Source organism: Carassius carassius, chromosome 37 (genome assembly GCF_963082965.1).
Source record: "Carassius carassius chromosome 37, fCarCar2.1, whole genome shotgun sequence".
NCBI lineage: Eukaryota > Metazoa > Chordata > Actinopteri > Cypriniformes > Cyprinidae > Carassius > Carassius carassius.
Genome location: NC_081791.1, coordinates 12,781,044 through 12,853,132, shown reverse-complemented (window position 1 = coordinate 12,853,132; position 72,089 = coordinate 12,781,044). Strand labels below are relative to the sequence as shown.

Below are 72,089 nucleotides of genomic sequence, written 5' to 3'. Positions count from 1 at the left end.
CAATTGTACAATTTCTTATGCAGCCACTTGTGTTCATCATTTATTATATTCTGGACCTGTGCATCTAATATATCTCAAAGTTTGGAGTCAATTGTTTTTTTTAAAGGAATTGGTCATCCAGAAATGAGTATCCAAACCACTGATAAATACACCAACAGTAGATTTTCCTTTACTGAAACATAAGAAAATATTTTTAGTTGGTTTTTACACGAACAACTACAATAACAGCTTTGTCACATAATATCAAAAGGAAAGTAGAAAATGTATGAGGGATTGAAAAATGGCTCTATACTGTTGAAACAGACTTCTTTAGTGTAAAACTTAGCACATGAATTCTGTGAGAGATACGGAGTGAAATATAACAGGTTTTGACAGCTTAATAGTCCTTGGAAAGGACTGAATGTGAATTTTATTTTACCCTTGTGCAAAATTTTTGGTAGTGCCATTCCACACGTCTGTAAATGAATGGATAAATGAATTACATTTTGTTTTGCAGTAACCTTTCCAGATATATTTAGCAGTATTCTTTTGAGCATTCACATCCAGTATTAGGCTTCTGCAAGACGGCGCAGTACGTCTGACAGTGTGAGAGAGATGGAGTGCAGATGTCTATGATGACTCATATTCATGAGTCAATACAAAGTCATTTTGTCATTTCTGTTTTAATAGAACAGCAGGGTAGAGAAAGAGTGTTGACATTAATTCCTAGTATAAAGCTATTTGTGCTCCACATTAGACCAGTGTGACAGCTAATTGTCTTGCTGTCTGGGCAGTAGTAATAATAATAAATGGATTTTAGCTGAAAGATGACAAAATGTTGCCATTTAGGTTTGACCTTTTGGATGGGGAATTGTAAAGCAGACTGAGGTTGAATTTAATATTAATGAATTGTTCTGCTATTTCCACCATTTAGGTTCAAGTGCTGCCTGTGTTGTTTTAAAGGCCAATTCACTATTCGCCCATTTATTTGAATCATGCAATGTTTTTGTGGTGTTGTTCCATGAACCAGACACCTGAATTGGATTTTTAAGGCAAGTCACTACAGGAAAAATTTTTTTAATTTTTTTTTTCATGCAGTGATCAGTATTGAGATTTTAAAGATATTTGGCCTTTCATAATGTGTTGTTTTAGACTAGTGGCAGATTTCAGACACATTTCATTTACAACATATATGTTTAAATGCCCTTAAAATTCATTTTTTTTTCTTCTGCACTGAGCCAGAAATCTCCACTTCAACCTCCACTTCCAGTTTTATATCCCATAATTATTCTAAAGGGCTTTTTAAAGAAGTGAGCTCATATATCATTTGCCTGATTTATAAAACATTTTATACCTAATGTTACGGTCCGCGATCTTTTGTGCTGTACTTTTTTTTTTCCTTTTCTCCATTCTCACTCTCATGCTCTTAGGTACCACCTTTCTTGGATTCTATTGGCTATCTTTGCTGTCAATCATCATTAACATCTCGTTTTCCTTTGCCAATCAAGCTCTCATCCAAGAGGTTTAAAAGGAGAACATCTGTGAAAGAGTGGGAAGGACGTTTTCTGCTGAGACTGTTGTGTGCGTTTGTCGTTTTGCTGCTTTCTGATCTGATGTTTTGTCAGCTTGTTGATGGTTTGGAAGACAAGGAAGGAGTGGAAGAGTTTAGTAAGTCACGTGACCTACATATCTGCACGTAGTGATCTTGGATGTATTAGAAACACTAGTTTAGTTGTGTGCGTTTGTTCTTGTACGTTTTGGCTTTAGTGCAGTTCGTGTAGTTTATGACCCTTTTGCGTTGAAAACTTCTTTTCTTTCTTTTAGTTTAGGGGTTTGGGAAGTTAGTTAGTGGGGCTTATATTTCATTTTATGATTTAAGCGCCACTTTAACTTCCCTTCTCTCCTTTGTCTTGTCTGTTTAACTTGTTGTTCCTTGAGGGCAATAAATATTTCTTGTAGTGCAGTTGTGTCATGTATTCCATTGCCACCTCTTTCCCTGCCTCATTTCTTTAATATGCAACTTAATGTTACCTCCTTTAACCCCTAGTAAAAACAATTTCATCAGAGACGTAACACCTAAAAACAAAGTGACAATTTATTTTTTATTTCTGTCGATTGACAGTATCTTGTGGTTTATGGAATAATACAAAGAGGTATGCAATATACCCTTTGTAAAAAATCTTTGACTCCAATATTTGATGTAATCAATCAGCTGCAATTATGGTGATATCTATTAGATACAAATTAAACCTTATTCAGTTGCCTGTGGTGTTTTGACCTACAATGTCACAGATGCCTTTGAATACCCTGGATATTTACCCAGTTATAATGTTGCCCCCCCCCCCTTCAAATCCTAAAACAAAACACAATGCAATGTGCCGTTCAATATATGGGAAAAACACCTGAGAAAAATCATGGAAAATTCCATCATACTAACATTTTATGTTGGGCCATGTTTTTACAGATTTTTCCTAGAATGCAAAGTTTAAATACTGTAATGGGTCTAATTTACATAAAATTTGCTGTGTTTAGTTAATAGAAAAGGACCACTTTTTTAATCAGATAGGAAAGTGCAGCTCTGTTAGCAAGCACCCCAGCTGGAAACAAACCCAGGTCCCCACAAGCACAAAAGCAATGCACATATTCTCCAATTAGCAGTATATTTTAATTGACATAGAACGTCTTAAATTCGTTTTTCCCTAAATTAATTTTTTTTTCACATTTTGAGATTGTCAACAGCAGCTTTCATTTTTGGCACCACAGGGGTTAAATCTCAGGTATTTTATGTGAATATGCCACTGTTTCATGCCAATCACAAATCAAACCCAGACCCTTCCTGCCTATTGCTGGCAACCAAAATAGCCTCATTCTCAGAAAATAGCCCTCTTTCATTTTTCTCCACTTTATTTCTAGTGGCAGTAAAAGGTCTTTTTTCAAATCTATAATTTCTCAGGGAAATTTCAATGTGCATTAATGCAGCTTGAAGTTTTTCTGCAGCTCCTTTTCGCAGTGGTGTGATTAGACACATGGGGGATGAAGTACTTCTGTGCTATCTCTTAATTACCTCCCTCCCCGGCCTTTTGCGTGCATGCTTTTAAAGGGTCCTTTGAGACCCTGCAGCCAAAACGGCATCATGAGGATGGCATGGCTTTGGTAGTGTGTGCTTGTGTAGCAGGTGGTCTCACAGAAAGAAATGGAGATTAAGTTAACATACTGATGTCATAAGGCTTGGGGTCTTGACAGCATTGTGATATGGACACTGATGTGGTTATTGGTAATTGGTATTTCTCTCAGAGGTGTTTGAGGCAGCAGGAGGTCAGCCATCTCTGCTTTCAGAGAGAGTGGCCCTCAAATGACCCAGAGGCTAGATGAGCTTTTGAGCATTCTGTACATGTGTGCCGGTAATGAGGTGGCAATCTGCGGTGAACTAGGTCAACATGTCCACTGCTCATGGGTTGTCGTTAGAATTAAAGTAGTGTGTTTTATGATCTGGTTCCAAGCACGTAGAAAGAAATATTGTCCATTGTATTTCTTTCTACATTAAAATAAGGTTTTATATTACAGATTTTCATTTTTACAGCTTTTGATTTTAATTTAGTTTAAAATTTAATTCCAGATGACAAAAAAAAAAATACATTTAGTTCAAAATTAAATTGATATTCAAACTTATTATATTAATTTATAAATGTATCAACTTTTAACAAACACAATGGGAATATTGTGACCATGTGAAAAACAACAACATTGCTAGTGCAATATTATCATCAACTGTTAAAATAATTTAATTATGCTAAAGGTTTTTTTTTTTTTGTCTGATCTGCATTATTTTATTTTACTGTATATGGGAATGACACTATGACAACACTGATTGCTTAACTTCATAAAAAAAAAAAAATGAAGCACTGCCAAAACATTTCATGTTTTTGGCTGTTTGCTGAACAATGAAAGATGGATGTGTGTATTGGAAAACGGATTGAAAATAGTCATTATTTTGGTAACTTAGTTTGGCAACACTAATTCAGAGTCAGACTAGTTCCCCCTTCACCTTCCCAGCTGTCCCTTTTATAACTTCACAAGTATGTGTGTGTGTAACTGAGGCCAGTGAGTAGGTGCTGTGCAGGTAAACCTCACTCCCTGATGTCAAGAGACACACTAGCGACTGACACTAGTGGCTGTAGCCATTTATCCTCCTTGTTAGTGCGTCCGCCTCCCATGCTGGAGACCCAGGTTCGAGCCCCGCTCGTCGTGAGTGCGAGGAGCGGCGGAGAGGAGAGGGGGGTTACATGTGTTCCCAGGTGTTCTTATCGACAGTGCAATAATAATTGATATCTCAGGAGAATAAAATTGACTTCTTAGAATCCTCCTTTAACACTCATCTTTAAATCATGGATCCCAACTCCTCCTGTCGCTTCCAATCTCATATGTCCACCTGACTGGACACTAGCTCATTAATCTGCCACCACTGCAGCCCACTGATCATATTTCACTGTTTTACTTTCACTCCTCGAAGCTTCACAGAGGTAGAAGCTAGAAAGATGGAGAGATAGACAGAAAAACCTGTTTTGAAAGTGAACTAACTGGTAGTGCCAATAAGAAACATCAACATAATGTTGTCCGAGATTTTGTTTTTCTAAAAAGCATCGATTTTTACAAAGTTTATCATTCTGAAACGTGTGGTGTGCTCTGAATGGCCAGCTATCCAGTGCGTAGTGATTGGACGAATGCCTCAAGTGCGTGACAGAAATGTTATGCCACTTAACACAGTAATGCAGAGTCCCAGCGTGACAAGACAAAACCAACAAAACCTATAACAAACGAGGCATTTGTAGCATCCATTGGGGACACAATTACTGATTATAATGACTTATACTATCTTTTTACGCATTGTTGCATATTGCGCTGCGTAAACATAAAACCATGTCTGCACTTGTGATTAGAGAAATTACAAACGACAAGCGCTACTCTACACTGTTCTCGCGTTTGAATCATCAGTGGCAAATTCTTTAAATATGAAAACGTACTTACAGGCTCTGAATCAGAAGCGCCAGACTGTCCTTTCAAAGTTGGAATTGCCCCACTTATAAACCTCCTTTGTGCACAGACTTCCCAGGATCAAGAAACAGTTATCCGTAAAATTTGCTCCAAACATCTGAATATTTGGGTTGAACAGTTCTGGAAATACAACTTAACCACTGATTTCTAGTCATGTCCTCTTTTGGAAGGCCAAACAAAGTAGTTTCGCTTTCACAACAAAACACACAGCATTTCCACAACATGAACATTGCGTGAACATTTGGGCTACTTTATGCAAATCTTCCCATACTGACATAGACATGTGGGGGCGTGTTAGAATGAGGCGTTTTAGAGGGGTGTGGTTGACTCTTAAATTTGATAAAGAATGTCTCTTTGGATTTGAGACTTTAGTCTTTGCAACTTTACAGATTTTCTTTATGCACCAAGAGCTTATAACACTCCAAAGAGAAGGGCAAATTTTTAATTGCATCATATGATCCCTTAACTTGACAGTATGTCATGTAGGAACAATTAATTACTTAACTACCCTATTAGAATGAATCACTTGTATTCCTCATTTGTATGTTGCTCTAAACGAATAAGTGATTCAGATCAGGTAAGCTAAAGCAGTGAATTTTCCAGGGTTACAGTGAAGTTTTCCCCTTCTCTTTCATTTGTTGGCCCTGGTGTGATCCCAGCGAGATGGTGTGTTCTGTGTTGCATATTTGTTGTTTCCAAGCACTTATAACTGATAGACATGTCATTTGATAACATTTTGTCTCTGTAGATAGATAAAGAGATGGGAAACTGACCATTGCATCATCATCAGTGTACGTATATGGGTGTAAATTCTTCTTTTCCCATTAAATGTATGGGTTCTTAGTGTATATTATATCAACAGTTTTTTAAAGCCATGTGGATTTGGTGCCGTGTTGACAACTGCTTAATAAATAGCTGTTCTTGTCTGGTGGGAGGGAGATGAAAAGGATATACAGTATTTGCTATTCAGCTGTGTAAACAGTAAAAAAAAAAAAAAAAAAAATAGGTTTGGGTTAGAAAATAATGCATACATGTGTCAAAACACCAGTGGAAACAAAGCCAAGACTGACTGAGACTCACGTCTGCTCATATTTTTCCACCCAGTATTAGTAAGATTCTTAATTTTAATTTTCTTATGTCTGTATCAGATTATGTTTAAATTATTGTTTCATTATTCAAAACCTTTGGCTACAGCATGGATACACTTCTTTTGATCTTTCTTTTACGTTTTACTCACTAAATAAAAATGTTTGGGTCTAAATTGATAACAGAATGTGCAAAAACTGTGAAGGTGCTTGGTTGTTTCTTGAAAATTTTCTAAATGCACATGACCCAGACATTTTATTTCCAGATGTTAAACTGAAAGGGGTTGTAGAAGGTTGAAGAGAATGGTCATGTGGAGCTACAACATCCTGTGACACCTTTCACTTTAAAGTCTAAACACAGTGGTTTACGCTATATTCTGCAGCAGGAGAACTATAAAAGGCACTGGATGAATTACGTGGATATCTAACCAGACATGAGAAATCTTACTCTGGTGGGGCTTTCATCTAAAGACGTGCCAACCAGCTAGCAGTTGTCTTCATTGACATAATGAAAATTAATATCTGAACCCTATAAAAATTAACTTGAGAAGCAGTACTTTATAAAATGTTATGTTTTCATCTTATTCAGACCTGAATATTGCTGTATTTTGTCTGTCAGATTTTTTTTTTAAAGTGTAGTAAGACAAAATATTCTGGCATTTAAGCGGTGTTCTCTAACAAGTCTCAAGTAAATTTGCTTTCCAAATAAATAGTAAAAGTTATCTGGGATTCAAGGATTGTTAGATATTTTAACCAGAAAACAAGTCACCCTTGCTTTGTGTTTAAAAAAGAATTGCAGTGCCTCTTCTTTCTCCGCAAAAAAGCTTGGCAAGCAATCAAATATCCTGGCCAACTTCAACAACTGGTTTTATGACAGCTTCTTATAGCAGATGCTTAGTTCTAGAATGCAAATTGCAGCATATTCTGTTCTGCCAAACACCCAGGACATCTACTCGATTAGATTATATAAAATCTAGTTCACTCCTTAAGGACCCCATCACAGATGCTTTTTACTCCAACCATCTGGTAAATTATATCAGAGCATCCAATCAAGAACCACCAGATTGTGAAGCAGAAAGGCCCATCTACAGTCAACCATCATTGATTATTGGTAAAAAAAAAAAAAAAGTTGCATGGTTATTTAAGTCTATTTTGGCTCAGTATATGGGTTTTAAGGTCGCATCCCATTCTCATAGTCATTTTCTGATTTTAAAATGTCTCCATTATTACTACATGTTGTTTACAATAGATGTCTCAATAGCATATTCAAATACTGAGTTTTAATGGTAAAAGAAAAAAATCTAGGCTCCTCAACATATGATAAAAATATTTTGGTCTTGATTGTGGTCTTGAAATACTGTGCCAGCCTGTTTGAAATCCTGTGCTGACCAATTGGCCCCCATCTTCACACAGATCTTCAACAGATCACTGGAGCTCCACGATGCAGTCAACATGGGACTGCATTATGTTCTGCAACATCTAGACAGACCAGGGACTTCTATGAGGATCCTGTTTGTGGATTTCAGCTCAGCTTTCAACACTATCATTCCAAACCTACTCCTGCCCAAATTAACTCAGCTCTCCATGACTACCTCTGTCTGTCAGTGGATCAACAGCTTCCTTACAGACAGGCAGTGCTAGTGAGGTTGGGAAAATTCACATCCAGCACACACATATTCAGCACTGGAACTCCTCAGACTTTTTTTCTCTCCCCACTGCTCTTCTTTCTCTACACCAATGACTGCACATCTAAAGACCCCTCTGTCAAGCTCCTGAAGTTTGCAGGTGAGACCACACTCATCTGCCTCATTCAGGACGGTGACGAGTCTGCCTACAGACAGGAGGTTAAAGAGCTGGCAGTCTGGTGCAGTCTCAGCAACCTGGAGCTCAACACACTCATAACATTGGAGATGATCATGGACTTCAGGAGAAATCCTCCTGCTCTCCTCTCACTCACCATCTGATATATTTTCCAAATTTACGCATTTTCGCGACAGCATCTCTAGTAGTGCAATCAGTCAGTGTATGGTGTTTATAAGGCAGTATGCATCAGAGCAATGCTGTGTTTTTAAGTTCAAGCCTCACCTGCAGCAAAGTTTTAGAAAGCGAGAGACAGTTCAGTAGTGAAGGAGTTCATTAACATTAAAGATGTCCGTAATCAGTTAGAAGCAGTGCTTTAAGTGGCCCAAAAGAGGTGCCGGTACTCTATTATAGCCTATATATATATATATATATATATATATATATATATATATATATATATATATGGGGTTTTATATACAGCAGTCAACAGACGACCTTATAAAAAATTATAAATCCTTTTATTAGTTTGTGGATTTGCTTGAGCTAGAAAGAGCTACTGAACATAAAATGTGCGAAATAAGTTTGAAAAAAATACCCTAAGAAAGAGCTACTGAACTTAAAATGTGCAAAAGGATTTTGAAAAAATACCCTTAGAAAGAGCTACTGCATTACTTCATTAGCTTGCGTCTGACCTGCAGCGATATCATTCTGGCTTAGTGGGGTGTCAGCCAGCAAGTCATCTGATTCTGACCGTGTTCCTTTAGTACTCAGAGTCTGAAGCCAGGAGAGCATATTAAGTGTTGTTCACTGTTTTTCTATTTTTACCGAGCTGAGTGTGCATGTTTCACACACCCTCTCCGACCACGTTGAGTGGTTGACACTGACAGCGCCAAAAGGGACGCATGCGCTTTTCACTTGTAAAACTCAAGGGTGTATGGGTAATGTAGTCTCTGCTCTCGGTGGGACAAATTAGGAAGTGTGCATTGTGAAGGGCGCTCTGAAAAGCGGCAGCGCAGGCAAAGGATTAAAACCTCTATTAAAACAGATGTCCAAATTAGCGTACCTGTACGCTAAAAGCACGTCCTGGGCGCACGGAGAGGTGGCGGTACGCTCAAGAGCTATATTTGGAAGTGGCGGTACTGAGTACCGGTGCATACCGGCCCACTTAAAGCACTGGTTAGAAGAAAGCCTACTATTGAATGCACATCTTCAGTTCAGGTGCTAACATTAGGTAGCGTGTGTGCTAAACTTCCATGAAATGGGACTTGCTTGTGTATTCAAACTTAGTGGTCACGCCTTAAAATTGACCAAGCTGGTTTGGTAATATGCCTTTCAGTCAGCAGCTCCAGTAGCGCAATTGGTCATTGCATGGTAATAATAAGGCAGTATACAGCTGAGCAATGCCATGGTTGTGATTTTGAGCCTTACGTGGAGCAAGGTTTTAGAATGTGAGGAACATTTTAGTAGCAATGTCCAAAGCCTAGTCCAAAGCCTAGCATAAAAGATCAGTTGAAAATTATTTCTGTTATCACTTACTGGGATGCGTTCCAATGCACGTTTAAACACACACTCGCAAACTTCCCTAAGGAACCAGATTCTGCCTGCTGCTTGCAGCAGCTACATTTGTAGTCTGCATCTTAATGAAACTGCTTTAATAGAGGGGCAGTGCATCCTGATAAGCTCAGTTACAGCGATCAGGATGCGCTTCCAGCCTAATTGAGGTGGGGAATTCATGACAGCAGAATGTCAGGAGGCCAGTTTATTGCCTCATCTGAAGGATGCTCCTTTTCACAGTATAAAGTTTACGTCATTACACTAGGATTTGGCACCCATTCAAGCCAAGAAATGATCACCCCCTGATGGCTGGACTAACACTAACCACAGCAGCAAGCTACTACATTTTCACAAATGGTCTGCCACCAGTGTACCGACCCGGCTCTGGCCTGCTTAGCTTTAGTGAGGAACCAGACTCTGCCTACTGCATGCAACAGCTGCATTTGTAGTCTGCACTTTAATGAAGCAGCTCTAATAGAAGGGTAGCACATTCTGATAAGCTCAATAAGGCTATAGTTTTAAGAAGTAAGTTCCTTTTTTATCAATAAGAAACTATTTTGCTCAATCCATGTTGTTTTGTGGTTTTAGTAGTCAATGGTCTCAAAAGAACTCTTCTGAGAAGAACTGCTTTTCAAGTTGTGTTTTCAGATTCAATCTTCCAACACCTAAATAAAAAAAATCAATATTGTGTTTTTTTTCTATCTCTTTGTGTAAGCTTTACTTTACAATTAGCTTTAATTGTGCCATTACTTATTATATAATTTGTTTATAAAATAACCCATGATATGAATTAATTCAATGTTACATGCACACACATGGAATTACAAACAAGTTATGTGTGAGGGTTATTCATGTATTCAGATGTTCTGCTCTGGCAGCTCATCAGTATGGTACCAATATGAACCGGCTTACTAAAACATTATATTCCAGACAACTATAGTTGAATAAACATTGTTTATCTTTTCAGGTTACGTTAAACGTATATACAATTCTGTTTACTTCAAAAAGCATGTTCCCTGTCCATATCTGATGTAAAATTAATGTTTGCAATACACTTAACTTGCATATTTTTTTTAAACAAAATAAAAACAAAGGTGGGACTTGTTTTTATCAAATTGAAATTGGCTGGATGGTGAAAAGTGGGCCTTACATAGTAGAACAGAGGCAGACCAAATGTGTATTGAGCTTGTTAAAACAGTACCCTAAATAACTACTTGACTTACATTATCAAAAAGGGTAACTTTTGATTGGATGTTGACTTTAAGGGCTCTCACATTCGAACTTATATTTTCCCTCTCCCCTGTGAGTTCATGCTAAATCTCTTGCTCCTAAAATAGTAAATGTCAGATTCGAGCAACGGGGCTGGTTAAATGTCACTCCAAATTTTTCCAGTGATACACTGGGGTCTGCTGAGGATGATGAAATAAAACAGGGGCCACTCAGGACTAGTGGTCTTTTGGTTGTCTTGCTTATTGGAGTAAGACAACTCTCTTCCAGTAGAGCTGTCTGGAAGGATCACAACAGATGCATCTTCAGTGATAACAAGTGTACGAACAAGACTTTGGTGTTACTGAATGAATGGATTACATCTTGGTGTCTTGTGACATATGCCATTGAGTCAATTAAGACAAAACTATATTAATATAACATACAGTTCAGTGCTTAATGAGATGAGAATTTGTAGTCATATTTGCATAATATAATTGCTTGATATAAAGAGGATGAAATGAGACATTTAATGAACTGTATGCGGGCATTAGGCCCGTGTTAGATTCACATCATACGTTTTATGCATCATTGAATTTAATCAGTAAACAAATAATGAGATCTACTAGACATGGAAATAACTGCTGATATTTCCAAATAATAATGGCGTATTTAATTTTGAGATAATGCTATAACAAGAGTTAAATGGTTAGTTCGCCCCAAAATGAAAATTATGTCATTTTTTACTCACCTTCATGTCATTCCAAACGTGAACTAACCCTTTAATGGGCAAATTTTGTCGTGCCCATGGACTGTCTGTGTGTTTGTTTTTCTCCCCATGTGCTCTGTTACCTAGTTTTCCCTTGTTGCTTGATTAGTTCAATAGTTTCCACCTGCGTTCATCATTAATGATCTTATTAGTCCATCGTTTGGTTTAGTATTTATAGCCCTGCCTTTCCTCAGTTTCTTTTTCCTGTCTCCGTCGTGTTAAGTGGTTGTTTTTCTCTTGTTCTCCCATGAAGATTTATTAAAGAGATTGTTTGTTTGATTATCTGCCTCCTTCAAGCTCCTTTCTCCAGTGACCTGAGACAAATTTAGGGTGGGATATGAGATAAATGTTCTTCTTTGCTGTAGTGTTAAATTAAGAATGTGTGCTGGACTTCTTGTTGGAGGGCTTTGATAGCAGCATTGAGATGCAGGTGTGAAGCTAAGAATAAATATTGATCCGAGCTGATAGATTGTTTCCTTGTGACACATTGTTGTATCCGATCACCCTTAGGGAGAGAATTGCATCCACACACAGGCATTGAAACATTGAGACACTGCTTACAGCTCTACATATGGCACACTCCATGAATAGGGTACAAATGAAGGCCTTACACTCTTTAATATTTTCCCATCTCAAACAGTCAAAGAAAGGAGGTGGTTAAACTAATGGAACACAGTTAAAATATTAGTTATAATTATATTAGTTATCACAATTTAATTGGAGTGATACAGACATTTGATGTGTTTAAAACTAGCCACTTTAATCTAAAAGATTAAATATTTAGTGCACCCAGTACTAAACAATCAATCAATTAAATCCTAAGGGATTTATAAACCCTAAATAAAATCCTAAGGACTTTGATACAGCAACATACCTCAGCTGTCCTCTTCTGGTCATGATTTAGTTATTTATTTGTTCATCCTTTCCCCTCTTTCTATGTATTCTTTTTAACCTTTTGGGGTTGCCAGCTGGGGAGAGTTTGCTGCCAGAGCATCACAATCCCAGAGGAATTAGTGCTCATGCAAGCCTGGCTGCTTTTTTAAATGACTAGTGCATGCTCAAAATACCAAAAGTCTAGTACACACACACAATCACATTCAAAAATGCACAAAAAATTACATCTGAACTGACAGATTTGAATGAATTACATAAAATAACTGAATCTATTGCCCAACCTGTGTAGCTAAATGTCACTACAAGTGGTTAATAATATTATCTATACAATGTGTGATATATAGCATTAGAATTTCATTCATTTATTTATGCTAAATTTTAGCTCAGTAAATGTTCCTCATTGTAGATTTATTTTTGAAAGTTGATTTCTGCATAGGCTCATACCTAAAATCTTCACATTTACATTAGACTTTTTGTGCATGTTTTCACTCTATATGGAGTAAATTGTCACAATATGAAAGAACCTGCTGTTTATCAACACTGAATTGAGAAGAATACTCCTTTGTTTGAAATATGACACATGACTTTTCAGAAACTTTTCAGGACACTGTAACAGATAAAACACATTTGACAGTACAGCATAACTGCCTTTTGATTTAATCTAAAATCTTTTATATTTTTGACTCTTGCTTCTGCATTTACAGTTTTTCTCAATTGCTAACACACAATTCATGAAACAATTCGCCATTTTCTCACAACTATAAACACAATCTTAAAACTATACACCAACTTCATTTGCAAAATCTACAAGAGAAAAACAACAGTTGATTCCTTTGACTCAAAACCTTGTCACTAAAGAATCAGTCTTTATGAAATCTTCCCTTTTGACAACCTGCCCCTTTTTCAGTCTCTCCTATTAAGTATACAGAGAGAGAAAGTTGTGTTGAGATGCTTATGAACAATTTACCTTGGATTGCCTACCTTTCACCCAATTCATCCATATTTGATGTCATATCATTAAATTCATACATCACATTAGTTCCCCATATAAACTCATTAAAGTATTTCCAGTTGAATTTGCATGCTTATTGCAAATCTCACAGAAACTCATTTCCACTTTCCCTTCATGAAGCTGGAAGAGTCACAAGCTCATTGCCCTTACTGAATGTGTAATTAAGCACATGTGCAAAAGTATAGATATAATGATGGTTTTCCATTTGGGCATAGGAGGGATAGGCTGTGGGCTGTGAATTGTTGACTATACTCATGCCTCTGAATCTGCACAGTGGCATTCTCGAAGGTCTTTTGTCCTTTATTACAGTTTTTCTGAATTGCTAAAACACTAAACCCCAATATCCAATTTGTCGAATAAAGCACTCTTTCTGCTAAACCTTTAACACATTCAGGCTGTTAGGCTTTACTTGCAAATCTCATGCACTCTTTTTGAAAAACTCTAAACACATTCTCATTCACGTAAATACTTATCACACTGTGATGCATTTGTGCTGCAAAATGCTAAACAAGAGCGGCAAAAGTTTAACACAACTAAAGCACAGTTGCCATCGTTTACACACAACGACTCAAAATTATGCACACTTGTTTCTAATGATGTGATCAAACCAACTTAGGCACATTCTCCTCCTCACACTTTTGGCAAAACATTACACACATCGCAAGATACTAAACGCACTTCTTTCAGCTTTGTCTTCTAGCTAAAGTTAAGCCTTTTCTTAATAGGCATGATCTAGAAAAGGTGATTCATGCTTTTATTAGTTCGAGGTTGGATTATTGTAATGCTCTCTATGTAGGTTTAAGTCAAGGCTCTATTGCACGACTTCAACTTGTGCAAAATGCTGCTGCTCGGTTTTTAACAAATACACCTAAGCGTGTACACATTACTCCTGTCCTCTATTCCTTACACTGGCTTCCAGTACAGTTTAGAATAGATTTTAAGATTTTGTTGTTCGTTTTTAAGGCCCTAAATGGCCGAGCACCGGAGTACATAAGTGAGATTTTAACCCTGCGTGAGCACAGCCGGTCGTTACGGTCTTCAAATCAACTGGTTTTAGAAGTCCCAAGGTCAAAGTACAAGCGTTGGGGTGATCAGGCGTTTGCAGTTGCTGCCCCAAGACTTTGGAACAAGTTACCCCCTGATATCCGTACAACTGCAGATGAAACTCTTTTTAGGTCTAAACTTAAAACCCACCTGTTTAGGATGGCTTTTAATACATAGTAGTGGTGACACAATTTCCCTCTTGCTGTTTTCTTTTTTGTTATATGTATTTATTGTATGATATGATGTTTATTGTATTCTATGATGTGAAGCACTTTGGATACCTGACGGTTGTTGTAAAGCGCTATACAAATAAATGTGGATTGATTGATTGTTGACTTCTCTACATTAGAAACAGAAATCAACACTACCCCTTCCTTTCCTTTTTCCCTTCTGCATGGCAGACCCAATGTTACACCCCTTGTTCAAGCTTTGGAGGAGGCATGTGACCTAACATAGGCAGAGTCTGTGCATGGATGGATTTGCCATTCGAGAAGATTTTTCTCTCACTGTTGACTGTGATATGGATGAAGTGGCCATATCTAACTATACGAAGAGATGACGCTAAGGTGTTTTTTACTCATCTCCACAAAAGTTTATGTACTGTACTACTGTATATTGTATTTGGAATACATTCAGATTTTTTTTTTAATTATGTACTGAAGGATTTTACAAAATGGCGAGAAATTTATATATATATATATATATATATATATATTTTTTTTTTTCATGAATGTGCAGTACTTGCCTCATGTGTTGTGTTTAGTCAATATATATTCATCTACTTCAACAATATCTAAAAAAAAAAAAAAAAATCTATCCTAACCTGAAGCGTTTTTTACAATTGCTTAGGTACAGTTTTAAAAACAAGGTTCAGTTTGAAAAAACACTACACACATCAACACACACAGGTATCAGAATATCTCAGATCTTTTGCAAAATGAAGCATTAATTCAAAACTTTACAATAATTTAGCAAAACCCAATTTTGGTACCATATGGCACACACATGGTTCATAGTTGGATTCTGTTTGAACCACTTAGACATTGCTGTGCACAATCTTAAACACTTTTTAAGACTGTTAACAGTTAAGAACATAAGTGTCTGCACACCTGACGGCTGTGTTTGATCAGTTGGTTCATATGTGTAGTATTTTGGAAAACAGTGCCTTAAAATGCCAAAGCCCTGACATCATGTTAGATTTCTGTGTCTAATCAGTTCAGTTTCAGTTTATTGTCCCCTAAGGGAAACTTGTCTTACAGCCAGGTAAACACACAGGTAGCACAACAGGTAAACACCACATACACATACAAATAACAATACAACTACTAATTAAAAACACTGTTACACTACTACTCATCTAGATCAAGAATTATGCAAGTTTAGCAACAGAATTGCACTTGGTATAAAAGAGTTCTTTGTCCTATTTGATTTAAAACGAGGGACTCTGAATCTCCGGCCTAAGGGGAGGACCTCAAAAGAACAATGAAGGGGGTGATTTACACAATGCAATATGGCATCTGCTTTCCTCATAACCTGCCTCTCATAAATATTTGTCAAGGAAACCTGTGGGCAGCCTATTGACTTATTTTTTTCCCTCAGGCTGATGCCCCCATACCAGGCAATAAAAGCAAAAGTAAGGACAGATTCAATAAAAGATTTATAAAATAAAGACAGGATAACCTTATCAACATTAAAAGAGTTAAGCTTCCTTAGGAAGTACAATCGTTGTTGTCCCTTTTTACAGATCATCTCTGCATTTATGTTAAATTTAAGTTTATTGTCTATCACAGTGCCCAGATATTTGTACTGCTCTACCACCTCTATGCTGATTCCTTTTATATAGGTGGGTGGAGGAGAACCAGATTGTTTTCTCCTAAAATCTATGAGCATATCCTTGGTTTTAGAGGTGTTAAGATGGAGAAAAGACCTGTCACACCAATTTACAAACTCATCGACCACTGGCCCATGCTGAGATTCATGTTTCTGCAGTAAACTGACAATAACTGTATCATCCGCATATTTCAGGATGATATTTCTATACTGACTCCTACAATCGTTAGTGTAGAGGATGTATAGTAAAGGTGAAAGTACACAACCCTGCGGGGAGCCAGTGGAAGAGACACGCCTTCCAGAGAGACGACCATTCACCTGAACACGCTGTGTTCTGTTAGTTAAAAAGTCCATAATCCAGCTAAAACATGTGGCTGGATAGTATTAAAAGCAGAAGAAAAATCCAAAAACAAGAGCCTGGCATGTGTACCAGGACCCTCTAAATGTCTATACAGGAGATCTAAAAGTGTAATCTGGGCATCCTCTACCCCTCTGCTAGCCCTATATGCAAATTACATGGGGTCCAGGGCCCCACCCACCCTGAACAGCAGAAGCCGCTTTACAATCCTTTCAAATGACTTCATGACCAGTGAGGTCAATGCCACTGGTCTGAAGTCATTTAGTGTGCTCACAGAGTTGCCCTTTGCCACTGGAACTATGATAGACTCCTTCCAAGCCATTGGGACCCTTCCCTGTTCCCAGGAGATCTCAAAGATGTCGGCAAACACCCCACAGAGCTGCTCTGAACAGCACTTCAACAATCTCCCAGTAATTCCATCCGGTCCTGGACTCTTATTTATTTTAATTCTCTTAAATACAGACCTAACCTCCTCTTTTGTAATTGAGAAAGGAATAGATTTTACCTGAGCCTGTTCCTCGGTTAATTTCTTTAGTTTGTCTGAAAAGTCATGAATATCAAAACGTGAAAAAAAGGTGATCAATGCTTCAGATAACTCACTATCATTTGTATACATTGGCAATTGGACTGATTTTTTTTGTGTTTTTTGCAACCCTATCATTCTTTTCACCCCATCCCATGCTACCTTCAGGTTGTTACTGCCCAGTCTTTCCTCTATCTTATTTTTATATTGCAATTTAGCCTTCTTGATTTCTGCTCGGACCTCCTTCGTTGCCTCCCTTATTTCATGCTCATCCCCGTTATGAAAAGCACTATGCTTTTTCATTAATACTTGTTTCAATGAGCTAGTGACCCATGGCTTATTATTTGCATACACTTTGACATGTTTTTTTGGAATAATAGAATCCACACAAAAAGAAATATAGCAACATACAGTATCAACAAGCTCATCGATATCCGAAGCAGGGTCAATGAAAACAGACCAATCAGTGCAGTCAAAACAACCTTGTAATTTCAGAACAGACTCTTCGTCCCAGATCTCAATCTGTCTAGTTTTAACTTCCCCCCTTTTGAGTATAGGTCTGTACACCGGGATGAGATTAATAGTACAGTGATCTGAAGATCCTATGGGAGCCAGAGGAGAGGCCTTATAAGCCTCCTTAATTGAACCATAGCAATTGTCCAAAGTCTTATTTTTTCTAGTTGGACATGTGACATATTGATAAAAATGTAGAGAAGTGTATTTAGTAGCTTGCAAAACAATGTTGCAAAACAGTTTTGGGCTGATGTTTTGCTCTTTGAGTGTAAAGTTTCACTAACTGTGTATTACTTTTAATTTTAGTGTGTAAGTGTGTAAGTAAAAAAAACTGTGTCATGGCTGGATCTGTCACATCAGAGAGTTTTGCACTTTTTTGCACTCACACAAAGTCCTCAGGCCGGACTCAAGCACAAAGACATGATGCTGAGACTGAATGAAACTCTCATTGACCCTTATTTTACAATTTCACAACTTACAGTATTTGAGTGTACTGTAACATGCTATTCATTTAGAGTTTTATTTGAATTTTTTGGCCTTTGCAGTGGGACTGCAGTATTTTTGCAGTATTCAAGTGCTGAATAAATATAAACAATCAGTACTATTCAATATTCGGCACAATTCTATTCTTGCAGTACATACAGTAGGCCTAGTTCCCCTTACTCAGTTGCAATTACTGTAGCCTACTATAATTTTTGTACAGAATTGCAAAATTGTTTAATTCAATATACTTTTTTATGTAATGTTCTTGATTGCTGTGTTCTCCGATTTTCTCTGTAGTGTCTAATGAATGCTCTGTAGTGTTTATTTTATTGACTCGTGTGTGTGTGATCTGAGAGCACCGTTTGATTTTGAGTGCCAGTGAAATGGTTTTGCAGTGATTGTTTGTTCCCTTTTAATACTTCACTCGTACTGCGTCGAAGACACTTATGGGAAAAACTATTTTTTTCTTCTGAACTGAAGCCTTATTCAATCACGCAGTGAAACTGCATGGCCATTGGTTCGTGCAGTGTTATTAAAAAAACCAATGGCTCGGCAGCGGTGCTGCACGAACCTATGGCAGCGAAGCCCGCCAAAGCCCGCCAAAATGGGTATACAAAATGGCTATATATTCAAAAGTGAAGTGACATTCAGCCAAGTATGGTGACCCATACTCAGAATTTGTGCTCTGCATTTAACCCATCCGAAATGCACACACACAGAGCAGTGAACACACACACACACACTGTGAGCACACACCCAGAGCAGTGGGCAGCCATTTATGCTGCGGCGCCCGGGGAGCAGTTGGGGGTTCGATGCCTTGCTCAAGGGCACCTAAGTCGTGGTATTGAAGGTGGAGAGAGAACTGTACATGCACTCCCCCCACCCAGAATTCCTGCCGGCCCGGGACTCGAACTCACAACCTTTCGATTGGGAGTCCGACTCTCTAACCATTAGGCCACGACTTCCCCAAATTGGCAGCTTCGCCACAGGAATTCAGATTTCTTCTTCTTCAGCCACGACGTCACATCGTTTCGCTGATCTCCGCTGAACTGCTCGCCGTTGACACGCCTCGCACTGGAACGCGACTACCGGTCCCCGCTGCAGATACATCGCTTCCCTGCGGCCATCCGGCGAGAGAGAGATTGAAAAAGCAAATTTCTCTAAAAGAGCCTTTTCTACGGCGTTGTTTCAAATGCCGTCTCATCATTGCAGCTCGTGCAGAGCCCCTCTGCACGCTGATGACGGGCACAGCGAGTGTGTCGCGTGCTTGGGGAAACCCCACGCTGACGCAGCACTCGCGGGGAATTCCTGTTCTCATTGCGAGAACATGAATATGGCCTCTCTGCGCTCGCGAATCGCTTTCTTTTCAGAGAGCGATTTCGCAACTCGCGCCCTCCCGTTTTCTTCCTCCCGCGAGCCGGCAAGGAAGAAAAGGCGGGGCAGAGGATTAAAGCAACAGGATGAAAGCAAGCTCACGTCGACTCAGCCCCTGCGTGCCTCGTTTTCTCCGCCCAGAGGGGATTCCCCAGTCCTCTTTATTCAGCCAGACCAATGTCCCTCTGCTGCCGTGAGTGATCTGGTCTTGTTTGGAGGGACTGAGGAAGAACTGCTAGAGGACAGCATGTCTCTAGCTGCTTCAGATGCTGAGGAGCTGTCGGGCTCGCCGGACCCCGCCCCCTCAATGTTATCTGAGCCCAGCCGTACGAAACTCGGGATGGACGCCAAACTTATCTGCGTTCTCTCCAGGGCATTGGATGAGCTGGGTCTGGAATGGTCTCCTCCAGAGGAACCATCCCGTAGCCGTCTGGATGAATGGTTTCTGCCGGGGTGTCAGCAAGCCCCTCGTCAGCGAACCGCCCCGTTCTTCCTGGAGGTCCACGACGAGCTTACAAAATCGTGGCGCGCCCCCTACTTCATCTTCATCTGCCCTCACCTCGATTGATGGCACTGAAGAGAGGATGCGCATCTCTGCCCGCCCACGGCCATTGGATGGAAAGCCAAGGCCAATCATCCTTCCAAACCCTACCGTAAGACGTCGGCACTCGCCGGGCGTGCTTACTCATCTGCAGGGCAAGCAGCCGCGGCGCTCCACTCCATGGCAGCAGTGGCGGCTCCAGAGATTTTCTGTTGCAGGTGCTATGGGGGTGCTCAACACTTAAAAGAAGGTGCTTTAAATTTTGCGGCGTCTCATTACAGAGGTCGCATTGGACCCCCTTTGGTATGCGTACACGCCCGCATTAACTATATTCATTCTGCGACTATATATATATATATATATATATATATATATATATATATATATATATATATTCAACGCAAGGGCTATAGATACAACATACATAAGCCTTTCAATGTAAACCTCTGAAAATATTATTTCACACAATTATGTCACACTTGAGCCCTGAATACAACGGAGCAGCAAACAGCAACAACAGAAGGCAACAGACACACGCTTCGGCCTAAAATGCTCAGATCACGAAATCACACAGCCAGTAACTTACCAACACTAGTCTAATGATGAATCAGCAGTGTTCCTATTGTTGGAGCATTATGCAACTATGAAGAGCCAAGATTTGTGCTTCAACCACCAAATTAATTAAATTTGTAACAGCCAACAGAGGGGGAAATCAAGCACTTACCATAGATGTCTTCACAACAAAACAATACGTCTGTTGCTGTGATTGAGTCCGAAGGCATCAATGATGTTATCGCAGTCAAGGGTCCTCGTTCTCTCTGCGTTTATAGCCAAAAGTGCCAGATTACTGGTCCTAGCGTCTCCACTGCTGTTCCTCAGGTAGTTTTTTACACGGCCCAAGCAAGAAAAACTGCGTTCACAGCTCACTGATGTGACAGGAAGTGTCAGGGCTATGCATATTAACGTGTACAGGTCCATAAATGCATCTTTATTGCATTAATAAATGCGGCATCCTTGATCACGCTGTATTCTAGCCATGAATACTGATCCATCCAACTTTTATTAAAACTTCTCTGCTGATTCCCAAATTGCCGTGTGGGGTATTTTTGAAGGACTGGCCTTCTTGGGCCCTCTTGAGGATGGTTGCTAATATCAGCTGCAGCCCAAACCGTAACGTTAGCATCCTCAATGGAAACCGCCGCCGGCGATTCTCCTCCGTCTTCAAGTTCATCCCCAAGATTTTCTTGTTCCTGGGGCTCTGTGACGACGAGTGGTGTGTCTGCACCTTCACAATCTCGTTTCTCATTTCTCGTTTCAGGGTGTGACTCAGAACGTGGACGTTTAGGGAGCAAAAAACGATCCATGGTGTATTTTACTTTGCTAAAACTCGCTATCAAAAACAAGCTGAAATGTGTTAAGGTCAAAGGTTCACGGGGGGCTGCACCCATTGGACAAAGAAGATCACCTGTTTCGGCCTCATGTTATTAAAGACTAAAAAATATATATATTAAAGTATTATTTGATTCCTATTTTAAAAACATGAAAAAGAATATTCAAACATGACATTAAAATATAAATATAAAAAATTACAGACATTTCTTGGGGGTGCTGGGCAGGTGCTATGACTATAATAGGGGGAGCTGCAGCACCACCTAGCTCCCCCCTGGCACCGCCACTGCATGGCAGTGCTACAAGTCTTCCAGGCCAAACTTCTCGCCACCACTGATGAGTCTGGCCCGGATGTCACCACGCTCAGGGAGCTGAGAAGTGCAACAGACTTGGCACTGTGTGCTACCAAGAGCACTGCCCAGGCCATAGGGCGCTCAATGGCTAACCTGGTCGTCCTGGAGCGCCACTTGTGGCTTAACCTCACGGAGATCAAGGATGCTGACAGAGCCCAGTTCCTGGATGTGCCAATCTCCCCCAGCAGCCTCTTCGGTCCAGCGATTGAAGGGTTCGCTGAACGCTTCACAGAGGCACAGAAGTCGTCCCAGGCAATGCGACACTTCCTGCCAAAACGCGCTTCATCTGCCGCTGCCAGTCGCCCCAGACAAGTGCTGACTCGTCAGCCTCCCAAGCAAGCGCCCGCTGCTACCGCCGCTGCCCAGCCTGTGAAATCCGAGCCTCGACACAGTTCTCGCTCGGCCACCAGACGGTTTCAGTTCCCTAAACGCATGGGACCCCTTTCCAAGGTAGTGCTGGACCCTGCGCCGCTGCCGTCATCCTGATCTACATCAAAGAAAGAGGAGGGGGCTAAGTCTCGCTGCGGCTGGACCACCCCCCAAACTGCCCTGTGTGTTTTGCCGTCCATCTCCAGGTGTCGACGTAGTTGTTTTTGCTGCAAACAATGGGTCCTTTCTAGCGCCCAGACAGCAAAGTGCTGTTTTAGCGCACAAAATAAAAAACACACTCTTTCACAAAAAGAGCAGTTTTTCTCACACGTGCTATGTCCCCCTGCGGCAGACAAACACTCAAGTTAATCCAACCTCTGTCCATCCGGGCCTCACAATGGCAAGCCATTCCCGGGGTATTAGATTGGGTCATGGGAATAATAAAACACGGCTATTCCCTTCAGTTTGCATGACGACCACCACGCTTTCGCATGTTTACAAAGTGCATGGATGTGGCTCTCCCCTCCCAGGCAGAAGGGAATCTGCATTCTCAATTACCTCGATGACTGGGTAGTTCTAGCTCAGTCAGAGGGGGAGGCATTGGGTTACAGAACTTTGCTTCTCAGCCATCTGGAATGCCTGGGGCTCAGGGTGAATTTTGCCAAGAGTTCGCTGTCCCCCAGCCAACGGATATTGTTTCTGGGAACAGTGTTAGACTCAGTTATGATGAGGGCAACAATGGTGAAGGAGCGCGCCGCGGCTCTACAGCGACTCGCGGCCTCTTTCAAAATAGGTGCTTCTTGCCCCCTAAAAACATTCCAGAAGTTGCTGGGCCTTATGGCAGCAGCATCGCCGGTGTTGGAGCTCGGGCTGCTACATATGCGCCCCCTCCAATATTGGCTGAAACCACGTGTTTCACCTCATGCATGGTGTCACGGACGCCTGAATATCAAGGTGAGTCAGGACTGCATTTCGGCCCTGACCCCTTGGAGGAACATGCAATGGATGGAACGGGGTGCCCCGCTTGGTATGGTTTGCAGAAGGAAAGTGTTCTCAGAGGATGACCGAGAGCTGAATCTGCTTTGCCCAGTGAGGGCTCTAAAAGTGTACATAGAGCATTCTGCGCCGATAAGGCGATAAGAGCAGCTCTTCGTATGCTTTGGAACTGCGCCAGAGGGTTACCGGTCTCAAAGCAAAGGCTTTCAAAGTGGATTGTGGATGCAATCCAGCTAGCCTACTCTTCTTTGGGCCTGCAAAGCCCAATTGGAGTAAGAGCCCATTCGACGGGAGCAGTGTCTTCGTCCTGGGCATGGTCTAGTGGTGTGACTATCACAGAAATTTGTGCGGCGGCTGGTTGGAACTCGCCGTCCACATTTGCTAGATTTTATAATCTAGACGTCCCGGCACTTCATGCTAGGGTACTTTCTGTGTAAAGGTCACGTTTTTGTTCCTCGTTTGCATGCTCAAGGCCATTCTTTGCCCAAGACTCAAACTCTGCTCGTATGCACTCGGTCCCTTTGGTACTGAGGCGATAAGAACACGGGATGATCAGGCTAGGCCGGACATAACCTTGTTGAGCTTATTCTGCTCCTAGTTGCTATTGTCATATCTTGGTATCACAGATCAAGTATGATTGCATTGGTTGTCCCCCCTTTTTAGCATGGCGTGATTGAACTGGGTTCCCGTAAAACTCGACGCAGTACGAGTGAAGTATTGAAAGGGAACGTACTCGGTTACTAACGTAACCTCGGTTCCCTGAAATACGGGAACGAGTACTGCGTTCCTTGCCATGCTAAAAGGCTAAACGACTCAGTTGTCGCTTCAGTCGAAGTAACCTGAATTCCTGTGGCGAAGCGGGCAATATATAGCCAGATTCTCCGCCCATTTTGGCGGGCTTCGCTGCCATAGGTTCGTGCAGCACCACTGCCGAGCCATTGGTTTGTTTTAATAACACTGCACGAATCAATGGCCGTGCAGTTTCACTGCGTGATTGAATAAGGCTTCAGTTTAGGAGAAAAAAGGAGTTTTTCCCATAAGCGTCTTCGACGCAGTACTCGTTCCCGTATTTCAGGGAACCGAGGTTACGTTAGTAACCGAGTACGATTTACATGAAAGAGTCCGAGGTTTCGTGAATTTAGTTTGAGTACTTGTGATTTGTGTTTAAGGTTTTGAGAAAATTAGTGATGGTTTCAAAAAATGTGTTTTAGCAATTCCTTGTTTTTACTAATTATGTAGTTGCATGGAGTATAATGAAATTATTGAAATGGTCTGTAAATGGGCCAATATAAATGATAATAATGTTTCACGGTATGCAAAGACAGAGATTTAAGGGGGGTGTAATTTGAAAAACACTGACAGAGAAGAGTTTGATGAGTCTTTGAATATGAGAAACTGTTTTCCTTTTTGCTCACATTATTTTAAATTTTTTACATCAAATTAAAACTAAAACAATTTTAAGTCATTTTAAAATGTGCTTGTCTCAAACATCAAGATAAAAGATGATCAAATGCTGTGAAAGTATATTGTTCATTTTTAATTAAAAATCATAATGACAGTTAAAAAATTGAACCTTTTTCTAAAGTTGTTTTTTTACCCCAGCTTGAAGGATCCTCCACATGTGGAAAATAGGATAAAAACTAACAAACTGGTCTTAGAGAATCCTTGAATTCTCTTGATTGTGAACGTCAAACAGTTTAAAAATGCAAAGATTTGTTTTTATCATGGTTATTATCAGGATGGCCTCAGCTTCAGGGTCCGATCTCAGGAGTGATTGAAAAGCCAATTATGTTTGACTACTTCTTAGAGGTGCTCCTGCCTTTGGGATCCAATCGCCACAACAATCACATCCATCACAGACCTCAGACAACCTGAGGAAAGTCTGATAAGGTCAGCCAGCTCAGCCATTTGTTTGCATTTGTGTGTGATTAGAGTCAAGTGAATGGCAAAATCTTAGAATGTCTCATAATTTGCATATCTATAATGCCTATGTAATAAATTTTTAATGGAATACTATTTACACAGAAATTCATCACAGATAATACACTGAGAAAATATGTATTACTGCTTTTAATGATCTGACAAAAACAAATAAAGAAAGAAAAACACAATTCCATTTTTATTCACTTACTTGCAAAACAAACTCATTACATTTTAGTGGACTAGAATGGATCGGTAGAAATCCTTTATCAAACACCTCAAGCTTTATAAACATTTAAAATCTGATTTATAAGAAAGGCCTATTGAACAATTTATAATTCAGAATTATTCCCCCATTAAAATGAATACAACATAATCAGAATTTCAGTCTTAATTAAGGAAATAACATCAAGACATATCAACACCAACACATACTACTAAATCCAGTATTTATTGCAACACTAACATATTTATTTTTTACACCAGTTAACATCAACTGTGGGTTGTACATCATATTGATTTATTCTACATCAATTCAGATGAGTTTTGAATTCGTTTATGTGAATTATGACACATGGAGGCACAGTCTAAAGGCATGTAAGCGCCATAAAAATAAGTTATAGTGTAGCCTTACTCCAGGCTTACATAGGAAAGGAATTGAGTTGAAGGCAACAACAATAAAAAAGTCATAGCGACGATGATGCAGATCATCCTAACAAATTGAGTTTGTGGAGTCCACGTGGCTCTCTCTCACCCCAGAGAGCCATCAAACAAACATTTTAACCTATCTAACTGTGTTGGTCTTGTTTTCTTTACAGCCTCAGCAGGTGTTCTCTCATACCGTTCACTTTTTCATTTTTTTTCTTTTTATGTTGCTGGTTGTACCCTTATAGCCATGGCCATCAAACCCACATTTTTTCCATTCTGTATACTTCAACACACTGGTCTAAAACTCGCTCAAGTGCTCAGCTTCCTCCCTGCTGTGAATATCCACCAAGTTCTCTCGAGTTCACTCATGATGGTTCATGTGGATGGATTTCAAGACGGCACTAAAATGTGGTCCATATATATACATAAAAATCCAGTCATATCAGGAGCCTAACAAAAGCTTTATTTTACTTGGAACTGGTCGAATCATGTGGCAGCCATGTTGCAATAACATGACCAGATGAATATTACTTACTTTATCTTGATAACTACTTTGTTTTACAATACTTTCACTTGTCAATGGTCAATGTCAATGAGTTAGGACAATTTTTGGAACATTAAACAAACTTTCTACCCTTTTTTACTGTAATTTTGTATCAACATGATTTAATACAAAATCTGTTATATATACAGCAACATGAACTAGAGAGCTTACTCCTCCTCACCTCTAAGGCACAAGAAAAAAGCAGCTGTCTTGAACTTTCTTTAGTATTATCATATTCCATTATCCATTATTATCATTGTCACAGACCCTCTATATACTCTTCTAGTCCATTCATCTCTCTCTAAATTGTTCCCTCTGACTTGTGTTTGATATAAAGCTCATCATAACAGGGTCCACAAGTCTTTGAACAGAGTTTATAAGAGATGAGCTGAACATTTATGCTGCTTTTCCGTTTTCCTTCAGCAACAAATATTCTCAACCAAAGCTCACGGGAAAATCATGCCTGTGGCAACATTTATGCAAAATGGCTTATTTGCACATTTGTGGCATGTTGAAAGTGAAATGCCCACTGAGTAATGCTAACACTGAACCTGAATTTGGCAAGCAATAGAAATGAAATGTTCTGGTGAGTGGTGCTGAAAGGTTTATGCTGTATTACATTTTGAATGTAATAATGTAAAACCTATAGTGGTTTACTGTACACTATACAATTCTTTTTACTTGGTTTAGCCAAAAATTTTAATTGTAGAGGCACATTTTTACAATGAGCCTGTTGGACATTCTATCATTTCAATCTGAAGACTCTCTCCTCTCTGCAAATTGCAGAACAAGGCAGTGTAGAAATGAAGCTACCTTAGAATGAGAGAATCATTTCTTTTTCATCACCCTGCATTCTTCTCCAGTTGCACATGAGAGTGCTGCCTTTTTGCACATAGACTGTTGCTAAGGCACTGGAATGGTGACAATGTCTTTGTGTGTTGCGAGCAAAAGTCACTTCTTTGACAATGCAGCAGCCACTTCTTTGAAAGCCCCTGTTGTGTGCCAGTGAATGAAATAAAATTCGAAATGGTGTATGTCCTTGTGTTCACAGTTAGTAAATTACATAAGCTGGATATAAAGACTTTGTGTACACAACAGTGACTTTCTGCAGTATGTTAACTTCATAATATATATATATATATATTTTTTTTTTTCTATTTTCACTCTTTTAGCTGCACAACATAGATATACATTTTATACTCTGAATGAGAAACAACGAATACATCTGGATATACATTTGCTTTTTTTGTATTTACACTGGTTCTGCACATTGTTCTTTGTTTTTTTTGTGTGTATTTTGTGCTACATTTCCTCATATAAACATTGTATGCGTCTCTGGTGCCAGTTCTGCACTGTTTAAAAGCTCAATATGGTGATTCAGTAGCATGGATATTATTAATTCTTGTAATAATAACTTTATATGAAAACATTCTTCACTTCAGCGGTCTCTCCTTGGCTGAGTGAAATAAATGAATGGAATGGCTGAATCTTGACAGCATTCAGTAAATGGTTTCTTTGATGACACTGGTGGAGAAGGTCTGGTTGCTGCAGATGCTGAGTGAGTGTCTGGTGAGAACGCGCTTCTGTTTCTTATGGCGGCATGGCAGGATTACGTAGCGAAGTGTGGAAAAAAAAATTTGCCGGTAATTGGCCGAGACAAGGTTGTAGAGGATGGGGTTGATGGCCGAGCTGACATAAAAGAGCACATTGGTGATCATGTAGAAGTAGTGATAGAAATCGAAGAGAGCTCTGTGGAAGAGAAAAAATACAGTTTGTTGGTGCAGCAAGTATATAAAATATTTTTACTGGTAGCTGTTTTAATTGGAACCAGAATCAGAATTGTGTGAATAAAATGTGTTACCAAATCAATACATTATTTTAAAGCAATGTAAAGGTAACGGCTTACCCAAAAATGTTAAATTATGTTTTAGTTTTTTTTTTAAGTCTGAAAGCATCAGTTCACATTTATAGCAACTTCATAGAAAAGAGTTGGCATTATGAGGGTGAGTAAATGTAGTTAAATTGCTGATAAAAATAGGGTGTTGTTAAGTCACCTTCTGTGGGTATAAACATGATGACGATGATCTTCATTCAACCAATCCTTTTTTCCCTTTACATAAAGTAACACACATAATTATATATGGTGTGTATGAGTAATTAAAATTATTTGTAGGTTCAGTTTGCTGCTCAACTCTCAAAGTGTTCAGCTTTACATCTCTCTCCATTATTGCACTACATATTGCAGATAAATAGCTTTTATTACACCAGAAGCGCTTTCTGCTAATGGCTGTAGATGACTCATGGTTAGTTCATGTATTTTATCTGTACCTTAAAAAGTTTTGTTTTTCTTTGCCACAGTTTCCCCTACAACATTCAGAAATGTGTATATATATACATATATATATATATATATACATATATATATATATATAAATATATATATATGTGTGTGTGTGTGTGTGTGTGTGTGTGTGTGTTATTCAGCAAGGATGCACTGTAAAAGTTTAACTATTATTTACTCAATTTTATTGGTGAAACATTTTTACACTCAAAGAAATTGAGTAAATTTTAAAGCTGTGAAATCAATGAAATATACTGTATGAATTGAGTAAATGCAAGTAAAAAAATTAAGTAAATCTGAGTAACTGCATCTGGTACATTAACAAAAAACATTGAGTAGAAATAATTGAACATTTAAACATTTAAAAACAATATTTATGAGTAATATTAACTGTTCTTATTAATGAGTAATATAAACTTTTTATTTTCTCTAAACCTTTGTAAAATAGTACTCCACACAACCACCAGTATAACGTTACATGACATTGGCCTTTATTGTCAATGAGTACAGCAATACAGCACATTTTACACTGTATACAATATTGCCTACATTTAAACTCATTTAACAAACATTTTATAAGTAAAAATTAAATATTTAAAAATTCAGGTAGCCTAATTAAAGTGTAATCAAATCAACCCAATATCCACCGGATCAGCGCTGGTCCTCGTGCCGGAGACGGACTCGCCTCTGCGGGTGAACTTTGAACTTCATACCGCAATCCTGCGTTTCACTCACAGCCGATAGATACTGCGAGTGACTGACATAACCTGCCAATAAACAAACAGTGACAGTTCTGAGGACATTTTATCATCCAAATGATAATAATTATATTTATTATCATTAGGAATGAAGTCATGTGTTTATGCAAAGCGTTTCAATCATGCAAAAAGACAGGCGCGACTCTCGTTTAGGTGTCGAATTACGCCTCTGTATGTTGTTTTGCATTAAATATGATTTAAAGCACAGTAAAGATTTTATAGATAAAATAAAACATACACAAACCTGAATTTCACAGAGGAAATGCACCAAATCTGGGACGCTGAGAAGAGAGCTGTTGTCTGGAGACTGGAGAGTTCAAACTGCCCGCGCTCACTGACTCAACCAACCGTCGAGTTGTCATCACGTCAGAGGGTGGGGGAGGGGTGCATTGTTTTAATTGAGTAAACTTACTCAAATTTTAAGAGTGTGTTAAATATATTAATTATATTGATTTGAATTAAGTAATATTTTTGTTTCTTGAATCAGATCAGTTTAATTCAACATTCTCAAATATTTTGATAGAAATTTCACAAATATATTAAGTATATTAAAAAAGAAATAATTGGTTAGTCAAATACTAAATAATTTTATTGAAAACAACTTAAATATATCTGTAAATTTTAGATAAAATGAACTGTTGGATTTTTACTCAATTATTTTGGTATGTTTAACTCAAAAAATCAAGTACACGATATTCAGAGATTTTATTAAGTTAATAAAGTAAAAAAATTCTGTAATATTTACTAAGCCACAATTATTTTTTACAGTGTGCATAACATTGATGAAAAGTTACAGTAAAGACATTTACAATTTGAAAAAAATAAAATCATCCTTTGTGAGCATAAGTGACTTTCTAAAACATAAAAACCCCTTCATTTTAACCCCAAATTTTTGTAGTATATACACATCAGATGTTATTTATGTGCAAACTGAAATATGCTTGTTTGTGATTACTTTGATGTGCTGCATGTAATTATTGTGAATCTGTTGTTTTGCTGAAAGAGAGAGCTTATTTTTTTCCAGGAGCAGCTGAGAGAGAGAAAGAAAATACGATTTTGCATAGTGATTTGATTGTGTGTGTCTGAGAGTAATATTCATGTGAAATGCTTCAAATGAAGGTTGCGTTTGACCTGCCTCAGTGCAATCTCATGAACAATCTTATATCCCTTGGGTTCATGTCTCGTCATCGCACACAAAAAAGGAAATTGGGTTTTGACTACATTGGGCAGACGTCATATTCATAATCCATTATCCCTGTGATATTTGATAACATCAGGATTACTATATGAGAACAGAATCACTGATGAATCTCTATCAGCTCACAATCCTTAAAAACAATCTAGTTCTTCCTTGATTGTCCTCATTGTAGCAGCCTGGGACATTGTAAACAAAACTGTCAACTCTCCCTTGGGGCTAATAAAAATCAGTACGCCAGTAATTAAATTACGGCTTGATGTTTCCAAAAGTGCTTACAATTTTTGTGTGCAACATACATCAGGCATTTTATAACCAGTCTGTGGCCATGTCATCTAAGCCAGCAACAATGCCTAACCTTAATGACATTAATATCTTCCCATTCATCTGCTAATAAAAAGAACTATCTATATTTCTGAAACCCAGCAGAGAGAGAGAGAGAGAGAAAAAAGAAACACATCAGACAGCCACCGGCTTAGGAGACAAATGGACTAAATCATCAGCAAAACGAGTTTGGCTCTGATGACTTATGAGAAAGATGTCTGCCCTTTAGCTCTCCATATATGCATTTTACACTTGTATTTTATTTAAAATATAATATGCTTTTATCATAATTTCAGTCTTCACAAGACACTTCTTAAAAGTATTTAAAATCTGAAGACTATTCTTTCAGCTTGAAGATCTTTAAAGTATAAATAATGAGTATAATAATTCATATGCAATGTATTTTAAAATATGAGTAGTTAGTCATCAGGGTGACGCTTTTGATTTCCCTAAGGCAACACTGATGATGAGCCCCGCATGTGAAAGAATCATAAATCTAACATAGAGATCTCTCCATTTGATGTGATTTTTATGAATGATGAATAAATTCAGTGGCTGACTGGTTGTATATGAGATTGAGAATATTATACAGCAACCAGAGTGATTCTGTAGCAGTTTAGTTTGTCATAATGAAATGTATGCGTGCAAGACTCACATGTCCTGAGTCTCCTTTCATATAAATGAGAAAAACTTAAATAAATAAAATAAACTGACAGTTGGAGGCTCGTTTTCAGAGCCAATCCTTCCTATACTCAAAATATGGCAGCTTCATAGGGCCCCCAAAACAACAGATTGAATTATGAAAACATGAATGATAATTTCTTTTAATGCGGTGTGCTGTCGCCCCTTTCTATGGCTACGTTCACGCTGCAGGGCTTAATGCTCAATTCCGATTTTTTGAAAAAATTAGATTTTTTTGCAAGGCCGTTCACATTTCCAATTATATGCGACCTTCTGTGATCTCCTGTGTGAACGTGAAATGACCCAGAAGTGATCTGCATGCGCAGAAGAGTACTCAACGCCAACGACGTCACTCGTTGTTTGCGGAAGTAGCTAAACATGGATGTCAACAACAATGTAGTCAACAGCGGAGCTCGTTTAGCAATATTAAAATTATTTAAGCAGCATCGTCCGCCATGGTTGTTGTTTATCTTCTCATTCCCGCCTACTTCAACGCAGAATTATAACGTTTGTAGCGTATCAATGACGTACGGGTCGGATACATGTGACCTGGCCGTTCAGACGGAGGTCGCATTTCAAAAGATCGGATACGTAACGTATCGGATTTAGGACCACATACCCAAGTGGCCTGGGTCGCATTTGAAAAGATCGGATCTGTGTCATTCAGACTGTCATGAAAAGATCAGATACAGGTCGCACAGGGGCAAAAAAATCGGAATTGGGTCGTTTCAGCCTGCAGTGTGAACGTAGCCTATGTAAATATCAGTCAAATCATGTAACGTGAATATGAACAAATACCCCGACAGTATTAAATTTTGCCCTACAAATTACATAAATCTTTGGTTTGATAACTACATTGCATGGTTTCCTTAGCAGAGGGGTATTACTTTTTGAAATGAAAAGTTTTGAGAATTACATAAATTTTTTTTTTCAAAAGGTTTGCTGCTAAACTGCTTTTAGATCTTTGTTTCAGTTGTTTCTGTGATGTACTGAAATATAATTACAAGCACTTCATACGTTTCAAAGGCTTTTATCGACAATTACATGACATTTATGCAAAGAGTCAGTATTTGCAGTGTTGGCCCTTCTTTTTCAGGACCTCTGCAATTCGACTGGGCATGCTCTCAATCAACTTCTGGGCCAAATCCTGACTGATAGCAACCCATTCTTTCATAATCACTTCCTGGAGTTTGTCAAAATTAGTGGGTTTTTGTTTGTCCACCCGCCTCTTGAGGATTGACCACAAGTTCTCAATGGGATTAAGATCTGGGGAGTTTCCAGGCCATGGACCCAAAATTTCAACATTCTGGTCCCTGAGCCACTTACAGTAGTTATCACTTTTGCCTTATGGCACGGTGCTCCACCGTGCTGGAAAATTCATTGTTCTTCACCAAACTGTTGTTGGATTGTTGGAAGAAGTTGCTGTTGGAGGGTGTTTTGGTACCATTCTTTATTCATGGCTGTGTTTTTGGGCAGAATTGTGAGTGAGCCCACTCCCTTGGATGAGAAGCAACCCCACACATGAATGGTGTCAGGATGCTTTACTGTTGGCATGACACAGGACTGATGGTAGCGCTCACCTTTTCTTCTCCGGACAAGCCTTTTTCCAGATGCCCCAAACAACAGGAAAGGGGCTTCATCGGAGAATATGACTGCCCCAGTCCTCAGCAGTCCATTCACTATACTTTCTGCAGAAGATCAATCTGTCCCTGATGTTTTTTTTTGGAGAGATGTGGCTTCTTTGCTGCCCTTCTTGACACCAGGCCATCTTCCAAAAGTGTTCGCCTCACTGTGCGTGCAGATGCGCTCACACCTGCCTGCTGCCATTCCTGAGCAAGCTCTGGACTGGTGGCACTCCGATCCTGCAGCTGAATCCTCTTTAGGTGACTTTCTTGGACGCCCTGAAGCCTTCTTTACAAGAATTGAACCTCTTTCCTTGAAGTTCTTGATGATCCTATAAATTGTTGATTTAGGTGCAATCTTAGTAGCCACAATATCCTTGCCGGGGAAGCCATTTTTATGCAACGCAATGATGGCTGCACGCGTTTCTTTGCAGGTCACCATGATTAACAATGGAAGAACAATGATTTCAAGCATCACCCTCCTTTTAACATGTCAAGTCTGCCATTCTAACCCAATCAGCCTTGTGCTCGTCAACATTCTCATCTGAGTTAACAAGACGATTACTGAAATGATCTCAGCAGGTCCTTTAATGACAGCAATGAAATGCAGTGGAAAGGTTTTTTTGGGATTAAGTTAATTTTCATGGCAAAGAAGGACTATGCAATTCATCTGATCACTCTTCATAACATTCTGGAGTGTATGCAAATTGTTATTATAAAAACTTAAGCAGCAACTTTTCCAATTTCCAATATTTATGTAATTCTCAAAACTTTTGGCCACGACTGTATATATATATATATATATATATATATATATATATATATAGAGAGAGAGAGAGAGAGAGAGAGAGAGAGAGAGAGAGAGAGAGGACTGGACGATTAATCGAAAAATAATCCAAACCGAAATTCATAACCTCTAATCGACGTAATTTTCCCATGTCGGTTATTTCGGTTTTTTAATCCTGTTAACACTTCCCCCTTAAAAGCATACTACTGCGTGTGTAGCCACATGACTCTGCCCCGTCCAGTCAGTGGCATAAAAGCAAAACACGGAGGTGAACGCCGGTTCAACACATAGTGATGGCGCGTGAGTATGGAAGCATATGGGTAGCATTATTCAATTTGGAATGTAATATGCAAAATGACAATGCAATATGTAAAATGACAATGCATTTCTGTATTTACATTTACATTTTCCAATACATTTGTGCAACGTTTGGTGCAAAATGAAAATGAAAATTAAATTACATAATTTTCATTTGCCATTTCATACACCAGTTTTAATATGTAAAATGTATACTAATTTTAAAGCTTTATAAGTTGCAAAATTAAAATGAAAATGTATTACAGAAATGATTAGATATGTCTAACATGTTCAAGCAAAAACTGTGGCAAAATGATCATTTAAATGCTATTTTTCTTAAATGCATTAACACTCACAGTCAAGACACTTACGATTGCATTTTCATTCAATGTCCCGCAATGAATGTAGCAAAATTCAATGTGCACATTGAAAATGCATTCTGAGCCGATCACGTCTCCGCCCCCTCCCGACACGTCAATCACTGCGTGAACAAGGCGGGGCTTGCAGAAGGTCAGAGACTCAAGAAAAGGATTCAAGTGAGAGAACATGGACAAGACAGTTGGTCCGTGTACATTTTGATCATTTCGGTTTATGGCTTCAATATTTCATTCGCACTTGTGGGCGGAGCTGAAACGCTGCTTTCATCTGATTGGTCGAATCGCTCAACCTTCAGTCTTTTCATTCTTTCAGGCAGAATAAGAGTCAGTGCGAGTACGGCACTGTAATGTCTGAAACTACACTCACTGTTAATTACCATAATATTTTAATCAGATGTAGCTGGGCACATAATTCGTGCTGCTGCGACTTGCAAGAGACCCCGTTAAGTTATTTCTAGGTTGTATGCTGTATTGTATAAATATTGTCCCACTGATAAAAACAGTGCAAATAGTTCTGTCTCCTTGGATAACAGTGAAGTGGAAATAAATATAGTTAAATTTATGAAATAAAATTAAATAGGATTTTTTGGGAAGGTAAGTCTGGCCAGTTATACAGCAACACGAGTCAGACGAGTCTGAAGATCTGAGCTGAATTTGGTGAAACATTAAAGTTCTAGTCTGTGTCAATTACTCTCATAATAAATAATAATAATAATGTTACCCGAAATTTTTCGGTATAAGTTGCATCAGTCCAAAAATACAAAACATATATAAGTCGCATTTATTCAGAACCAAGAGAAAACATTACCGTCTACAGCCGCGAGAGGGCGCTCTGGGGTAGGCTACAGGAGCACTGAGCAGCACAGAGCTAATTTTACTATTTTTATTTAGAAATGTAACAATATTAATTTTTTACAATTATTTATTAATGTCACACACACATACCTAGTGCCTTATGACTTAAAATATGAGAGTGGTAAATGTTACAGACATGGAACTGTTCAGTCTATTATTGATTTTTATTTCAACTTCACTTTTATCCAAAGAGAGAGAACTGTTTGCACTGTATTTATCAGTGGGACAATATTCATGCAATACTACAACCTAGAAAAAATTTGCAGGTCTCAGCAGCACGAATTATGTGCCCAGCTACATATGATTCTAATATTATGCTAATTAACAGTGAGCGGTGGTTTCAGACATTACAGTGCTTCACTCGCACTGACTCTTATTCTGCCTGAAAGAATGAAAAGACCGAGCTGAAGGTTGAGCGATTCGACCAATCAGATGAAAACAGCGTTTCAGCTCCGTCCACAAGTGTGAATGAAATATTGAAGCCATAAACCGAAATGATCAAAACGTACACGGACCAACTGTCTTGTTCTCTCACTTGAATCCTCTTCTTGAGATTTGAGTCTGTGACCTTCTGCAAGCCCCGCCTTGTTCACGCAGTGATTGACATGGCGGGAGGGGGCGGACACGTGATCGGCTTGGAATGCATTTTCAATGTGCACATTGAATTTTGCTACATTCATTGCGGGACATTGAATGAAAATGCAATCGTAAGTGTCTTGACTGTGAGTGTTAATGCATTTAAGAAAAATAGCATTTAAATGATCATTTTGCCACAGTTTTTGCTTGAACATGTTATACATATCTAATCATTTCTGTAATACATTTTCATTGTAATTTTGCAACTTATAAAGCATTACAATTAGTATTCATTTTACATATTAAAACTGGTGTATGAAATGGCAAATGAAAATTATGTTATTTAATTTTCATTTTCATTTTGCACCAAACGTTGCACAAATGTATTGGAAAATGTAAATGTAAATACAGAAATGCATTGTCATTTTACATATTGCATTGTCATTTTGAATATTACATCCCAAATTGAATAATGCTACTGATATGCTTCCATACGTGAGCGGTGAGCCTTGCGTCTTCACTAAACTTTGTCAGTTGTATTTGTTTTATGGTTTGGACATTCAAGAGATTAGATGATCGGATGTGTATTCTTATATCGATTATATCGAGCTACCATGTTCGCGCAGCTGCATTGTGGCACGAACACTCATATAAACAGTAGCTGTGAAAATCGCTCGCACAGAGGAACACAGAAACTAGTTGTCAGCACTGTGCTGTGATTTATCACTAAAGTAGCTTAGAATCTCAAAACTTATTATAGCATGTTTGTGTGCAGCGCACATGAAGCACAAGCGCGTGCACAGAGAGCAGCGGTCACGCTGCGGGTTCCCGGATTGTGTCCGTTCTCGGACTGTTCTGTGTATTTGAACTGTAGAAAAGGTTGTTCCGAGTCGAAACTACGATACAGAAAACGACATCAGTATATCATCATAAACACAGCCATTTTTGTCTTACGTGAACGTAAACAGATGAGAAAGAAAACACGTGCAGTATTTTTGCTTAAAAAGACAACAGCCAAATAAAAAGCCTTTAATACTTGAAATTTATATTAATCTAGTTGTTTTTGCTATGGTATTTTTTTTTAATCACAGGCAAAATTCCTCTTGCAGTGTTTTGTAGGCTGCCTTATTTTTGCTCATGTTATTCAGCTGCAACATAATGCTTTGTAAAAATGTTTGACATCTAAATGTTTGACTTAATTTTTTTTAAATATTGGATTTTTTATCTTATTGGAATCGAAACTAGGAATCGTTAAGAATCGGAATTGATAAAATTCAAACGATACCCAACCCTAGTAAGAAATGTTACGAACATTGATAAAATAACTGCTGATAGTGAGCTATGATGTCAGATCGCTGATATCTCACCTTTAATAGTCAATCATATTTACAGTACAAACCTTGTCAGTGAACTATGAGAAAAAAAAAAAAAACCGGAACAAAATAATCGTTTATTAATCGTAATCGAGATAAAATGTTCAATTAATCGAGGTTTTGATTTTAGGCCATAATCGTCCAGCCCTAGTTCAAATGCCATGTTTTTCTGGATATTTGACATCCAATGAGTTGTTATGTGCACTGAATCATAAAAGAGTCCCATCATTTATCAGCATATGCTTGAGGAAGCTCACTGCAGCATAAATCTGCGTGCAGTCAGCCACTGATAAAAATCACATGTACAAGCTGTTCTGATTGGTTTGCACCATGTATGAAGTACTGCTCTATATAAATTATAAACTGTGTGTTGGAGCATAAGGCACAGATTTATCGATCAGGCCCTAAATCATTGAAGAAAACTCCCAGAAATCCCTAACACCACCAGATATATTGTGATTTATGTGCACTGCTGTAGGTACATGCTTCTCAGAAGAAAGCATTGATATGTATGTGAGCTATAGTCTGCAGTGAGCTAGCTAAAGGCTATAACTATTCCTTTTTTTTTTTTTTTTACTTTATATGTTCTTTATAAGCTACTTTGTATGTAATTTATAAGAAGCTCTTGGACTTCAGCAACTTTGTCTCTAAAAAAAAGTGGAATTTAATATTGGACGGGAATTGCAGTTACACTTGTGCATCTATAAGCTCAGCTTCTGTGCATGCTGTCCAGAAAAAAAGAGAATGAAAAATGAAAATTGGAGAAAAATGGTTTATAGGTTTTTTTGTATTGTGATTGTCTTTGAATTGAAACTTACGTTGTCCATTCAGTGACATAGCAGTACATTAGTCTTCGAGCATGATATGGCAGCCAGCACACCACAAAAGCAATGACCACGGCACCTATGGAGAATAAAAAAAAAGAAATAGGTCATAATAAGCAGCATTTCCACCTTTGTGCAATAATATGTGTAAATGAACAGTTTTCAAGAGCCCTGCTGGTGGTTTCAGCATGTAATAGTCACATTTGGTTGAAACAGATGACTCACAATTTATTTCCTGACAGAAATGGATTGGTATCCGCCAATTTTACATGAGCCATTTATTTTTCTCTGATCTGTCTCATACTTTACCGATCCCATTTCAATTTATCCTCCGCTCAAGGTCTTATCCGAGTCAAGCAGGGATTGACTCACTAATCTCTGTTGTATCTTTGTATGAGGCTCTTGTCTAGAGGCACAAACCTATTGATCTCTGATATAGTGACATAACACACATTTGCTTCCTGATTCTGTTTCCTCACACTTTATGTCCATATCAATTTGTTTTTAGTTTCAACTAATTAGCTTCAACATTATAAGCCTTATTCATGTAGCAGAATACAAACTGTATGAACAAACAATTGTATTCAAATTGTCACATTGTCAGACAGTTGAATATCACAATTTAAAACACAGATGGCTTTACATAGCAATTTATTTTGCTTGTGTTCCATGAATAAAACCTAATGCAAATATAGAAGATTACAAATCATGTATGCCTGGAATGGATATTTGCATCGATATGAATATGAATGTTAACATAGTCTAGGAATGAATGAACTCCTTGGTCATGTTGTTAAAACCATTTGGCAGAAATGATCTATTAATTGTAAAAAAAAAAAAAAAAAAAATGTTAGCGTGTGCTAGAATACTGTCTATTATCTAGTAAACATTTAATTCATATTCAATATTTTGTTTGTTCAAAAATGTTAAGGAGCATTTAGTTATAATTATAGTCAACTTTTTTTTTCATAATGAAAACCCCAATAAAAAAGATAATTAATGCAAATTGTTTTTTTTTAATATATTTCAATTTATTGTAATATTTTTTAATATTTGATTTATCATTATATTTAAAATGTTAATACATTAATTGTTTTATTTTAGTTATTTTTTATTTATATACAGAGTTTTTACCTTTTTGTGTTTTATTTGTCCCTTTGGTACAATTAAGCATTGCATTTTTCAGTGTTGGGGAAGCTACCTTGAAACTAATTTTAAATAGGCAAACTGCAGTAAAGCTGATGAAAAATCTAAACATAGTCAAAAACATAGTACAGGAATTTTTATTGGGGATTTTAACCTGTCTGTTGATCTTCTGAACAAACTGATTCACAAGAATGAATCACATTTTCTGATGCTACATCTGAGAGAGGACTGTTTAGGACAAACTAATTGTTAATGCAAGTAACGGTGGCAGCATATGCTGCAACGTGATCTCATGAGAATACGTGTGTATTTTTACGTTAAATGTGGTTCTACCACACGTACATTTACTTACGTTTTCATGCACATAAAAACGTACAACTTAGACGTATTTATAGCAGTAAAACGTACAAATACTTACTTGTTAGCAGCTAAAAAAATGTAAATAATCTAACGTAAAGTGTGAATTTATATGAATTCCCATGTATTAATATTAAAATCGTGGCTTTAATGATTTAAATCTGTTGTATTTAATTGTCATATCAATAAATGTTTTTATTGAATTTATTGAAAGCAGTTTACTCATCTACTTAATAGGAAATAACATTTCTGTGTATGCTGCAAACCATAGATACACAAAAGCACAGCATAAAATTACAAATCACATCCATTTTATTTGTTTACTGTACTCCATATCTTTAGAATCCAGATGTTTGCAAGGAACATATCCATATCAATCGATCTTCATCTTCATTCTCAGCAACAGCGTCCGTCACAGTCAAAGCCCGCGCTCGTTATGATTCGAATTTGAAAATAGCGCCAGTGCGCCACAGGAACGTTAAGACATGGTTTACGGCACTAATATCGAACTCTCATTGGTTCTCACATAATTCGTCACAGATTGCGACATGTCGTGTTTCAGTTGATAGACATTTGAAATTAGTACTGCTACTGCGCCAGTGCGCCTTCACTTAGAGACGACAGAGTCATAATTTCACAGATTAATAAATTAAATTCTGCTCTGTACCCTATAAAAACTATTACCTCCAGAGAGGACTGCGACTGGAACTCATTATCATTTGAACTACTTTTGATATTTTTTTCGCAAAAAATAAATGACTAACATTATGTTTGTTTGTCTGTTATTTGTTTATTTATAACAGTAACGTTATGTAGTTTTAAGAAATGGTTATGGGTAGGTTTAGGGGTAGGTGTAAGATTAACGTTAGTGGCTCAAAATAACGTTTTAATGTTATATTTTTACTAAAATTGTGTTTTATTTTGTTTTATTCTTTTAACATTCTGTATAAAATGGGTAGGTTTAGGTTTGGGTGAGGTATAGGGATCTAACATTTATCAAAAAAAAAATTATAAAAAGGGAAAATATACATAAATATTAAAAAAATTAATCCGATACGCATTGAAAAGCAGCTTCATGAGCAAATTTTTATGTATAACTGACTGGTCAGAGAACACGTTCTATCTGTACGTATTTGAGGTTGTTTTTACGTAAATTTCGATACGTATCGAACCTGTTATTACGTCCAGATAATACGTAAATGACACTAAATACGTAAAGGCACATACGTATTGGACAGTTTTAATTTACGTCTAAATATGTACGTTTTGATTGTGAGATCAGGCTGTATACTTTTACCTAGTGCAAAATAATTCAATATTCTGTTATGTGATCTTTTGTGCAGTAAAATAGCTAATAATTTGTTGTTACAGTATTTACTGGAACTATGAAGAATATAAGCTTGGCAGATGATTTATAATTTATTCATTACAACCAAACAATACCGCTCCCTGTTTGTTTATTTCTCAGCGCCAAAACAGAGAACTGTTAAAACCGTAGGCTTATAATTTCTTTCTGGATCAAACTAGTACTTATTTGTCACACAGATGGAGATTTAAATGGCTGTGTGTGTATAATTGTGTGCGCTTGTGTACAAAAGAATGAGATTTATGGAGGGATTCCTCTTCCTTTTAAAATGGCAGCAGAAATGCTGACTCATATAATCTCCACTTTTGTAAATTATATAAGCAACAGTCCTTCTGTTTTGGTCTACTTTTCTTGATTGATTAAATCTTGCCCAGGGTTCTTCTGATTAACCAAATTGATTTTTTTTTCTTTATTCGAGACTAGAAGCAATTAAAAGATAAAGCCCAAGAGAAGGAAGCTGGAGATAAATATTGGCCTCAGTTTGTTTCTTTTGAAAATGGCAATCTGTCCCAGTTATCGGGGGTTTCCACCACTAGCAAATACATTACAAATACAGTGGAAGCTTTTCCTTTCTTTTGATCATTTATTGAGACGCATTAAAAATATAGAACAGTAAAATAATTACGAGAGCCACAAGTCTGCCTCTCACATGATCAAAGTAAAAAAGTTAATGTTCTTACATAACATTTTTTTTAAATCATTTAAGCACACTGCAGTAAAATGGCTGACTGCTTTAGGCAATTTGACTGTAGCTCTTTCACTGCGGTTAATTTGAATCCTTCACCACCATTATAAACGATCTTGTTGTCTTTGATGAATTAAATTTTCTCCTCATTTTACCTGTCTGTCTCCTTATCTTATCACTAATGGAGCAGTAAATGAGTGAGTCACTATCTGAAAGTTAATATGTCATGATGATCTTGGCCCACAGCATGGATGAATTCTAGAAATTCAATCATGAATACATATTTGTCTGGTTAACTTTGAAATGAAAGGCATTTGGCTACATATATATATATATATATATATATACATATATATATATATATATGTGTGTGTGTGTTTCAAAAGGCAGTCAGACTTTATTTGTTCACAAAGCCTGGCTGATCCCACTCCTCCCAATAGCTTTGGATTTATAAAGAAACATAAATACATATCAGTGACAGATCACACAGAAGAGGATTATGCCCTTTACACAGCAGCAACACACTGACTGCCTCAGACAGCACTGTCGACACAAATAAATGTGTACAGCTTACAAACACATGCTGTCTACACAATAATACTGTATTTTCAATGTCTTCCAGGAGCTGCCTGAAAAATAAATAAGCTTGTCCATCTCATGTTTTTGAACCAGTCTGTATTGATTTCATTTGAAATCAGTAGATACATAAATGAAGTCACAAATGACAAAAATCATGCCTGGTGCTGTGCTTTGATAAGACCTAATTAGCTCTGTTATTTTAGGTTTATGAATATGGTAATTAGGCAGTGCTATTGAGTATTTTGTCCATTAAATTTTGCCACTTTCATTCTCTTAGGTGTGTGTGTGTGTGTCTGTGTGTGTGTGTGTGTGTGGGGGGGGGGGGGGTCAGTCTCATTTAGCAGATTAGGACTCATTAACCAAATGCTACTTGAATTATTCATGGAGCTTGTGTAAGGCAAATTTGTGAGAGAAACAACTAAATGGTGTGTAATATCTTGTGGGAAGCAATTATTAGTATCTGAAAAAGAAGCAGAGGTGTTGCTTCCTGTTCTCAGACAGAGTGACGTTTCCTGTTACAGTTCTTGCACAGGGTCAAGATGAGCACCTAATCACATTGCAAACCAATGAGAATAGATCTTCCTCTCTCTTGTACTCTCTCTAAAATGTTGTAAGTCATTATGTCTTTCTGCTGTTTGGCTTTGTCTCTCCTAAATGCTGTCATACAGCCAGATACCATCTTTAAGGAACTTTTTTTCTTAAATGCAGTCACTAAAAAGCTACGCTAAAATTCCTCTCTGTGACGTAAGGCGTCGCTTACTCACAGATCTCAGGCTTCTGGAGGGGATGTAGAATAATAAGAGTGAGGAGGAAGTAGGAGGGTGCTGAGCCTGTGGCTGTTCTATACACAGACATTAATGTCTTGAATTGATGCCAGCTGCAAGGTAGCCAGTGCAGGGAGATAAAGAGAGGAGTGAAGTGGGCACTTTTGGGCTCATGGAAGACCAGTCGTGCCGCTGCATTCTGAATCATTTGTCAAGGTTTGATTGCACATAATGGAAGTTCAGCCAGAAGAGCATTGCAATAGTCCAGCCTCGAAATGACAAGGGCCTGGACAAGAATTTGTGCAGCATACTCTGTTTGGAAGGGCCTGATCCTCCTGATGTTGTGCAATGCAAACCAGCATGATTGTGCTGTCTTTACAATGTGGTCCTTGAAGGTCAGCTGGTCACCAAAGAATAATCTTTGATGAACCTAGCAGGATGATGAATTCATGCTGTAGAGTCGGAGTGGCAGGGAAGATCAGTCTTTACCAGGTTGAGCTGCAGGCATTCCTTCATCCATGCCAAGATGTTCTCCAGGCAGCCTGAGATCCATGAAGCTACTGTTTGATTGTTGATTGTTGAAATGAAAGGTAGCGCTGTGTTTCATCAGCATAGCAATGGTTGGAGAAACCATGTGCTTGTATAATAGTTCCCAGTGATGTAGTGTATATGGTGAAGAGGAGGAGTCCAAGAACTGATCCCTGAGGAACCCCAGTGACCAGTTGATGTTCTTTGGATACCTCTCCTCCCTAGGAAACCCTGAAAAACATACCTGTGAGATAAGATTCAAACCAGTGGATGATCTGCAGTGTCAAAAGTGGCAGATAGATCCAGCAAAATAAGAACTGATGATTTGGAATCATCTTTTACAATTTGCAGGGCTATACTGACTGATAGTAAAGCAGTCTCAGTTGAATTAACATACAGTTGGTCATTCTGTGAAAGATTGTTTGAAGGATGGCATGCTAACATCGCTATTGAAGAACTGCTACACTACCAATTTCAATTAATTATTCTCACCACAAAAACTTTGGTCAAGCCTACTTAATTTTTTTTTTTTGGTATTAGAGAAATCTAGTGCATTGGTGAGTCACCCAAAAGACTGTTCAACAAAAACACTGTAAAGATAATGATACATGGGGCAACTTTTTACCCTAGATTAGAAGGGGTAGTATGCACTGGTCTGTCTAGACAGATATTGTCTTGACAAGAAGTTTAAAGTGGATCATAAAGTGTCAGTTGCTGTATTTACATCCAGAGATGAGAAATGGGTGGGTAAGTGAAGAAAGAATGACACTACAGAGGAAAGATGGAAGGGTGTAGGTTTAGCCTAAACTTAACTGGTAAAGGAATTGGTGGCACACATGCAATTTAAAGTAATTATCAGAGATTCTAGATTTCAGAGATCAGAGAGTTCTACCAAATGTTTTCTGTGATACAATTGCATGTTTAATTAAGTTAAGTTGGTTGCCTGATTTGTTAGTTCTTGTGGTGTCGAGCCATTTGAGATCCAATGAAGCTAGGAGTGGAAGTGGAAGTCTACAGTGCAAGGCTTCTCCAGAGAGGTAAGGAAAATACACTTACTTGAGATTATATTTTTTATATCTCTGATTGTATTCTTGAAAAAAAACTTTTATTGTACTATAAAATAAAATATTAGTTAAGCTGGTGTGTGGTTGGGATTCTGGCACAATATGGCTGCTGTCACATCATCCAGGGGGATGCTGCTCATTGGTGGTGGTTGAGGATATTTCCCCCTTTTGGGGACTTCCCTCTCTGGGGAAGTCGTGGCCTAGTGGTTAGAGAGTTTGACTCCTAACCAGTGGTGGACTGGGACAGTAAATCAGGCCGGGAATTTGACTCCACCCCAGGCCACCTCTGTTGCTTGCAGTCACCACCACCCAATTCATGTGTCCACCAGACTGCTAAACTCTTTGGCTCTTTCAGTTGTTTGAATTGGGTTATACTTAAAAAAGAAATCAAAGTATCAAGGCATACACTGTCTCTATCATCTTTCCTTAATCCCCCTCTCTCTCACTCTGCACATTGAGTTTCTATGCAAATAAGCACTTTCAATAATCTATATTAATTATGCAGCCATCAATTGTATGTTCCAATGATCACAGTCCTACTACTGATGACCTTTTTAAATCATAAAAGCACATACTGTTCTTCGAGTATAGCCAGCATGTTTAGTTTTGCTTATAGCTTAAACTTTACTTGAAGGTTTCCTGCTCTGACTCAAAAGCTGAACTGTCCACCCTCTCTTGTTCAACAGCAGGAGCACTAGTGCTACTGTTGCTTCCTTCGTCACCTTCAAAATAAATAAGCTGTAATAAATTACTGTATCCCCATATGTAAAACAGTGTGCCATTAAGATGCTATAAATAATATATATATATATATATTTTAATAGATTTTATCTATTGTAAGTAGCTTTGAATGAAAGCGTTAATATAATCATATTATTAAGAATATTCTAACTACAAGCAACAGCACAAATAAATACAATAGAGTAAAGATACAAATCAAAATAAACTGACTTTCAGGGTTTTTTTTACGTAAGTCTTGCATTAGTTTTTAGGTACAGAAATTAAAGTGATCAAATATAAAACAGCACTGCATTTTGGACTATAAATTAAAGATTATTCTTTATTAAAAAAGCTTTTTAATCAAGAGCAGTGAGTGATTTCTTTGTTGTTGCTGTTCGATTAATATAAAGACTGTTACTTTAAGAGAATGCACTGATCCAGTGTTCGTATTAGTATTGAACAAGAGTGAATGATTTGTAGTTTTTTTTGTTGATTTTTTCATTGATGTTGTAATGTCTGGGAATCCAGAATGCGCTTCCATCAACAGAAACATATATTAGCTGAACCATGTTTGTTTTACGTGTTATTTATAGTAAACCATATTACAGATGCTTTGTCAGATTTAAGTTGAACAGTGGTCCCAGCGCGTGCCGAACCGTGTGTGCTAAACTGAACGGTTCGGTTTTTTCAGTGAACCGTCCCATCCCTAAATATAAATGTAATTCTGACCGACCTGCTCCCTTACTGGTGAACATGGCTGGGATTTTGCAGCAACTTGCTGTGTCTGTGGCCAGGGCTTTTCTCATTTATATACGTTCCGTCTCTGCTCCTCCTTTGCGTTTACGCTCCATTTTTTTTGCGCGATTTTCTAAGATAAAGCCTGCCTCTGGATATAGCCAATTAGGCAGTGTTTCGCTGATGTTTGGTCATGTGGTGGTGTCATTTTCACTCCGCGATTGCCTGATTCGTAGATTAATTCGCAGTTGCATAACAGCCTATTGCACGTCACCCTGATCGACTGCACAGCGGCAGCAGGCAGGCCAGATTGACCGTCAGGCCACCGGGAAATGTCCCGGTGCTCCCGATGGCCAGTCCGCCCCTGCTCCTAACCCTAGGGTTGTGGGTTGTGTGAGTCTCAGGCTGGCAGTATCACGACTGAGGTGCCCTTGAGCAAGGCACTGAACCCCAAACTGCTCCCCTGGCGCTGCAGCATAAATGGCTGCCAACTGCTCCGGGTGTGTGTTCATGGCTTGTGTGTGTTCACTGCTGTGTGTGTGCACTTTGGATGGGTTAAATGCAGAGCACGAATTCTGAGTATGGGTCACCATACTTGGCTGAATGTCACATCACTTTTCACTTTTGAGTACCCAAAAAATATAAATGTAACAAATTAATAATTAATTAATTAAAAAGAATATTTTATTGTACTACTGAATAAAATATTAATTTTCAAAGAAAGTAAAAAAATAATAGCCATAATATGGACTATTGTAAATGTTGTGATGCGGTGATGCTCAGATACTGTTATCTCCTTCTCACATTGCTGATTTCACCATTCACTGTTCACCTGAACAATTTATATTGCTGTATATGGCATCACTGTAGTCCTTGACCATCAAAACCATCACCGTTCACCATTTCCTTGTTATCACGTTTGGTTCTGGAGATATAAACAAAATACTTAATTTGCTTATGGTGAAAAGCAAAAACCACAAGGTGTTTTTGTGATGGCTCCATTTCTGAAAATGTTCAGGGCCCTAACCTGTACAATTATACCAAGTTTTATGCTTTTATGAAAAAGTGAACATATCACCTCAAATTTTGCACATATCACCTGGACTAAGTCTAATATTAAGTCTGGCATCTACGCTAATATTAGTCTGTTTCTCTCTTATACCGAGGTCACCGTAGCCACCAGATCCAGTCTGTATCCAGATCAGAGGGTCACTGCAGTCACCCGGATCCAGTACGTATCCAGACCAGATGGTGGATTAGCACCTAGAAAGGACCTCTACAGCCCTGAAAGACAGCGGAGACCAGGACAACAAGAGCCCCAGATACAGATCCCCTGTAAAAACCTTGTCTCAGAGGAGCACCAGGACAAGACCACAGGAAACAGATGATTCTTCTGCACAAACTGACTTTGCTGCAGCCTGGAATTGAACTACTGGTTTCGTCTGGTCAGAGGAGAACTGGCCCTCCAACTGAGCCTGGTTTCTCCCAAGGTTTTTTTCTCCATTCTGTCACAGATGGAGTTTCAGTTCCTTGCCGCTGTTGCCTCTGGCTTGCTTAGTTGGGGTCACTTCATCTACAGTGATATGATCAATGATGAACTGCCTTTTACTGTCATTTTGCATTATTGTCACACTGTTTTCCTAATTAATGTTGTTCAGTTGCTTTGACACTATGTATTTTGTTTAAAGCGCTGTATAAATAAAGGTGAATTGACTTGACTTGACTGATTATAAATATTCATACTAAAGAAAAATGTCCAGGTCATCACAACATGCAAAGTTAAAACATAAGTTGCAATTTCAAGAAATATTTGTTTAAATATTTCATCAACAATTATGTCTGTAATCTTCAATATTCTATATAAAAATTCCTTTAAATTATTCTGTTGAAATTATTTATAATTTAGTTTAAATATTTCTTGAAAATTTCCTCCCATTTTATCCACATTTAACTGAGCATTGTGTTATTTTTGTATTATTTATATAATATTAGTATTTACTAGTATTTTGAATGAGCTTTTTATTTTTTTTTATTTTTTTTACTTTTGTCCATTTTATCAGCTTTTTATAAATTAGTGTAGCTTTAATTTATTTTTCTTAAATGTTTAGCTTTAGCAAGTTTAGTACTTCAGCCTAAACCAATTTATTTTGAAATGCCAAATAAATATTTATGATTTTTATTTAATTGAATTTTGTACTTGTTTTATTTTATTTGCAAAACATAGTCACACTTCAGTCTAGCCACATTCTAACTATTAACTAAAAATTAACTATAATTTTGCCTCAAACTATTTCTTTGATGCTTATTAATATTTATTAAGGTATAGTTTTTTCAGTTTAGGTATGGAGTTGGGTTAAGGGATCTAAAATATTGTTATGCAGATTAAGAGACCATAAAAGCAAAGCCAACATGCCCTGACCCTGTACGAACCTGCTGGGCACAATAAAGTGTCCTCTGCAGATTTGCCTAAATTAGAGTCTTTCAGATAGCAATTTGCAGGCTCTTACATCAACTATGGATCACCTCACCCACTCACGCTGTGACGCTGACAGATGAAGAGTTTAGGGGCAGATTGCTTGATTCTTAGCAAACTCTGCTGGATCTTTCAGACACTGCATTATTGGACACAGTAAGAAGAGAAGTAGACAACCTATGGGATGTGGAAATAATGTACTGAAGTCCAGAGGTGGGTAGTAACGAGTTACATTTACTTCGTTACATTTACTTGAGTAATTTTTGGGGGTAACTAATACTTTTCGGAGTATATTTAAAGATGGGTACTTTATACTCTTACTTGAGTAAATTTTTGGGGGAAAATCAGTACTTTTACTTCGTTACTGTGGGCGACGCTCCTCTCGTTACTTTATCCTAATGCAATAAATGTTATAACTGCTTCAGTTTATTCCAAACGCGCCGTATACTTTTCTCTGGGCAATGAGCGATGCCCATTCGCGAATGATTCATTCTTCAATTCTGTTCAAAGGCTTGATCAAACCAATTGGCAAACGAGTGAATTGATTCATGAATCAGTTTGAATGAGTCGTTCAGTTCCCTGCCGCACGCGCTGAGCGTCTGAAGTGGTTCACTCAGAGTTGTAACGTTTAAGAACATCAGCAGCGTTGAAAACGTGGCTATGGAACTGCACTGAATTGAAAGCAAATCTGCAAAGGCTATTATTTGCTAGCGATGGAGATCCTTATTAGATGAACACCGTGTGTGCTGTCTACTGTTTAACAGGTAATAACTTGGGCTACATTCGATTACAGTACACGATACCTGTGACATTAGTTTGTTGTACGTGTGTGGCTTATAACAGAGGGGAGTCAAGTTGAATGCAGCTTCCAAAAGACAAAAAATAGCCGATTAAGATTTTATTAATTTGAATACAATCACACCGGTGCGAGTAGCCTATGTTCAGCAAGTCATATCATCAGCTGCTAAATTCAGATCTGTGATCGCTTGCTGGCGCTGAGCCAGACGCGTTTTTACAGCGCTGCGCATTATAACCAATCACACATGATTCTTTGGGGCTTATTAAAGCATTGGCCAATCAGAGGCGTTCAGATGAGTCATCGTTAAAATGCCGGTGCTTCCTTGACTCGCTCACTGACTGAATACCTCTTTCTGGTGAATTCTCTCGTCAGAAACAACAAAGTGCAGATGTGTGTACGAATCTGTAAATAAGATATTGATTTCACAGTGTTAACAGTTTCAGTGATTTTAATGGGAGTTTCTGAGAGTGATTGAACTCTAGACTGTCAGTGAAAATGATCTTTAATAATGTAAATGTTATTTGCTCTCTTTCTGAACAATGAAAGATTAGTAGCAATATTTATATCACATTAACTTTCAATGTTAAATTCACATTTAATATAAAGTCAGTCGTATTAAAAATATGTTATGGCATGACACCTAAATCTGTTACTTAAGTAAACAGACAGGGTTTTATAATAAATTACATAAACTGGAGTAAAGGATGATGAAATATATACATTTATACACACACACATACATTACATACATTTTATCTATATATCTAAATAAAAATAGGCTCAGTATATATGACCCAAGGTAACTAGTAACTAACTACTTGAGTAGATTTTTTATCCGATACTCTTTTCCTCTTACTCAAGTAACTATTCAAGACTAGTACTTTTACTTTTACTTGAGTAAATATTTCTAGAAGTACTTTTACTTTTACTTTTACTTGAGTACAGTTTTTGGGTACTCTACCCACCTCTGCTGAAGTCAGGTCAAGTGTGAGAGAACATGCATTTCAGTTGGGAAAACAAACGCTTACATGCATTAATACTTCTCACCACAGGCAGGATTTTAAAACTGATATAATCACACATGTAGAAATGAGAAGCATTTCACGAGTTCGCATTTACTTATAATTAAATAAAGGTTATGCGTATTTGGCGTGCTGTCCGGGGGGAGAGCTCCGAGCCCGGCAAGACTCCCGAGCCCGGGGCACCCCCCCCCCCCCCCCCCCCCCCTGTGTGTACGGTCTACTGTCCACGTCCAGAAAGGTAAGAGAAACATCATCAAAGTAGTCTATGTGACATCAGAGGGACAGTTAGAATATTTTGAAGCATCAAAAATATATTTTGGTCCAAAAATAGCAAAAACTATGACTTTATTCATCAGTCTTCTCTTCCGTGTCTGTTGTGAGAGAGAGTTCAAATCAAAGCAGTTTGTGATATCCGGTTCGCGAACAAATCATTCAATGCAACCGGATCTTTTTGAACCAGTTCACCAAATTTAACTGAATCGTTTTAAATGGTTCGCATCTCAAATACGCATTAATCCACAAATGACTTAAGCTGTTAACTTTTTTAATGTGGCTGACACTCCCTCTGGGTTCAAACAAACCAATATCCCGGAGTAATTCATTTACTCAAACAGTACACTGACTGAACTGCTGTGAAGAGAGAACAGAAGATGAACACCGAGCCGAGCCAGATAATGAACGAAAGATTGACTCGTTCTCGAGTCAAGAACTGTTTCTGTCAGACGCGTCAGATTTGAGAACCGAAGAGCGGATGATACTGCGCATGTGTGATTCAGTGTGAACAGACCGACACACAGAGCGTCTGAACCGAACTGATTCTTCTGGTGAATGATTCTGAACTCATTCTGTGCTAATGTTATGAGCGCGGGTAAACCGAAGGCTTGAATGTAGGGCAATCATCACCAAGGACGCCATTTCGTCGAGCGCAAAAGAACCGGTGAACCGTTTTCTTCAACCGGTTTATTGAATCGAACTGTCCAAAAGAACTACTGGTGATCCGAAAACCGATGCAACCGGTTCTTGACTCGAGAAGAGTCAGTCTTTTGTTCATTATCTGGCTCGGCTCGGTGTTCATCTTCTGTTCTCTCTTCACAGCAGTTCAGTCAGTGTACTGTTTGAGTAAACGAACTACTCCGCGATATTGGTTTGTTTGAACCCAGAGGGAGTGTCAGCCACATTAAAAAAGTTAACAGTTAAGTAATTTGTGGATTAATGCATATTGGAGCCGCGAACCGTTTAAAACGATTCAGTTCGATTTGGTGAACTGGTTCAAAAAGATCCTGTTACATCGAATGATACGTTCGCGAACCGGATATCACAAACTGCTTTGTTTTGAACTCTGTCTCTCACAACAGACACGGAAGAGAAGACAATGCTGAATAAAGTCATAGTTTTTGCTATTTTTGGACCAAAATATATTTTCGATGCTTCAAAAAATTGTAACCGACCCTCTGATGTCACATGCACTACTTTGAAGATGTTTTTCTTACCTTTCTGGACATGGACAGTAGACCATACACTCAGTTTCAATGGAGGGACTGAGAGCTCTCGGACTAAATCTAAAATATCTTAAACTGTGTTCCGAAGATAAACGGAGGTCTCACGGGTTTGGAACGACATGAGGGTGAGTTATTAATGACATAATTTTGATTTTTCAATGAACTAACCCTTTAATAAATCATTAACTCATCCATGAACATGATTTCTTCCCGAGTCCCATCAGATTGCATCGGCTTTGGGGGTGAAGACTTTCTGTTTTCAGAATTTCTTAAATTATCTTTGAAATATGTACCGACAACCATTTATGATAAACAAAATTATACATAAACTTAAATGTCATATTTATGAATATATTTGTTATAATGAAGCGGCAATTTAGTAAATTAAAAAATATTATATTTAATTGTACTTTTAAATAACACACTACAGTTAAAATGTATGTTAGTCAACTTCCTTAAAGCATTTTGCCACAAAATATTATTAAAACAATGATTTAGAATGTGCTTTAAAAATCTAAATTTGACATTATTACAAAGTGCACTTTCAAAACTGGCCTATTATTTCATTAATATTATATTACTGTTTTTTTTCATGAAGGAAGGAAGTGATGTACGAAATGCTTTTTTTCATGAAATAATGCATTTCGTGTCATGTGATTCCCTCAGTTTACTAAATTATTCAGGTTACGCTTTGTGCTCTTAAGGTGATTCTGCCATACATTTGCATCAAACCCTCTCTATGATGCAGTAAATTAAATGAACAGTAAGTTTTGAAAATAATTGTCTCCCCCATGGTGCTGAAAGCTGATGTGAGAGCAGTCAGTGTAGCAGTCTTAGACCAGTTCACTGACCCTTAATGGATGCTGCAGTCAGCTAGCAAAACAGATTAGCTCTAGAGTCTTCCCTAGAGTACATATCTCAACTGCATCTCTAATGGAAAAAATTATGATCTTCCTGTTTATTATTATGTCCAAAGTGAATTAAACGGCATTCTGAATGAAGTTAAACTGAACAGCTAAGGCACATATTTTTAGCTCCTGTCTGTCAAGTCTCTCATTTGTTAGACCAGCACAAAACATTTTCTAAATCCAAGCAACAGTATGAAACCTTAGAAAGTGCTGTGGGGAGTAAACATCAATTTCATTGCACACATACAATATTCAGTTTTCATTTGCAAGTAAAATGAAAGAAAAGAAGTAGGAAGATAAAATAGAGATGTTTGTGGAAGCTAGTAAGGCAGTACAGAGAGCCTGTGCTGATATTAGCTTTTTAATAGGTGTCTTTTGTGATAAACACGCGTGACTCAGCCTTGTCCTGTATTTTATAAATGAAATGCTTTTCACTGTTCCACTGTGAAGAGTTTATGGCTATATTCATCTATAGAGATATTTGTATTTGATTAAAAGAGAGAACCAGGCTCCTTATTAGCTTTCTGTATGTTGATCAATACACTCAGTGGGACACTGCACAACACTTATCATGATAATAAGGACACACACACACACACACACACACACACACACACACACACACACACACACACACACACACACATTCTCCTACAGAATGGAATAGGAGGGCAAGTGTCTGTTAAAGGTTTCGATAGCTCCTCAATAATAGTGGTAAATTGAGGCTGTAGCTCATATAAACATCAAGATTGTCTGTCTGGAATGTGCAAAAACAAGGATAATGCACAGCTAGGTGTGCATTAAATAATTTTAATGCAATATGTGTAGGCAAAGAGCCACCTGGGGCAATACATATTGCATTAAACATCAACTTTAACATTAACTAGTCCATGCTGTCATTATAGGTAATAGCGGGATATTTTGCTGCCACATTGTGCAATAAAGTCATTGGTTTGTATTGGAATGAAGCTCAGCCAATTAGATTTTAAGATGTTGTACAAATGTAAGATATACACTATTTAAACATTAGGTGTTGGTAAGATTTTTCTAATGTTTTTGATAGAAGGAGATATTTAAAGAAGACTGCATTTATTTTTTATCAAAATACAGTGAAATAATATTATGATTTGAAATAAACCTTCTTTTAGTATATATTTCAGAAAGTAATCTATTTCCGAGATGGTAAATTAATTTTTTAATTTTTTCACATGATACTTCAGAAATCATTCCAATATGCTGATTTACTGCTCAGAATTAACTTTTTACTATTATCATCATTAAAACAGTTGTCCTGCATTATAATTTGTGCATCTTTCAGAAATCCTTAAAGAATTAAAGTAAAAAAGAACAGTATTTATTTGGAATAGAAATATTTTGTAAAAGTATTTTTATTTTTGTAAAAGTGTCTTTACTGTTGCATATGATCAATTTAATGTATCCTTAATGAATACAAATATTAATAGTAGCATAAGGTACTTTGTTGACTACTTAAAAAGGTAGATAATATCACCATTGGTAATTCACCACCACAAACGTGTTCTTATTTAATACATTTTTTTTTACTCTTGTATACTACGGATTGTATGCATACGATGCATCGTATGCATTTTATATTAATTAAAATTTTTATACTGTATACTTAAAAAAGCATAAAGGTACTCACGCAGCACCATAACTCCATGGCGCATTGATTGGGCACGGTTGGGTTCAACAGCAACACTGAGCATGGTAGCGTTGCCTCCGATGATACAGATGCGATGGTCCTGAGCAGACTGGCGAAACATGCGCAGCAACTGACTGGCTATAACACCATTTAATGCTGAGATCACTGCCATGGGAACCACAAAGGACAGGAAGGCATTCACCTTGAGGTAAAGAGAACAAGGAAAAAGAGGGAAGAGCGAAGAGGGAATTAAGACTTTTTTTTTTTTTGACCGACACAATGCTATCTCCAGTTGGCAGGACCTGCAAGGTTGTGTATGATAAAAGACAGGAAGTCAGTTGGAATAAATTTGAATTAAACTGATGAATTATGTGTTTATGAAAACATTAACATGCATGCAATTGACAAACACATTTTTCCAAAGCAACACTGTGTTTATTTATTGCTTTCAATGTATAGACTAAATTTTATAATTTCATGCATTTCCAGAGTATGTCAAATAATAAGTGTTTTTTTATTTTATTTTGTTTTTTTTATACTTACTTTTGTTATCAGTTATGTATTTACATGGAGCCATTATCATTTTTATCATTCTCCGACCTGGATAAAAATGACATTTCTAAACTACCCCATAATGTACACACACACACACACACACACACACACACACACACACACACACACACACACACACACACACACACACACACACACACACACACACACACACACACACACAGTAATTATTGCTGCAAGTTGTGGGTTTTCTTGAACTGGTCACTCCCTATATCCGTCATTCCATTTTTCACCAGCTGATCTTTTGTTCATTTTCATTGTTTTGCTTTTGCCAAAGCAAATTAATCTCTCTCTTTCTGACATCTGCACCGCGTGAAAACCATTTTATTTTTTGCCAAGATTTTGCCAAGACTATTGAAATACTCCTTAGCCCTAATTTAGAAGAGCATGGTGTTGGTTTATGCAGTCATGTTAAATCGGTGTTCAGCAGATGACTTGAGTTAAAGAGCCCAGCACTGTTCCTTCCAGACTGAGAAACATAAAAAGGATCTGCAGGAATTTTTTTTAAACACATTAAAAACCTACTGAAGGGAAAGAGGATGGGAATATTTAAAGTCTTTAATGAGAAAGGTCAGAAATGTTATAACTGAACATGTTCTAGAAGAAAGTGTTCTTTTTTGCTTGTTACTGCAAGGTTGGGCCAGGGCTACTAATTAAAACCAAACAGGACTCAAAAGCAAAATTAAAAAAGTCATTGCCTCACGATTTCACCAGTAAAAGGATTTTGGTGCTAAGATGATGTTGGATTACATGGGAACAGCATATCATATTGTATTTTTTGTTTTTGTGCATATCTGCCTAACCATTGCTAAGTACAATCTTGGTTCTAATCGTAATAGGTCCCTTCAAAGTGAGCTTTACTTTGTGGCATACTGGTGTAATTAATCTCAGGAATGGTGTAGTGGTTTGCAGGTATAAAGCATATGATAAAAGTATAATATATAATTGGCAGTACAAAAAATATGAAATGAGTAGTATGTCGGAATTCTCAGTATTCATAAAAATTCAGTATGTATGTATAAATAATTAAATATAAAGTAAATCCTGTTGCAGGATTTTTTGCAGGATGTTATAGCTGCCAATCAATGTGCCTGACAGTTTTAATTATGTTGTTTTCTGAAAATTATTTAGCAAAAAGCTAAATATTTATATGCTGTATCCTCACCTCATAATTTTTTTTAACATGTTTTATGTTAGCATTTTTAATTTATGTTGTAACACTTTGTGTTAGTTTATGTTTTAATGGTTTCAAGAAAATTAATGGGATAATTAATCCCGTATTACATAAATGCAGGCTCTCTCACTAATTATGTTTGTTAAATCAGTTCTCACACTGAGCAAAAATGAGAATGCAGGGAGGAATTCTCTCTGTGTTTTTGAAGACACACAAATACAAGCAAAATTAAGAGAGTTGGTTGCCATATTTAATGAAGCCATGGAAGTACTGACAAACAAATGTGATTTCTTTAGGGACTTAATAGCTGAGTTCAGTGAAACGCAAAAGCCTGACCAGCCATAAACCAATGTATATAAATATGGCAGAAATTACTTTCAAAAGGAACTGTCAAAAGTCTACTAGTCAATCTATTATTCAGCCATGGCAAGAAGACAAACACAATACTTTGTGCTTTTATTCTTGTTTGATTGCCCTGGCAACACAGGAATGTTTTGTGTGTGATTACATGCACCGGGTTTTTATTTATTTATTTATTTATTTTTTACTTGCCTTCAAGCTGCAAAGAGCCCATCTCCATGGTAACCACAGAGGTAGTTTAAAAGAGTTCAGCCACCTTATTAAATGGACTTTTGTGTTTTAAGACAATTCATGTTGTTTTGAATGACAGTGTTGGTATAATGGAAAACCCGGACCATATATTTATACATGATTTATTTATGCATTATGCAAATGCACCTATATGAGCAGAGAAGAATATTACGCTTGTTTGTGAGTCATGTTTAAGTTTTATTAGAATGTTCCCTCATTGGTGACTGGGGAAGATCTGCACTGTGGCTGTCTATGAATGTTTGTCTAAGAATGTTCAGGAAAATGACATTCCCATATCATTTCTCCATCAAAGCTTTCCAGCAGGTATGCTCAGTTAGGCAACAGTGCACGTGCACACTCGAATAAGCAAAGAAATCATGTGGCAAATCAAATTCCACTCTGTTTGCTTGTCGAGGGCCTTGTTTCTGCAGTCCTGCATGGATTAGCCAAACCTTGACTTAAGATGTTCACTGTGTTTTTATTTAGTCTGGACACTGAAGCTGCAATACAAGTATTATCATGGCTCTGTCTTCGTGTTCCAGACATTATAGTGCTTTATAATATATAAAAATATAATTAGGACTGTAGGTCAATAGAAAAAAAAAATGAATTTCATGAAACAAATTAAATGGATTTAATAATTTGCAAATGATGCATTATTAATGGAATATGAAAAGCACCAAAATGAAAACAATTCAAACACATTATGGCAAATAAGGGAAGCATTAAACGGACGTGACAAAACAGTAGAATTTTTAATTTAGGTCAGTTCTTTCCAAGCCAGTTCTCAAAAGACAATGTAGCAGATGTTATTAAACTACATTTATCAAACAAATTGAGAGTTGAGGTGCAAATCAGTCATATTGTCCCAGTCATAGGTTTCATTACTCATAGTCAACTACCAGAGTACTGCTGATTTCCACCAGTGCAACCTAGGTTGACAGCATCTTTTTTTTTTTTTTTACCTCTTTGCTAAAAGGCCTATGGCATCTCAGCAGTTTCCCACATGCTATGCTCCTTTTCTGAGTAATAGCACAGCAATTTTCATCTGTTTACAAACATTCCTGACATGCATACAGTTTCCATGCTCTTCTCTCCTGGCCTTCTGACAGGAAGTGACACCACTCACTCTACGGAACTCTGTTGTTCAGGCTTGAGACAGTCAGTGATATGGGTTGGATGGCTCCAAAAAACTGTGCCTGGGATTGTTTTGAAAGAGCAGATATTACAGTTCTGTAAAATACTGTATTACAAGGGTGTCAGATTCAGTTCCTGGAGGGCCACAGCCCTGCACAGTTTAGATATAACCCAAATTAAACACACCTTATCCAAATTATCTAATCATTTAGGCTTATTTGAAAACTACTTGGTCTGTGTGTTGGAGCAGGGTTGGAACTAAACTCTGCAGGGCTGTGGCCTTCCAGGAACTGAGTTTGACACCCTTGCTGTAGTAAATGTATGTCATCTTTCTACTAATTTACTAATTTAATTGATTCATTTATATCTGAACAATAAACAGGTTACAGTATTAATTCATATTTGTTCATGTTAGTTAATGAAAAAACAACTATTCACTGTTAGTACTTGTACTAGTACTTGTTACTTGTTAGTAAATGTTGGAATTATCATTAAGGTAGTTTAATAAATGCTTTAGACATGTTAGTAGTTATTTAACTAAAATTAAACCAATTTTAATGCCGTACCATTATTTTCAAGACAATACATTTACTTTTATAGTACACTCTTAAAAATAAAGGTTCCAAAAGAAGGTTTTCACAGCAATGTCATAGAAGAACCAGTTCTGGTCTCATCAATGGCACTGTACCATTTCCAGGATGCTGCTGGCTCTCCATCCTCAGTGCTAACACTGGTCTGTGGATAGTTCAGATCCTACAAAAATGCACAAACAAAATACAAAAGCAGTCATTTTAATAGCACAATGTCATTTGATTTCTGTATTAGAAGTAACAAAAAGGATCTTACTTTAAATTGTTGTTTGTGGTTTTCCCTTTTGAATTTTTTATTTCGCTTTCTGGTGAAGAGGGCTTCACTAACCGCTCTCTACCGAATAAGCAGTGGTGTGTGCTCATCTGTCCCTGTGACATCCATACAAGATTCAAGTTAACTCAAAACTACATTTACACGTTGAGGTAGTTGATGATGTGCTAAGTAGCTTTTTATCCAACACAAATGTTCCTCAATTTTTCAGCAGTACCAATGGACAAATAAAATAGATTACTTATATTTAGTTACTTTATGGAAGTTTATTTACATGACTTACATTCATCTATTGCAAACAGAGCTGAAATCAGTGAATTGTACTACACACTGGCACACATATACATCACTCAGATGTCTACTTCATATCTAGGACCTATTAGACATACTCATATGAAATTCATATTGAAGATTTTCCTACCATATATTAAATAGACATTTAGTAATCGTATTTAAGATGTATATGGTTTAAAATGTATGTAAATTCACTTTGGAGAGGTACGTGTGCTTCCTGGAGCTCCTTTGTTAGTTGTACATAATAAAACGTGTTTTTACAGCAAAATCACAACTACACTATACCATTCAGTGTCTTTACATGTTCAACAATTTTCTCTACAGTAGTTCAACAAATGCAAATTTAATAAAGGAACCATGTTTTTGGTTTGTAATACTCACATTTGTATGCACCCTCATCCAAGATTTCTGCCATATTTGATTATGACGTATTCTCTTCTTCTTCTTCATGGTGTATCTTCTCCCGTGGCCTCCTGGGATAGAAAAGTATCCATCGGATGAGCACTCAAGAATCTGGGCAGAAGCAGTAAGCCATCCGGGAACTTCTCGACTACTCTTTTATGAATACTGAGGTTTCGGACATACTTATTCGCTCGCCTACTATAGTAGAGAAGTAGGCATATTCGGATATACTTTAAAGGTACAGGTTGTAGGACCTGCCACAAGAGGGTGCACTACCAAAACAATAACAATCGCGTGGTTTGATGACACTAAGGAGGAGCGTGGAATGATGGGATCTGTTGTCTTCTACCCAACCGCTGATGGCCATCAATCAGACAGGAAGATAAATCATGGATTTAACGAAGCTCTCTCCATCTAGAAAATACAACACAGTCAAAAATGCAACATCCTCGCTCTTTCTCTCCTCTTGTCCCAAACTATTCTTGGGTCGTTTCGTTGGCCCATACACTTACATTTACGGGAGCTGTCCTTGTCGACAGAACCAGCGGCCGATGGTAAACAGTAATTATGTTCCATAAATAAGTTACACAATCCACCATAAAACGTGCAAGAAGTAAATAAGGAACTGCTTGAAGCAAGCTAGTGGTTTGCTGGACGCTAGACACTACTTCCGCATTTGTCCACGACACTTTTGTCATGTGTCATGTGTACCCACACTTTCTACATCAGTAAAGGCGGTAACAAAAGTAAAGGCGCTGCCCCATGTCACTGTTTAGAATGGGAATTTTCTCATTATTTACAAGTAGTTGAAAACATTAGAGATATTGTATGTAATCAGCTGGACAAAATATATAACACTAGCCTAGTGGTTTTTGGATATTTTACTGCAAATATCTTACAAATTGTACCTTTAAGTAGACGCACGTCCAAATCGTGAAAGAATTAGTACTTAACCCAGGTGATTCTCACCTACTCTTTTATGAACACTAAGGATTCTGACATACTTATTCACTCGTCTACTGCTTTTTCACTACTATAGAGTAGTGAAGTAGGTGGTTTCGGACGCAGCCTATTGGACAGTTGTTATATGAGTGTTTTGTTCTCTGTTTTCTTGTGCCATGGTTATCTGTTCTTGTTTTTTCCCTTTCCCTTCTTATTCCCTTTATGTGCCTGCATTGTAAAAGATGTTTCCAAAGATCCATGTGACACATCAAATCTGATTACATTTAATATAAATAATAATGTTGTTTGTCTAAATCTGTTTAAATCAGTCATGAACACTGGGATATTTAATGTTATATTTATGCTGTATTATGTTAATTTGTATTGCATTATTTAATATTGACATCCCGAGGGTGATTTATTATTGGGCAACACTGTGCTCTGTTTAATTTAGAAATTTTTATTGCCTGTATTATGATGGTGATTATCAGTATCTTGTATTTGAACAGAACTCATTTTATAAAGCAAGTTAAATTTGCTGATTCATTTCAATGAATGTGAAAGCACAATAGCTAGAAATTAATATACATGATTTGAGCATTAGTTTGTTAGAGTGTATGTCAAACATCATCCACAACATTACAATTAGCAAGTTAATGTATGCATTCACTGTGTTTTTCTGGAATGTTTATCTCCCCTGTTTGTTAAATGCTAATTTCACAGTTCAAATTTTTTTTTTTTTTTTGTTCAATATCAGACCGCCTGAGCAGAACTCATAATTAAATTTCCTCTTTACTCAGCACTGCACCTTTAAAGCTGGGGCAAGTGCATTTTGATGTGTTCAGATTTGATGCCTGTTCATTGTTTTATTATTATTATTATTATTATTATTATTTTATCATCAATAGATTTCTAAGTTGCCTCACTCAGTAAAGCCACTGATCCCACCAGGCAACTACATCAAAAAGAGAAACCCACAGATAATAGGAATACAACAACAGAGATGTTCTTATGAAACAGACGATAAACAAACTAATGGAGCAACAGGCACAGCCATGCGTTTTAATAAAACACAGTTGTAGCACTGCAATAGGTTGGAGTTATTCAAATGAGCTTTTTGTGCCTTGTACACATTTGTTCAATTTGAGTACTGTGCAGTGTAATTTAACCAATGAATGACCCTTAGAGGCTCTAATGAGGTAATTAGCTAAATCCTGGGCTGTGGTGTGTAGCCGCAACCTGCAAGTATAGCTCTTAAGGGTTATTAGCAGTATTAATTTATATTTGTTCACTTCAAATAGCAGCACATGCCCATTGTGTGTGTTGAAGCTGAAGGTGGATAAGTGTTGTTTCTATGGTTACTGGTGTATGGTTTATTTGTACTCTTTTGTCTCCTATGCATTTTTAGTCTCATAATCTTAATCGTCTTTATTTCTTAAATACATAGACAGAAACACAATAAAGCCAGTGTGTCTGTATTAAAAGAAAATTGAGTTATTGTAAATTACAACCACTGAAAACGTGTTCAACATGACATGTCTCTTGTTGAATTGCACTTTTAGAGGAAAAACTCTTTCCAACATCTTTCACTGGCTGGTACATTTTCAAAAAGGTACACTTTTGTTCTTTTCATGCATTAATATTTACCTTGCATTAAAGGTGCCACTATGCACTCTTTGAAAAGGTAGGTCTAATGTCTCAGAAAGAGTAGATTAAACACTGCATTGCTTCAAAGAAAAAATGTTTCTTTGTAATACTGCATCAAAATCCTCAGAAATTACTTTTGCTGCTGCTGTCATTCAGACCATGAAGGCTATTGCATGTTAACTAAGAGAAATGCCTCAGATGCCCAAACATCTAAAGCCATTTTTAAAGGTATAGCTGTGTGTGTAGTTCACCCTAGGGAATGGGGACAAAAAATGTCCTCAAAAATGGTAATATCCAAAAATCCATTTCAAAACATTTCTTAAGGTGCTGCGTCTGGATGGACCAAGTTTCAACATTTTCTTCCTAATTTCTTCAGTGCTGAGCGAAACAAAATGCTGTGCCATAATTTAAACAAGCTTCACTTTGTGGCACAGTTAACCATTTTTACCAGATTTTATAATCTAAACAGTCAAAATGTTCTTTTCTACACTATATCTAATTTTCAGATCAGTAGCTCTGCATGATTTGTGACAAAATTGACGAGGCTGGTAAATTAGTCAGAGCTTTACTAAACTCTGTCTTTTTCTATCTTATTTACTGACTGAGAGGTATCATGTTGAAAGTTGTCCTTCCGCTCTTTCTTTGGCCTCAGTTTGGTCTATCCTCCTATCTTCACTTCTCTTTGATGAACTCTTGGCTGAGGTTTCTTTTATCTGTCAGACATCTCTCTGTCTGTCAGTATCTGCTGCCCTGATGTCTGTGAAGGTGTTTGGAGTAAAGAGTGCACCTGTGATTGCTTTGAAGCACTTTGACTGTGTAATTCACACCTCGAACAGGATCCTGGACAAAAGTAGCAGCATATCTTGCCACTCAAGGCCACTGAGAATAAACTCAAAATGTAAGTGACTGATATTTGACAGATTCACAGAAAGTCTGTATTGTGTCATTTCAATTTGCACCAAACACCACTCCTCTCAAGAACGCAGGAAGCTCAGCTGTTTGGCTGTGTTTTCCTGGCTGACCACTGCTTGCGACAAACAGCAAATATCTCTGGCAGATCTATATGAGGGACACAGATGCTTCACAACATGTAATTAAAGCTTCATGAATGAAGTGTCAGGTAGAGAAAATCAATGAGATCTACATACAATGCCAAAAAGCAATAATAACTAGCAAATAAGAGCAACAGTAATTTGCAAAGTGTGTGGTGTTGTTTGTGTGTGTGTGTTTTAAATGCACTTGTTTATGTATAAGGTGTTTTTTTTTACCATGAAAATATTTAGCATATAAATATGCAACTCTCCATCCCAACCTTAAACGTAATCTCTCTCAGCAGCAGCAGATATACCCGTCAGTACACTGTGCACTCTTAGCTCACTGTGGACGGACACAAACAGACGTCATCTCTATCTTTGCTGATTCCTGTGCTCACTGACATGTGTCATCTTCCATTTATTTCCGGTCGCATATTTTTTTGGGTGGGCTGTCTAGGCTAGTTTTGATATGATTTTAGTCGAGACAGTTGCATTAGAATGTGTCTTAATTCAACAATATTATAAACATGGATACATTATAATTAAATAATAGATAAATACTAATAGATAAAGGCAACAGTGAAAAAGAAAAATGTTGAAAGATACAACATGTGCACTGCAAAGAAAGGAGATATACGTTTTATTTTCAAAGACACTATTACATTACACTTTTTGTTTACTGTTAAAAACAAGGGCTATCAATAGAAAAAATATCTAATTATCTCAAAAGACCAAAATAATAATATGTAAATTCTGTAAATGTTTTAAAAACTATTATATTAAACACTGAATTCATATTTCAAGTTACCACTATAAAACCCTAAATAAATATACACTTTTTGTTAAAAATTTGTATAATCAAGATTTTTTTAATATCTTCAGAAATAATTCTAATATGCTGATTGATGCTAAATAATCATTTCTTCTTATTATCAATACTGCTGCTTAATATTTTTGCTGATTTTTTTTTTCTTGGAAAAATAAAATGTATTAATCTAAAAGTGTTAATTTATTTTTAAAAGTAAAAATAAATAAATGAATAAATAAATACAACTCATTAAATGGCCCCTTTTTTATTGTGTTTTATATACACATATACCTATACCTACACTTACATATACATATACATATATGCACACCCACACACCCACACACACACACACACACACACACACACACACACGGTTGGTATTGGTGGTATATGAAGACTCTCCATAGGCGAAATGGTTTTTATACTGTACAAACTCTAGTTTCTATTGCCATACACCAACCCTCAACCTACACTTACCTGTCACAAAATTTTTTGTGTATTATTATAAAAAACATTTATAATGTATTTAAGCTTTTGAATTACTGTGACTGGCAGTGTTCTCATAAACCACCTACAAATTGTAATACCTCTGTTATACCAATGTCATTATACAAATGTGTGTCCCCATAAACCACCCAAAACAGTGCACGCATTTCTAATAAATCTGCTTGAGCAAAATGTTTTATCAGAGCTCACTCAACAGTGAAATATTTTTGTGTTTTTTTTATTTCTTACAGGTTTCCTATGGTGTTGAATTGAGAAAGCTGTGCTTTGTGAATGGTTTTGTACTGTTAAATGAAGGAGTGAAGTGTCAGAAGCTGAAAACTTTTACTCACCCCTTCTTCTCTCCCCCTCTTTGTGGTGAGAGGAGCTCTAAACATCTGCCAGAACACAGTGCCAGGGAAACATCAGCTATCAGCCACCTATCCTCGCCAACAGCACTGCCTGCTGCTATATATATGTCAGTCTCACATTATTTGTATGTTTGTATCCATGTACTTTCAAGTGCAGTACTAAATAGTGCAGTACTAATACTCAAGAGCAGTATTAATTTCAGGTGCAAATTGTGCAATAAGAAAGATCACAACAACAAACAGAACAGGGTGAAAGGTTAAGCGCATCTGTACAATTGCTCATATTCAAGAAACCATTATTGAACACAAACATTTCAGCAACATACATATTTATATCAGTTTACACTTATGTGGTGAGGTTATACCAAATCTCCAAAAGCAATAAAAGACCATTTATGTGTTTTTTGTGTCCCACAGGGAATTTGAATTTCAGGTATTGCAACAGCAATACATAAAACTAGATAATTTTTTCATATTGTGAAACCTTCCGTATATAAAAGAAGACATCTTGGGGTTTTCTGTGGTATCCAATTTGCCAAGATTGAAACATGATAAATTGTTTGTCCTGTAGCAAACAGCCGCTATTGTAACTATCATTCTTTTGACTGGAAGTTCTTAGGATGATACACACACTCAGTGACTGGTGGAATTTGTCAGAATCAATTCCTCCCTATTTCATTCGCTCTTGAATCTCTCTGTTTTTGCATTTCTCCACATTTTCTGCATCTTTGCCTCTTTTTCAATGGGTATCCATATTCTCGATTTTCTTGTTTTGTCCCCTCTTTGTCAGTAATGCACAGCGCTCCATCTGATTCAGATCGTGACTCACTGATTGTGTCCGCTGTGCTATGAGTTCCAATTATCTACATTCATTTCAAGTACTGCATGCTGTAATGTTCTTTCAAATAGAATTAAGTGTAATTTCCATGTATTTTTATTGCCTAGAACACCACAGGTGCTTGCGTTCAGCTTCTACCAGTTGTTTCTATTTTTATTTTTTTTAACAGAGTTAGAGAGCTGAGGGTTACAAACAGGAGACCTGTCCTTGTAAATGGAATGTGTTCCAATCTAAATTAGATTCACTGGTGTAATAGAAAAGAATAAGGCAGGTGCAAGGTTTAGGGCTGCAAGGACAATTTCCCAAGAATCAAAGCATAATGTCTCCATTTCCAGGCAATCAGGATTTACTTTAGAGCACTGTAAGTGCTTTCCATTTTTGTAAGATAGCAAATCCTTATTTTTATATTTTTTTAGCAAATCCAGACATTTGTTACTCAAACTAACAGATATGGGTTCTGACTTGCAGTTATATTTTCAAGAGACAGCAATAGTTAAATTCATTTGAATGAATTATTTATTTTGACTTCCATGACCATCAGTGCTCACAACGGAAGCAATAAGGACACTGCTGCTTGCCATTTTAATGTGTAGTTTGATTAATCAAGACATCAGCATTTCATTTAAATTCCAAAATAATCAAAGGGGCCTAATGCATATTAAATCATTTAACAGCTACTCTTGTGTTTTAGAATAAAACCCAATACACTTTTACACAATGTTTTAAATATGGTTGAATCAACCCAACTGCATTAGGTTAAATCAACAAAAGTATCTAACTAGGACAAGTTCCAAGCTGAAAAAGAAATATAGCTACTTAAGGTAAAAAACAACAACAACAAAAACAAAACCATATTTTTGCCTGTTTTGTTTGTTCCAATAGTACTAGTACTAGTATATCTACTGGCCTGCTACTCGGCTGGCTGTTGCATTGCACCGATCTGCACACTGGAGCTTCAGGTCATCATGGTTTGTTTCATCAATCCAGCAGAGATTACTTGTTTGGATATTTTATTTTTCCACTCTTACCCATTCTGCTTGGACTGGTGAATCAGCAGGTCTGGCCTTGCTGACATCTGGTCAACTTGGACTTCAGTGTAATGCTGGACAGCTTGTTTGGACATTTTGTTTTTATCTCACACTCGTTTGATTTGAACTGTCTGGTGGATGGCACACATGATCCATACCAGCATTTTAAGCAATACTTAGGTGTTCTGCTGTGTGTGTACATATAGTGAATGTTTTTATCATATAGGAGTTTTGTCTAGTTGTATTTTTTCTTTGTGCAGCATTGTCAGAAATTAAAATCAACATTAGTAGTAGCAGTAGTAGTAGCAGCTTAGTGACGCAGCTGGTCATGTGGTGTCGCCCATAAGAAAATACTATAGTCATTTATAGTAAATACTATAGTGTTTTTGAACCATACTATAGTAACCTATTTGAGTTAATTTGTTATGGTAATTCTATAGTTGCTGTGGTAATATAACAGCTATAGTAATATAAACAAATCCCTTTACCCAATACTGTACTAAGCTTTCTACAACTATAGGGTATATTATATTACAATACAGTAGTTTACTGTTGTAAAATCTTAACTATACTACAGTATTTATAACAGTTGATCAGTTCACTGTATGCTGTAGCATTCATTAACAAAGTGTTGTAAATAGTATAATATATACAGAGTAATACACTTTATTGTGGTTCAAAAACTCTATAATATTTACTATAAATTACTATAGTATTTCTTCATGTGGGGACCCGCTCCATAAAATAATTAAACAGCTTCTTCTGGAAAACTGATAAGAATGGAGATTGTATCTTATGTGAGTCTACATTATTTCTAGAATGTTCTTTTTGCACATTTTACACTGTTTAATAGTGTAGGCTAATCGTGGGAATTCGTGACCATGTTTAGATGTAGACAATGTTTATTTTTTAGATGATCCGGTATTGAGAGATAGCTACTGCTACGCAACAGGTTGTTACTTTTTATTAGAAACTAAAGCTTCTGCTAGCCTACTCATGCATAAAACAAAACGCAGTTATAACCACGGCTTTATACAGAAATAAGAAAATGCTCCACTCGTCCAAATCATGGAAAAGGTACTGTGCGCGCTCACCTGTAGGACGCTTTTAGCAGTGATCGAGGACACGATAGTGGTGCATATAAATTCGTCTTTTATCAGTTGCTGCCCCATGGTGAAAAGCATCGGAGTAGCCAGGAGAAAAGATGCGACCCACATAGCGCTGATGAGTTTCTTGGTGCGGCTCCGCGACATGATGCTCTTCGCCTTGAACGGGTGGCAGATGGCCATGAAGCGCTCCACGCTCAGGCTGGCGATGTTGAACGCCGTCGCATACGAGCAGCCGTCCCGCAGAAAGTAGTACCCTTTACAAACAGCCTCCCCAAAAGCCCACGGGTGATGAACCCAGATGAAGTTGTATAACTCAATGGGCATGCAGAGGATCAAGATGAGCAGATCGGATATGGCCAGACTCGCCAGGTGATAGTGCACCGTACTCTGGAGGTTTTGCAGAGATTTCTTCGTCAGAAGTGTGTACAGGGTGATCGAGTTCCCAAAAAGTCCGATTACAAACAACACCACATAAATCACAGTAACAAAAACTTTAGAATAGATGTCTGTATTCACGTCCAAATCCTCCTCGGAGACGCTTTCCGTTTCATTGTCCAGAAATGACAGGGACCGGTTCGCCGAAGAGAGAAGTTTCTGCGTTAAAATGCGCAAGTCTATGGAGTTGCGTCCTGATAGCGTAGTATTAACCTCCATGTTATTTTTTAAATATCAACACATAACAATGGTTGAATTAAACAACGTTTTCCTTGCTAAGTTTTTCACATTTGTACTATGTGTGTATTTGGCGAGCTGTGCGCAACGCTGTGGTGAACTGGGGACACTGCTCTAAACTTACTCTTACAGGTCTGCGAAAGCAAGACGTTCAGAGGCTTTTATATGACGAGGACGCGTACGAATGCAAACCTTGAGCAATGACGCAGTGCCATTCAACGATTTGTGGATTTTTTTTTCTATGTGAGACTGCGCTATAACCTTGAACATAGGCTACATGAAAGAGCGTCTCAGTGCTTTATTGAAATGTCCTGGATATAAGGTTTAGAAACATGGATATTGGATATTGAAGATTTTTTTAGCTGAAGTACTATAAAATGTTCTCATCATTATTTTCTAGCACATTTGGTTCCATCAGTTCCAACTTGTAGCAAAACGTTCTGCTCTACTTTGAGTTTTTAGAGTTGTCTTCATTAATTGAATTAAAAATTGGTGAAATGTATAATAAATAAATAAAGCCAACAAACGTTTGTTGTAAGAATGTTTTGCTATCATTTTCATCAGTTGATGAAAATGGGTACAGTGGTAATGTACCTCCCACTGGAACAGGTAGTAAGATGTTATAAAAAACTAACATCCAACTTAAATGTCAAAGAAAACCATTTTAAGCAATGTATAAATAATGTTCATTATTATTAATATTTTTTTCAGCATTTTATCTGGTCCGTTTCCACTTTGGAAACAGTGTTTCTTCCGTGGCTGGGTATGCTTTCAGCTTGTTTTTTTTTTTTGTCTCGCGCAAGACTGTACAACATTCATGTTACATGATTTGACTAATATTTATGTAGAAAGGATGACAACTCACCTTATTTCTTAAAATAAATAATCATTCATGTTTTCATGACCGCTGGCGAAACTAAAATGAAATCATCTTTGAGAGCAAGGGGGCCCCCCGGGTGTTTCGGGGGCCCTACACAGCTTGCGTATTTTGCGTATAGGGAGGATCGGCTCTGCTTACAATGCAGAGGTAATCCAATAACAGTCTTTTATTATAATCCACAAAACAAACACAAGGAATCAAGGAGCTGGGTTAGCACAAGGTGTAGACCCAAATAATAACCGACCAGGACAGAACAGAAATGGGGAGGAGTTATACAAACGCAAGAGAGAGACTAATGACATAATAGACTGAACACAGGTGAACAGAATGAACTAATCAGGGCAATCAAGGAAAACTAAGTCATGGGGAGCAAAGCAAAACACAATGGAAACACAGAACAGGCGGACATGATACAGAAAAAGACAAAACTACAGTTCATAACCCAAACAATGATGGCTTAGTAGAAACTGTTTTTTTAATCTATACTTGTTCATGACTGGATCCCCCAAAAGCATCTGTCAGAGAGTGTAGTTGTACATTGTGTTCTGGGTGGCTGCTTTTATTATTCTGTGGTCTTTCCTCAGACAACATGACTGGTGTGTTTTGAGATATATCTCGTTTATTATTTTGAGATATGTCAGCCAGTGCCACTATAATTAATGACCCACACATATGAACAGTGAAAATGTTCAAAGGTTAATGGCATTTAATTCTATACAACAACTGTCCATCACTCAATGTAATGAAGATATAATATTATGAGTCAGGCCTATCAGGAATGAGGTGGATAGAGGGTGATGATGCATGGGAATGAGGAGGCATTTGTCGTCAGACTGGTCTCAGTGTTGTGATCTCTTTCGTCAGCTGTACGGTATCTCCTGTCTCAAGAATAATGGTCTCTGAATGTCCTTTGATTAATAAATCTCTGTACCACCTGCCCCTACTTCTGGCTGCCTCAAGGTGGATGAAGATGAGCCCCTTTTTCTAATGTGGTCTGTCTCATCTTCATAAACTGTGACATTATGTAAAATCATGCTTTTACATTTGGCCATTTTTAAAAATGTGATAGCATGCAATAGCAGTATGTTTAATTGAAAGCTTGACTTATCTTAACATACAAAACATTTGAATGTGTTCTAAATGTTGTGATGAAGATTAATGCACGTTCCTCATTAATATAAAACATTAAATAGTACCAGTATGTTAATAAAATCAATGTTCAAATTATACCTGTAAGAAAAATGATAAAATTATATTAGCAGAATTATGGAAATAATTAGAGTTTAATTATTACATCTAAACAGAATTTAGATCATTTTTAAATTCAGTGGCTAAATTCAATGTTTTTTTCTAGAAATTAACATTGACATCAAAATGTATCAAAATATTCATGTGGGGAAAAGCATGCACTATGTGGAATAAGTATTACATTACTAAATATACAATTTTGTAATTTAATTTAAATGTAAATAATAATAATAATAATATAACGGTCAGAATGTATGGCTATAATTACAATATAATTACAACCAAAAATCATTAGTTAGAAACAGATTCAAAAATGAAGATTTGATGTTTATCTGCTTGCCCCCAGGACATCCAAGATGTAGGTGACTTTGTTTCTTCAGTAGAACACAAACTGAGAATTTTAGCTCAAACTGTTGCAGTCTATCAGTCATATAATGTACGTGGATGGGAATCACAGCTAAAACATACAATAAAATACCGTTTGTTTTGTGTCTTTACACATCAATGTATCGTCACGAGCCGCAGGGTTTAATTTGGTTTTGTTTGTGTATGTTTTTTTATTTTATGTTTTAGCCGTGATTCCCATACACTTACATTATATGACTGACATACTGCTACGGTTTGAGCTAAAAATCTTGGTTTGTGTAAAGATAAACATCAAATCTTCATTTTTGGGTGAACTATCCCCTTAATAGGTTCTTCGTTGGAACTGTCTTAAAGATAGCATGCTGAATTTTGTTATTCCTTACGCTTGCATGCTCTCGTTATGGCTTTCCATAAAATCATGACTCCTGAGGTTAGCTCTCCTCCTGCTTCCTTTCCTTTTTGGCAGTAACTTTTGTTTCCCATATAAATCATGCAGAAGCAGAAAAGAACAGAGGAAGAAAAAAGAAAAAAACTCAAAACCAAACATATTTCAGTAGATGATAAAAGCAGATTAAAAAATAAATAAATACCACATTGATTTCAGTGTGTTAGTTAATGTCCCATTCATTAAATCTATCATATTTCAGGAGAATGTCTACAGCAGTTCACTAAATTTGAATTCAGATGTTTTATGCAGTCTATATCTACACTTTGTGGTTTGGCTCAGTTTCTTGTAGATTAATTACTGTTTGGATGTAAATGTGACCACTTTTCTTAGGTTAATTAGATTTCACAGTGATCAAGTTTCTAATAATTCTCAGTGGTCCACTTCTTATAACCATTTTGTAATTAATGGCCATTATTAAAAGTGGTATAACCCAGCACCTACTTTATTTTATTTACTTTTACACTGCAGAAACTCTATTGTTGTAAATGCACAGTGTGAGTCTGCTGCTATAGCTAATGCTGGTTTGTACTGTACATGCTTGTATGTTTAATAAAAACATTATAAAACAAATAGCACATTCTACTCAACTTCACATAAGTGCATGGTCTCCTTAATCTTTG

At 37.4% G+C, this 72,089-nt stretch overlaps 1 protein-coding gene across 1 annotated transcript; it reads right to left on the bottom strand.

Annotated features, from left to right (window-relative positions):
- Positions 1–26,958: 26,958 nt before the first annotated feature.
- On the bottom strand, positions 26,959–68,646 carry LOC132117697 (neurotensin receptor type 1-like). Its single transcript, XM_059527008.1, has 4 exons — positions 67,841–68,646; positions 54,558–54,759; positions 38,244–38,328; positions 26,959–27,988 (listed from the first exon to the last, which is right to left on the bottom strand). Exons 1-4 carry the CDS (start codon positions 68,507–68,509, stop codon positions 27,739–27,741), a joined length of 1,206 nt encoding a protein of 401 aa, XP_059382991.1. The 5' UTR covers positions 68,510–68,646; the 3' UTR covers positions 26,959–27,738.
- Between the last annotated feature and the right edge of the window lie 3,443 nt (positions 68,647–72,089).

Bases quoted from the DNA above. Each gene is read 5' to 3' on its own strand.
- LOC132117697 (XM_059527008.1), bottom strand. From the start codon at position 68,509: ATGGAGGTTAATACTACGCTATCAGGACGCAACTCCATAGACTTGCGC. The intron at 38,329-54,557 runs GTGAGTACCTTT...TATTCTCCATAG, and splicing joins CCATGGAGTTATGGTGCTGC to GTGCCGTGGTCATTGCTTTT. The intron at 27,989-38,243 runs GTAAGTTTCAAT...TCTCTTCCACAG, and splicing joins TATGTCACTGAATGGACAAC to AGCTCTCTTCGATTTCTATC.